The sequence below is a fragment of the Dreissena polymorpha genome, chromosome 15, assembly GCF_020536995.1.
Source record: "Dreissena polymorpha isolate Duluth1 chromosome 15, UMN_Dpol_1.0, whole genome shotgun sequence".
NCBI lineage: Eukaryota > Metazoa > Mollusca > Bivalvia > Myida > Dreissenidae > Dreissena > Dreissena polymorpha.
This window is the reverse complement of record NC_068369.1, coordinates 42,939,085-43,000,032: the sequence shown is the minus strand read 5'-3', so window position 1 is coordinate 43,000,032 and position 60,948 is coordinate 42,939,085. Positions and strand designations below refer to the sequence as shown.

Genomic DNA, 60,948 nt, shown 5'->3' with positions numbered 1-60,948 from the left:
CAACGACCAATCCGTATAAGCTGTATGTGCAAAGACTTAGATAAGACGCGAGCACGATTTACGGGTCGTTTATAGATGTCAACTATGGTGTTTGCCCCCTAATAATGGTCGATAATGATCGATTATTACTGGTGCAAATGGCTTAAGAGCAATTAAAGGTATGCGCGATTTTGTTGATGTTTTATTTTAGTTGCAAACAACTATTTCAGCGGTGTTTCAAGAATAGTCACTGTTGTTTGTTGCGGTTGTGTGTACTATAATAACAGAACAGAAATTGTGTTTTATTATGACTTGCAGTATAATAAAACAAACAAAGCATGATTAAGATGATTCATGTCACGTTAATCATATAATTTTAGTAAAATACGGTATACATTTAAGCGTAATTGAAGTTATATTTACGGTTAATTGAAGTCAACTCTCATTTGTTTGCTCCCTTAAACTTAAAATGTTTTCACACTATTTCAAACGCGACTAAAATTAACAGCACCAACATTCAATGCATTCACATCAAATAGTTTATTCGATATTTTCCGAATACGATATATATCTGCAACAAAGTTATCTTTAGTTTGTGGGCACGCCAGAATGCTACGATCTAAGATACGACCAGTCCCTGTGCCTGGAAAATCTGCAGTTACCCATTTTATTGTCAGTACTACTAATAATCGTCGCTGTCAGAGAGTGCAATAAGTGAAAGTTTCCAGGACGTTTAAATGATCCTCTAACCTCTGACCCACCAAACAAGCGACTCAAACAGCGAGCCAGTGGGTTCGACAGTAGTTGGACGCAATATTGTCCATGGGTAACACATTTTGAAGGAGGTAAGAATATCTTTACTTTTTTATAAGTTTGTAGTGAAAGCAACACTAAATGAAATCGCAAGTGAATAATAATTGAAAACAGACAGATATTGTGTTGCATCAATTATAAGACTCTACAGATGATAACATTTCAATATGAATGTCACTTTATAAACATATAATATACTACTAAATAAAACAGTTGTTGGTATGATGTGCTCTTTGTGTATCCGTCACACGTGCAGATCAGTACGTTCTAGATGAAGCAGTCGGTACTGCTCCGTGGGTACTTGACTAGACTGTCAAGAATATAAAAACACACGAAAAAAAGCTTTTTGCTGAAATATCTCATTGTGTTAAACCGAAGAGATTTAAAATTCTAATTTCAGTGTAATTTGACAAATTGTGTGTTTTTTAAACTGCGAGAGGGCATCAGCACAATGAAAAGGGTAATAACAGAAAATCGTGCTTTCCCGAAGTCTGATGTCCTCAATGTTCTGGTGATGGTAATCATTGAAGGACCTGCCAATGAGGCAGTGGACTTCGGAAGAATGGTGGATGCCTGGCAACAGGAGAAGCCTCGGAGAACAGTTCTTCCAAGTTAACATTTTATATATGTTTTATATATGTATACGTGTGGTAAAATATGTAATTGTCGTTGTGGGTTTTTTTGCAAAAAATGTGTAGTGCGTTCTAATGCATACTGTTATTTTTCTTGTTATTTCATATTATAAAATATGACTTAAATAAAATAAATTGTGGAAAAATAAATAAACAATTAAAGGAATAGTAGTGTTTCAATAGCTCAAAAGTAGTGTGTATTTTATAAAAGAACATGTAGAGAAGTGGTTAAATAGCTCCAAAGCATTGTACATTGTGATTAAGAAAAAAAATGAAAAAAAAAGAAAACATTGAAAGCGAAATGGGCACCCTTCCCTACCAACCCCCATTCCGCGATGTCATGCCGCTGTGACTGACCAAATTCCTGGGGAAATGCCTATATATATATTTATATATTTATATATTTATATATATATATATTCCGTAATATATATTAATAAAAGAAAGAGACGTGTTACGAAAAGCGAAACAGTATAATCCAAGTTTCCTCTGCACTCCCTTGACGCTAATTGGGAATAACTTGCAGTTTTCTCGAAAGAATGCCCCCAGTGTAGGAAAAACGTCGAGCTTATATACCTACTAGTCACATTTTGCTTCAACGTGAGTTGTGCACATCTGGGTTTAGATAGTAAACAGAACTTTTAATCATCTTGTCAAATTGTTTCTATATTGGTTTCAAAAGGGAAACAAAATTTCAATCATCTTGTCTGAGTTGTCTAAATTCGCCTCCCAACCCTGTTTTCAGGCAGTTAGGGAATAATTAATATCGCAATTAAAATGCTTTGACCGATGCTGTGGCCAACTGTGACCAACAAATAACCAGTTGTTCGGTGACTTGAACTTTCATAAATGTGGCAGACGTTCAGTAGCTTAAAGCTATCTAGTAGCTATCTAGTTCACTGCGTGGACAAAAGTGTCACATACGCCCCTACCCAACTAAAAAAAATAATTAAGCTTGTAATTTTTTTTAAATGTAAATGTATTAAATTTGGACGTTTAAACCCCCTTTTTTTAATTGTGCGTCAAGAGAGTGGATACGTCAAGAGTGTGCAATATATAACCATCACCACATACATATCTGTACCAAATAAGTCTGTTCGACAACATTAAAATTAATGTCTGGGAACACAACTATTTCACAATACACTTAAGAGTCACACGTGCTAAACAGTCTTGTATGTCGGTGAAATGCAATTCATCCCCTCTGCGCAGAAATACGTGTTGTAGTGGTGCCAACATCAGTCCCTGTTGTTGATGGCCTACGGTAATTGCATTTCTCACTCCGAAGCGCACGTGTCTCATAAGGTTCCCTCAGGATTATGAAAAGATACATGACATATATTTAATGAACATTACACTCTTGATTCCTCAACATTAGGATATAAAGAAATGTAATTTAACGCTTTCTTATTAGGCTTAGTTGATAGCTCCACCATCTCGGTGAGACTCTCCTCCTCAGGAGCGGAAGCAACAGCTTTCGCCATCAAGCCCCCACCAGGTTCTTCCCCGGTTTCTGACTTTCTTATAAAAGACCTTAAGCGTTTCCTAACACACTCTCTGTTTTTACATCTATACCATAAATAAAATGAAAGTCGCTATTCATAATATAGTCACTACTACTGACAATACAATGACCATAATATTTACATGTGCCTTTGACCTATATTCTTGTGCAAATTGAATCTCATCTATTAGGGACGACATAGTAATATAGTCCAGAGTTGATAACGACCGAGGTATATCTATTGGATCATAAGTAATAAGCTTCTCATTATAATCTTGCCAAAGAGATATTGCGGATATTTTCAACGTCTTTGTCATGATCTTTACACAATCGTCCGTGACAGTGACCTTGTATTCATATTCAAATGTGGCAGGAAGCGTAATAAAATCGTCTGTTGCCATGCACCCGGCAGGAATTGAACAATATCAAATGGTGGTTTGACCTGCTTCCAGCTAGATTCAAGATTTGCTTCTCGTTTACATGTAATGGATAACCTTAATGTTTTTATGTTATGATGACCCATATACCATCGGTAACATATTCTGCCCTAGGTAGCAGAGCATTAACATCCACTACCTCATAACAACTTGATGTACTCTTTTCAAGATCATTCATGAATAAGTGAATAACACAATTGGTTGAGAGACCCACAGGATATAATGGTTTAGTAAAGCGGCAAAATGGAGAAGGTGTTTACTGGCACAAATATAACATTTTGTCGGACAATAGGTTGACAACTTATCAGTCCCAAACTTAATGTCAACTTCCATAGTAAGTTCGTCATTGAGGCGTTGTCTACCATATCTCTGAAAATATAGTTTATTACCTATGTAATAATTGCCATTACTTTAATCTAACAATTTCCTTATTAAACTTAAGACAATGTCGCTAGTATTCTGACGGTCTCGTCGCGATTTTCTTAAGCCTAACATATTAACTTCCATATCGGTATAATCCTGATTATCCGATTTCGTACCGGCTTCAGTTTGCCGTATACGCTCTGCCTTGCGCTCGTATTTTCGCTTTAATTCGGCAAGCGGTATGTCCCCATCGCTATCCGATGAGTCACTACGTTCGTACGTTCGTCGCTTAATCAGCCTAGCTAACGGAACGTTATCATCAGTGTTAGAAATGTCAGACTCGCTCCCATGACTCCCTACACTATTACTTGGATTTATACTTACCTCCGAGTCGTATTCATCACTCGGGGGTACGACATATGTAGACTTACGCTTACCTCTACTTTCCTTGAGACGTTCTTGCGGTACATCCCATGTATCTATGTCTACACATTTCAAATTTCTAGCGTGAACAGTTTGTTCCGCTCCATTTACTACATTTCTAACTCCAAATGTCACAGGCATAATCTGTTTAATTACCCTGAAATAAAATTTGTAATAACTGTCCAGTTTACTGGTACGTCCATGATTCTTGATCATAACCGCCTGTCCAACATCTAGGTTGGGTTCCTTGGCGTTAAAATTTGCCCGTTGATTTCTCTTTTGTTTCGACTTTTTCATATTAGAATACGCTTCTCGCATTGCCCTATGTAGATTTTCAATATGATACCTGAAAGTATCTTCGCCAAGATATTTCCGTCGGGGTTGTTATAATGTATCAATCGGAAGAACAGGGTCACGTCCATACATAAGGTAAAATGGACTAAAACCCGTAGATTCAGAAGGAGCAGTACGAATTGATGCTAAGCAAGCATTTACATGTAGATCCCAATTATTTTGTCCCTCATTGCAGCGTTTAGATATCATATCGTTCAGAGTACGATTAATGCGTTCTACTTGACCATTTGCTTGAAGATTATAAGTTGAAGTGGTGATCTTTCCGATACCGTAATGTTTGCATATATAATCAATAACTTGATTACAAAATTCTGTTCCGTTATCGGAACGTATTTGATACGGGAAACTGAACCTAGGTATGATCTCGTCTAAAAGAAGATGTGCTACTATTTCGGCGTGTTTGGTTTTAACCGGAAATGATTCGACCCACTTTGAATTTTCGTCTACAAAAGTGATTAGATATTTATTTCCTGATAAAGTTTCCTTATACGGTCCTGAAGTGTCAACTGACAATGTAATCCCACTTGAGTGTGAGACTCTAGTTTCTTGAATAGGTACTTTTGTGCTTGATCTGGATCTTTCTTGACAGGTTTGGCAACTGTTTATGTATTTGTATAAATCTTTATACATGTTTGGCCAAAAGTATTTCCGCTTTAAAGAATCATAGCATTTATCTATTCCCATATGCGACAAGTTATCATGATAATGCCTAATAAGATCATTCTGTAACTGAATGGAAATGTATAATCTAAGTATAGGATATTCGTCCCGATCACTAAGATAGTATAAAAGGTCATCTATGATGATGTACCTTAATGATGATCCCTCTTTCTCATTGTTTTCAACCTCGGTAATTCTCTTTACTACATTAGGATCGTCCCGCTGTTCTTTGTACATGTCAATTTTAGTATAAATGTATTCTGGTTCACTAACTGATCCCTTTCTCTCCTGTTCAGGTTGGTATGCGTCAGTTTCTGGGTTAATTAAGTTTAAATTAACAGCACCTACCTCCCTACGTCTAGAACTTGAAATGTCCTGTAAATGACGTACTTCATATGCGTGTTTACCGATATCCATATTTGGAGATAAGTCATCCTCACTTACCTCATTGTTCAGGTTATCGTGTCTACATCTTGACAACATGTCTGCTACTTTATTCTTACACCCGGAAATGTATTGAATATCTACGTAGTAACCCGAAATGGCAAGAGCATAAGACTGTAACTTCTTATTAGTTAAATTCGCTGTTAGCAAAACATTAATGGTCGATGGTCAACAAAGCATGTCACCGGGGCGTCCTGTACATAAATTTGCAATTTGTCTAATGCGTATTTGAGAGCGAATGCTTCCTTTCCAATGACAGAATACTTTTGCATAGACGGACTAAGCTTATGCGATAAGAAATGTATCGGTCTTTCATTTGGTATACCTGGAACAATGCTATCTTTCTCATCACACTCCTGACAGAGAACAGCGCTTATGCAGTCATTCGACGCATCGGTATAGAGTCTGTAACCTTTATCTCGGTCAGGAAAACCTAGTAATGGTATACTCGTCAAACGTTCTTTTAATGTTTCAAACGCTATTTGACATTCAGTCGTCCAGTTAAATCGGGCATACTGTTTAGTTAGGGCAATGAGCGGCGAAGCAATTTCGGAGAAATTTGGGCTAATACGCCGATAAAATCCACACATGCATATGAACGATGGAATTTCCTTAACTGACTGTGGAGCAGGAATTTGTTTAATAGCACTAACCTTTCCAGGATCTGGTTTGTAACCTTGTTTGTTTAAAATGAATCCCAGATATTTGGTTTCTTCCTCTAAAACACTGCATTTGGAAAGTTTTCATTTTAACGTGTATTGTCTCAGTAAGTCTAAAACAAGTCGAATATGTTCTAAGTGTTTTGTAACATCCCCCCGCGAAAAAATAATGACGTCATCTAAATACGGAATTGCAAACGATTCGAACCCCTTTAACACTGTGTCCATTAACCTTTGGAAAATTGAAGGTGATACCTTTGCCCCAAATGGCATGACACGAAAATGATATAATCCATATCCTGCGCATGTAAATGCAAGCTTTTCGTTAGAATTTCGATCGACCGGAATTTGCCAAAATCCCGATTTAAGATCAAGTTTTGAAAAATAACTGCATCCGCCAAGTATTGGCAAAATTTCATAAATTCGCGGTAGTGGCCAGGCATTATCCTTAATTATCTTATTCAATTGTCGAAAATCTACACAAAACCTTAAACTGCCGTCGGATTTTTTCACTAGCACAACCGGAAATGACCAAGGTGAATTTGACGGTTCGATTATCCCCGCTTCGAGCATTTCTTGTATTGTTTTTCCTATAATCTCTCTGTGCTTGATAGGCGTTGGATAAGGTCTAAGTTTTATTGGTTTATGATCCCCTGTGTCAATAGTTGCTTTTATAGCTGTAGTTGGCGTTAAATCTTAATCGCTTTTCGCAAATAGATCTCTGTTGCGTTCTAATACTGGTTTTATGAAGTGAGTGTATTTAGGATTGCACTTAAATTCTAAATCTCTACTACCATCATCGACAGAGGTATCGTCTTTATTTTGATGAAAAGTAGAATTGACTTCAAATGACCTATCAAGTTTACCAACGATTGTATCTTTTCATAATCTCAATGTTTGACCTGTGTTGTTAACCAGACAGAGTGGAAATCGTCTATTATCGGTTACGGTGACTAGACTGTCCATTAAATAAAAACCTGGTTTATCATTGATACAATCTGATATAAGATGTAGAACATATTCACCTTCACTTAAGGTTGAATGCTTAACTTTTCCCATAGTAGTGACTGTTGTGTAAGGTTTAATAGTAATAGTTCGACATGTTCTGACTAATGAAGCTATATGTATATCATTTTCAATAGGAATATATTCTCCATTTATTCGTATTCGTTTGAGGTCAAAATAAATAGGAGCACTGAATCGGTTGAAAAAATCGCGCCCTAGAATACAGTTTCGATTTATGTCCTTAACAATGATAAACTCGTGTGTCAGTTTTTGCTTACCTAGCGTAAAGTTAATATGAGAAGATCCTATAACCTTAAGACTACTTCCGCTTACTGATTGTAAGTTAATGTTTGTTCGTTTAAGTTTTGTTCGTACCGGAATTCGTCTGAATAATTTTTCGCTTAGTAACGTGACCTCGCTACCAGTATCAATTAGTCCACGTACTTTCACGCTTGAGGTAAATTTTAGTAAACAAGATGTTGGGTCGTCAGGTAATCTATATTGAGCAGCCTTGTATAACCTTTCCCTCAAGATTGGCCTATATCGTGAGTTTTTTTCTAGTTTAAACGAGGGCAATTTCTCCTAAAATGTTCTTTTGATCCGCATTCCCAACATGTTTTATCAGGGAACTGTTTCGTTTTTTTATGAACTAAAGCGCGTACCGCTTTACAATCTCGGCTTAAATGATTCTTTCTACCACATTTGAAACATTTCCTTGACGGTCTTGCGTGATCGACTTCCATTGGCTGTGGATCGTCATTAGGATTCGATAGTTCGTAACCGTGACCTCTCCTCATGTTTATTCGTTTTAGTACGTTGTATTCTTTAAGCGCCATATTAACAGACTCTGTCAAATTTGTAGGATTACTTCTTATAACTTTGATCCTAACCGCGTCGTTAGTCAGTCCGTCGATGAAATTTCCTACAATTATTCTTTGCATGGGGTCCCTATCGTCTAGGTCACCCCCGCACGCATCTTTCGCTATCATTAAAATTCGCTCCCCGTAATTCGCTACATTTTCTCCCTGCCGTTGCTTTACGTTTCTAAGAAGTTTAAAGCATATTGTGGATCTGTGATTTCCCCGTAACGCGTCTTAAGTTCTGCTTTTAGATCATTGTATCTAACGTCCGGGTTCGTCGTCAAAAAACGTTTTAGAAATTCGCAGACTGCGCCTGAGGCTGTCTGGAATACTATTTTTACTTTCTTAGTTTCGTCACAATCATGAATCATGAAAAACCTTTCTAATTCGAGAGTCCAATCGTGAAACTCCGCCGATTTTCCTGAAAATCGCGGAAGTTGCGTAAGAGCCGTATTTGCGTATAAAGTTTCAGGCAAGTGAATTAAGCTTTCTGCTAGAACTTGGAAAGGTGTTTGTTGACCGGTAGCCATATTTTTTTGAGAACTAAGTCAGAAACCGAAAGAGAATTAAATCTGACCTGGTGCTGACTCGATCTGGCTTCTTCTTATAGCTGTCTGTCTACCGCTCCTGGTACACTTTCTAGAGGTGTCCCAGCTCAAGTACAACCTATATTAAAATAGAATAATATTTAAAGTTTCAAAATATGCAATTGTACAAACTGTTTGTTATTTAGCTAACAACAAAAATGTAATATAAATGTAAAATATTCTTTGTCGTCCTCGTCTTTGGTTCGTCGGCGTCGTAGTCGTCGTTGAGAATGTTTGCTGAAAAAAAAACGGATAACGGATAGCTGCTCTCGCTGCCTTCTCCCGTCAGGTTCCGGAGTAAGCGCTGAAGAAGTATTTGAACGGCTGAACATGGTGATTATCCCGTTAAGATCCTGTCGTACGGCACCAAAACGTCGTCTGTAACACTACGACTTAATGTCTCTGAGTACTTTGGCCTTTCAAATCTCTTGAAACGAGATAAACAAATAACAGAAGTCTTTCCTTTTAGATCTGGTTTTAGATAGTAAACATAACTTTTAATCATCTTGTCAAATTGTTTCTATATTGGTTTTAAATGTAAACAAAATTTCAATCATCTTGTCTGAGCTGTCTAACTTCGCCTCTCAACCCTGTTTTCAGGCAGTTAGGGAATAATTAATGTCGCAATTAAAATGCTTTGACCGATGCTGTGACCAACTGTGACCAACAAATAACCAGTTGTTCGGTGACTTGAACTTTCATAAATGTGGCAGACGTTCAGTAGCTTAAAGCTATCTAGTAGCTATCTAGTTCACTGCGTGGACAAAAGTGTCACACTGTTGAATAAAAAAAACGCAGACATCTTTCTTTATAATGATTACAAATTTGACTCATTTCTTGGTTCGTGAGCCATCACTGATGTTGCAATTAATCATATATGATTTATATCATTTAAATATATATATATAATAATTTATATGATATGTGACATTTTTAACATCCACCAGTATCCCTAATTTTCGATTCAATCTTGTTGCGGTCGAAAACTTTAGAATACTTGTATGCAAAAACAACCATGAGTTGTCTTAAAGTGTTCACGTTATATCTTTATATTTTTGTGTAAAAAGAAAAATTCCTATTTACTAGAAAAAGCAACAACAAAAATCATTATTTATAATATGTTCAGGTCTATCTCAGAAACACTTGTGCAATATTCACTGTTTCCAAACTATAAACTATAAAAACGTGCGTGTGTTCAGTTGATATGCTACAGTTGTGAAGACCTGTCTGATCTTGAACTCTGTGATACCGTGAAGAACTGTGGTGATGGGGAAGTGAGACGATTTTGTTTATCAACCATATACACAATTTCATACAACGCACATTAAGAATGTAAATTTTATTTATGTGTATCACAATTATGAAATGACTTGTTTCAGGTGTGTGTCGTAGAGCAAACTCTTGCCAAGTACAGATCGGGATGTTCAAATAGTTCGGTAAGAACAATGTTCACATTATAAAATGCCTTTATTAATTAGTTCAGCAATGTGTGATACTAATCTGGGTATTGTAACATTGAGCGTTCTACATTGAGTTATCACCTCTTTACGTAGTAAGCTATTATTTGTTTTTCATATTTTAATTGTCATAAATGAATCAAGTACATATACTACTTATACCGTGTATATGTATTATTATTGTGATCATATGGATTCAGATTTGTTCGACAAACTATTCAAGCTCCAGTCAATGCGCAGACTGTTGCAATAACGACTACTGCAATGGACGTGGATGCGGGGATGAAGGTATGAACTATTTAAACTCATGTTGAAACACACATGTACTTTATGAATATTTTATTACCGTCGTCATCATATAACGGCATGTCAGCACTAATCTACCTCAGTAATTATTGCGTCATACTAAATTAATTTCCAGTGCAGCGCTATTGGGAACGCATTTCTACGTTTTTTGCCACGCTGCAAATCCTGTTGTTACCAAGACTTTTGTAACACCAATTGCACACACCACCAGACTATATCAATAATTGGTAACAATAATATTTTTTAAACCATTATACGCCAGATACGTTACCTTTGTGCATCATATTATTGGCAAAAAATGTTCTACATAATGTTTTTCTATATAAATAGAACACAATTGATTTTTCAAACAACAATAACTACACGAACATTATGCATTTATAAGGCTTATACAATCGCATAGCATAAATACATGTTATATGAATAAACATACACAATATATTTAAGTAATGGTTTACGTTGAGCTTACAATACCATTTAATTACGGTTAAAACTAATTAATTCACTGCTGGAAAATAGAAACTGGTTGAAAACAAATTTGTCTATTCCTTAGATACTTGCTATATATCTTAGTTCATGTTAATGTATATGTATCTATTTTCATTTTTAATTGTAGTTTGATTATAAGTATCAGTAAGGTTTTTCTGTATTGATAAATACTTAAGAACTAATATTATGTTGATCCCTTTTTATTACAGGATGACACGATGACCATCTGGCGAAGAATTGTGGGTCTTTATTAATGATGTTTATTCTATGTACAAACGTGCACGTGAAGAATAAATTTTCAGCATAAATGGTCTTGAACTTGCAAACTTTATTAATATATTCAGTTGAAGTCGACAAATGATCATCATCTTCGAGCATATCATGCACATACAATAAGTTAGTTTGCATAGTATCGATTTTCAGGCGATAGGCATTACCATTTAACACATTGCTGTACTGATAATTACATACTTTTGGCTTTCTTACATTTTGTTTACTCTTCTTAAGAATATATTTAACTTGTTTAATAAGCTTAAATATAATAAATAAATTATTGGATAAAAGTGTTCTTAATAAATAGTTTAAACATGAAATCACACTTGAAGCATAAAATATAGCCACACAATTAGTTTTGCACCACAGTGTACATGTCTTGAATGTGTTGTTTTATGGTTTGCATATCAGGAAACGTGGCGCCTAACACGTTTTGCGTTGTCTTTTCTTATTCTAGAACTTTAAAACTTATTACCATCAAGTGTTGACTGTGTATGTTTATATTTTTCATTGAATTGTTGTGCGTACAGTGTTTTGTGTGCAATTGTTTTGCAAAAGAGAGAATACACTATTTCTAATTAAAACATAAACAGCCGCTGGTGCATCCCTAGTTGTTCGAGATAAATCTAGATGTATTTAATCTAAATAAAATATATATATTATATTTGTTCGATATGATATGTTTCTGTTTGCATAGAATCAACCTACAACCCTGTTATGTAATTAAAAGGGCTTTCGGATGTCATCAATACTGGTCAAAAATTTGACGATTAAAAAAACTGAAATTAATATCTAACTATTAAAGCAATCTTAAAAGCAATTTTAGACCAAATAACACTTACTTCAGAGCAAAGGACATAGGCGAAGGGACACATATCCCATGTAAGTTCAGATCGTGTAAGATCCCATTCGACATGTAAGTGATATACTTTATATACAGTTTGCTGCTTGACGAATAGCAAGAAAGGAATTTTTATTGTGACTCGGTATTTCTCTTTTCTTTTTTTAAGCAAAGTATTTCAATACTGATTGTATTTATTTTGTATACTTAAGCTCGGTTGACTCGCGGGTCGGGTTAACTCGCGGTATTTCATTAACGCCCTTTTGTTTATAAACAAATCTGCATGACCTACTTGTCAAAACTGACAGGAAACAACTCTCGCTGCCAGTATGAATCGACTTTTTGTTATTTAAATGTCTTAAAACTCAGACTCAAACAATATTTGAATGTTAATAGTGTTATTGATTGTTTTAACGAAAACACCAGACAGTGCTTGAAAATAACTGTGATACTTATGTGATTTGACTTCTGAATTTCCATATATTTGTTAATGCGTAATATAATATTATTGTTGTTTAACCTATTAACCACGAATCTACCGGGCGAAAAAATAAACAACACTGGCGGACAGTGGTATTGTTTATCTTTCTACCGCAGTAAATATTGAAGGATCTTCATCATAAATAGGACATTATCCAATAAAATTAAGTTAAATATGTGTTTCATTTAAATTATGAATCTGATATATGGAGATGGTTTCTAGACGCAATATTCCTTAGGTACCACAAAAGTAGAATACCAATGATGCCTGCATACCTAAACTGCGAGCATCAAACATTTCCAAGTTCTAATCTGCAATATTTTATGCTTATTCCTTACGACTTTTTTATTTAAATAAGCAAAAAGACAATATCTTGCAATGCACCAGACCAATAATAGTAATGTCCACGTGTTTCTCGCGCTCATGACAATCTCCAGTGTGACGCTTAGGAATTTAACCGGGGATCTCTGGATCGGTAGAACAGAGCGGTTGTGTTAATTTATCACAAACATGTTTGTTGTCCTCGTTTTTAGCCTTAAATACTAACTCCAAATGATTGCCATAGCAAAAAGTAGAACAGAACATGTCCAGACCGATGTTTTGAACTAGTGCGCACACATAATTGTAAATTGTTTGATAACACAGCTAATATTATCATGTTATAACCTAGCACACACAATCTGCATCAATAAGGAACATTAGTTAGCTGACCACACATTATACGCAAGCATTATACAAAGTCTGCTGGAAGTTCCAATTTTAGTATTTAATTTAATTGAATTAACATGTGGACGCAGTTTAGCATGCATAACATTATACATTATTAAAAATAAACGTGAAAACGGTAAATACATCCATTTAAGATTAATGCTAAAATCTGTCCCGACAACGAAAGCAAAGTAAAGATTCTGAGTTTCTATTTTTCATTTAATGTAAACCACTGCATTTCTATTCTACTGAATGTTGGAGCATACAGACGCTGCTTGGTCCGTCTGTTCGAACGATAATTTTGATTGAATCGAATTCGCCTAGATCTACAACCGATTTTTCAAAAAAATATATGTCCTACTTGAGGTTCATACTTCCGTCCGTCACACTTTTTGTTTCGACGAGTAGTTATTGCCCTTTCATTAATCATAAACATGTTATATTAAACATGTATGTTTTTTTCGCGCGCTCTTCGGACCTAATGATCTGAATTTAATGACAATTTGTATGCACAAATCGAATGCGGTGGATGTTTATTGATTGTCAGGTCGTTCCGCAACAGTGCTTTTCTAAACAGTGAATCGCATTCGAATCGTAATCTCTTTCTATGAAAGTTTCCGTTTACCTAATATCAAACTTTTGAACGTTTTTGTTTCTTAAAAAGGCCATTTTACTGGTTATACATAGCTTGCAGTAAAAATAAAATGTAAGTAAACGATGCATACTCTTAGACCCAAAATAATAAATGTAAACACCATTTTAATCGATGATTTTCTAGCGGCATACATTTGATTGGAATTTTTCTAAGAACAATCTCAACTCAGTTTGCGGAGGTTAATCACTTAATAGTAAAATATTGGGTAACCGACCTATACTCTGTCAGTGCATAGTGTTTGTTTAGCGCAATAATCAATTAGAAACATCGCTTACATTTTTAAGAATATATTTCAAACATGAGGTATGTTTCGCGAAGCATGTTTTCGCAATTCGCGTGCTGTTTTACAAAATGTATTTGGATTGATAGCAATCATCAATAATAAGTGTTTTTACACGTAACACATATATTATTTCCAAGACGATATAAATATATTAAAACAACTACAGACTCTTACATAAGTGAATAAGTCTTTATCGAGAGTTTCATTTGACCCGAGTTAATATTTAATGTTGTAGACACGTTGCAAAGTTGTTGTGGCCCAGCGTAGGACAGTTAACGTGATTAAGCTACGTGACTATGTCTCGTATTGAGCATACATTTTCTAGGTACAAAGTAGTTCAAGAAACTCACACCAGTGTCTTAGTTGAAGTATTCCGTAGAATGACGGGGGAAATGAACGCCAGAAACTGCAACTGCATAACCTCAGGTTGGAAATAATACATCCCGAGCAAGAGATTGATAAAAGGGAATGCAGCTTTAAAGCGGTTTTTTCACGTTTTGGTAAATTGACAAAATTGAAAAAAATGTTTCAGAGTAGCACATTTTCGTTGTTGTTATGATATTTGTGATGAAACAGTATAACTGAACATTTACCATGCTCTAAGATATCCATTATAATGCATCTTTTGACGATTTAAAAACCTGAAAACTATCAATTGTTGCAACGCGAAACGATTGAATAATTTGAAGAGTTTTGTTGTTGTCTCTATATTGTGTGATACTACGAGGATTGCTTATATAGACAATAAAATACGGTGCACATTGTATGAGCACGGATGGCCGAGTAGTCTAAGCGATATACTTTTTATCCAGGGGTCAGTGGTTCGAGCTTAGTTGAGGATTACTTTTTTCTTTAATATTATTATTTTTTTTTTTTACTGGAGCTTTTAACATCCAATGTCAATATAAAGCATTTAATTACACACTTCAATCAAGGCCAAAATCTGTCAAAATGCCCCTTTAAGAGGCTAACTAAGGTATGTTTTTATTTAGAAAAGAAGATTTCACAATTCTATTGATGTGTCGCTGATAACACTTGAAGAATGACCGAAATATAAACTTATAGGACAACACAACTCAGATTGCTCCTTACGTGATCAGATTGTTTAGCATTCACAATGACTGTAATGTAACTTATTGAGAACATGATGACGCCTATGTAGTCAGCTCGTATGAAAACGATATCGACTGTGCTACAGTGTTTAATAATCAAACCAGTTTGTAAAATAATTGACAACATTTTGCTGATTATGTATTTTAGCAATACAAAGTCACTCACACTTTATTTCCCCCAAAACAATACATAATTATCGTAACACCAATAATATTAGTTCGTAAAGGTTTGAGGTTGCTTTCACTTTTAGATAATTATAATAGGCATCACAAATACGAATGGGCTGAAATCATTTTTCATTTTCCTGCAATCACAAATATTAAAAGATAAATAATCATAAATATCATATGTTCGCTTTCATTCTTACAACAATATACAGTTATATATTTATTTAATTTAAATTGTGAACATTGCGAGCTTTTGAATTAATTTCATAAAAATACCCCTTACATAACACTCTTAACATTTAAAAACTAAATTTCATTTGTTAAAATTCGTGAGGTCGAATGTACCGTTTTATATTGTCAATATTGACATTGGATTTAATTATTAATAGAAAGATCGATCAAACCAGTAAGAGTTTACAGTTAATTTATCGGCTGTAAATTGAGCAATCAAATTTTTTTAAACATCAGACGCTTTCAGAGTATTCAGGACAAGTACGATAACTCGATCTTGTCTAAGTTTTCCTTTCCTGGGCATCAATAGAACATTATCAAAACTGAAGGGAATATCCGCCACTGCACGCATGCTGCTTACTTACAATTGCATTTTACTTTGTTGTATTTGTTACCAAATAACTGCCTCTTCCTTTCGTCTAATAGCTTTTTTTCCCATCAATTTCAATATTGCTTTGATAGTTCGGTACAAGGTTTACTCGATATATATTAATCCTATATTATTGAGAGTAAATGACTAATACATTATTTCTGTAAAAGTGTTCATCTTACTGTTGCTTTAGTGGTATTTCTATGCATACACTGCGATTTTTACATTACCAGAGGCCAATAGAAATATGTTATCTATCGCAAGTAATGATACAGGGACAACGTATAATGTTTGAAGAAAGTCTGAAATAGGACCATTTAAGTACAACAAACCCCGAGAGTACTCATTGCGTTGTCAGACATATTTCAGTGTTATAGTTGCTTGTCCTGTTACTAATTTTAAATCGAAGAACACGATGTGATGAACAAGGATGGACGCGATAAGGACGAGGTCATGATGATTTATTAAAATGTATATTTAAAACCGGACATGTTTGCAAAAACCATGTGTACAATGTTGCTTATTGCGAATTGCAGGAAGAACAAATCAAAGAACAGTCTGAACATAAATTTTAAACAAAAGATGTTACTTTTTCTATGAATATTACTAGAAGTATTATATCGTTAATTAAGATTTATATATTTGACAAATTGTCGCTTTTAGATGATTATAATAGTCATTATGAATACAGATGGACTAAAATAATGAAAGGTATTAGTTTATCTTAAATAATTCATGTATATTTGAATGTATATACATTTGAAAAATCGTGAAAGTAGCGTGCATAAACTATCGGACGAAGCCTAGGTCAACAATGACCTTAGTCAGCTACGTTTAATAATCGAAACACTACGTATCGGTGGGAAACATTATTCGGATGTAACTGGTAATTTCAGTTAAATAATGGATATGATTTCGTGTGTTTATGTGTGAATAGAATACCTAGATTGTTTCATTAATGTTATATCACGACTGGTACATTTCATTACTTGAACAAAGTAAATATTTTCAGTATATTCGTTAATAATATTTTGCGATGTGAAATCAAAAGTACATTGCGAAAATAAGTGACATAACGATATACACACTATAAATAACGCAAGTAGATTGCTCATTTTATATATAAAATATATACAATTCACTACGCATGCACAATTTGCATTCCTGTGTTTACCTCGTGACGATGATGATCAATGTACTTGCGTTATTTATAGTTAAATGGTAGTTACCTGGTACACATACCCAGTAAAATTTTATTACCGAATATATGAACATATGAAAACTTAAGAACTTTTTTCAAGTAATGTAATATACCAGCCGTGATATTTTAATCAAAATAAACTAATAATAGTAAAAGAAAAACGGTATTTTAGAACTTTTCTTTTTCGTCATTCGTGATTGACGGTCTCTTAAATCGACAAATATATCAATATTTGACATTATTGGTTAAACTGAATAATGTTTCCAATACGCAAATTACAAGATTGAATCTTTATAAATGAAATATTGGTTCCATACGATTTCGTTAAAAAAATTGTCAATGTTTATCATTTCTTGCGGTTTAATTTTATATAGTTAAACTAGATAGTTATTGCACCAACACGAGTTAAGTCAATGAATACTTGGCTGACCATAATGTGTTACCTTTCTGCTGAGATATGACTGAAAATTAAAAAAAAACAGGGAGAAGCAAACAAACGAACACAAAAAGATGAATTTAATCATGTGCATCATGATTACACAATTTCATATGTTTATGTCGATGACCAACGATCCACTTAATAGACAAGTGCTTAAATTTTGATATGGACGCATACGATTTATAATCTAAAATTATACAGTTTCGTTCGACAAAATGTTCTATAAAAGTCATACAAGTAAAATCCTGATGTTACACCTACTGAAGCAACATGTGGAGGACAAAAAAAATTATTTGACATAACCCGAGAAGCAAAATCGTGCGCCATGTATAATTGTTAGAAAGGAATTTTAAAGTATATTTCTTTCTTTTTTCAACATGTTTCGTTTATGTAAGATAGCAATTAATTATTATTATAGTATACAATAGTCATGTACACAACGTTCGCATTTTAAGTTCAAACAAATTATCATATCATGGGAATAAAATTTTAATTGTTGGTCAACAAAACGAATGCAATTGAACTACTTTATTGAACAAAAGTTTAAATAAAATAACAGAAAATTTAGACAATACGCCTAGAGTTATTTTATTTATTTTCCAGCCTTTGTCTCAGGTTTAGGGTAAAGTGTTTCACAAGGCGGGATAGGGTTTTAAAACATGCAACTTGAGACATGCGTGTTTGTCATGTCACAGATTGACGAGGGTTTCATTGCATTCATACTGAATTTCTATCGAATATTGATGCAAGCAAAACGTCTGAAAAAATATACATACACACTATATATAAACGATTTTGTTTGCTGCATAGATAAATTGCTTGTTGAAACGTTAAAGTTGTATGTATCAACACATAACAAACGGTGGCAAGATCATCATATCGGACATTGACGCAAGTCGTGATGTGATTACGTATTCACGTACAAATACCATGGTTGGATCGCAATAAAAGGTAACGTCCGGGAAGCTGTGTTTTTTCTTTCATGGTACGAATAGTAACACAAAAATTGCCAGTATTCTAGTTCCCTATTGCATAAAACAATATCGAAGTTACATAGCACACATATTAAATTGCAAGTGGTGGTGTGAGTCTAAAAAAACAGAGATCCAAAATGTATACCTTCAGTACCATACTTTAAGGTGAAATGTCAAAATACACGCATATTTTATCGTCCAATATCGCTTGATCGAAGTATTATTTTCACCTGCATAACATTTATGCTAGATTGTGTTTGAAGCGCAAGACTCTGAAAACTTCCTCAATGTTCAAAGGCATAGGTAAATATTATGGGCAAACAATAGATAGTATATATGTGGATGTAAAATATGAATATTTGGATATTTTATTAACCTTCTATTAGTACAAAATGACGTTAAAGGATGGCAGTATATGATTCAGATTATTAATTTTATTAAAAGGTTAAAGATGTGTTATCACGTTCCGTATTAAATCTCCATTGTTCTGTTAAAACACATATGCGTCCAATTGAGTTTAAAAAATGTCAGCGAATATATCATAGCTCTTTGATTGCGCAACTATACAAAGCAAAGCGTATAGTGGGTGTTTTTTAACCTCCAGCTCTTTTTTAATTATTTCACTTTTTCATTTCGCAGTCATTACAGAACAGGCTACCTCACACAAATCTAGTATATTGATACAAGTTTGTTAAGTTTGGTTTGAACTTTGCTGTCTATCTTCATGTACCGTAAATGTTCCGTTAACAAGTTTCGTCTATGTCAAAAGGGTCGGATCTTTTTAACACTGATTAATCCCATTTAAATCAGCACAATAATTATTGTTATTGAGAAATATCTTTACCGCTTCAGACGTGTGATTCTTGATTGTTTATATCAGATCGTGGGGACACTTTGAGACCAATATTCAGATAAGAACAGCATAAAAATTGTTTATCTTTGTCCATCGTCAGACGATTTCTAAACCATTTTCCACAACGCCTCAACTTTTGGAATGCCGTGTATCGCGCGATGACGATCTGACGATCTTCCCCCCCCACCCCCCCCGCTAACTTAAGGACAAAGTCACAACTCAAATATGGGCATAACAGTAAAGCCTTAGATATCTGTCACAATAGTAAAAATAATGCTCCGTTGAGTGCAACATAAACTGAAATAATTGAATTAAAGTAATTGATAAACACTCTTAATATATTTGAGATCTTAATCAATGAAGACAGTCCAAAGCATATGTATAAGTATTTAACTGATTGTGTACGACTTGATGTCTTAGCAGACATGTAAGACATTTATGGCATCCAACATTCAATACAAATCGCCCTTGCAACATGGGCCTTTCTGATAACTTGGACATGATAACGGGCCATCCTCTGTCAAGAGTAACCAGTACTCTCATTTATATTATCCGACGAATCATCTTCATATTTCCCTGAAACAAACTTAATGGACGTTGTCCTTTAACCTGATGACCTCAATCTTAATACGTGCCTTCCTCTATGTCTGATTTTCCTACAATGTAACAACATGTATGTAAACAATTTACTTACAAGCAGGATCATGTGTCAAAGCGTGTTCCAAAACAGTGCCGGAATGTGTTTTCTAATACAATACCACCACGTGTCCTTGATCTTTGACCTTGTGATCTAAACATGAATTGGCTTCTTTTTTTCCATAGATCTGATCGTTATGCCAATTAGCATGGGCTAATGTCAAAGTATGTTCGCGATAACGTTAGGAAAGGAATTAACGATTACACTCAAAAGTGATACTGAACTTTGACTTGTCCTTAAAATCGACGTAAAGTAACAATCGTACGAATGTGCATCGTTGCCGATATAAGTGTACTCTAGACTTAGCGCGGAAACAACGTGTCAACGGACCAAACTTTCAGACCAACGGACGAAAACTCAGCAGTATCACTGCTCTTCTTTTAAGAGAGACATAATAATAAAAAGCAAACAGTAGTCAACATGAATAAATACTGTATATAAGCAAAACAATATGACAAGTTTGAAAGCATAGAATACATTTCAAAAACAGCCATACAATTCGCAAAAGTATGTATGCAATTAGTTAGTTTATGTTCACTATTCAGTTAATAATCGTCAATTGTGTTTTGTCGAACATTTTTCCAAAAGCATAACACAGTACAATAAGTTTTCCTTCGATATACAATTACATTAAAAAAAAAAAAACTTTACTAAATTGCACCATTTGAAATAATGTATATGCTTAGAACGAGCCTGGAACTCCATCTTAGAAAACCAATAACACAATCGTTGATATATACCATGTTAATATTTGTAACGGTATTGAATTTGATAATATCACAACATGACATAAAGATGAGATTCGGACACTTAATCAAGCAAGCAAGATAATTGTCCTGTACATATTTTAGAACAAAGAAGGGAAGATATAAGCTAGAATAATTAAGTACATTAAGAAACGGCATTTGGTTTTTGAATAAGCAGAATCAAGTTGAAACACTTACAATATATGCACTGATAATGAACACAAGTAAGCTAACCATACATTAAACAAAATCGTTTTAATATTTTTAAAGAAAATTCCAAGTCCAAGTGTATAGCCCTCATTATTTAAAGATAAATGTACAAACAAACATTGATAACATTCCATATTATTATGAAAACTCGTCACATTATGTTTGAACTTGTTGCAATCTAACGACCTCATGTACAAAAAGGTTGTTTTAATGTTACGGTTTATTTAACAAAAAAAAACAATGTTTGCGAGCTAAAATAGGTAAAAAATGCCATTCAGAATATGTTTCATTTCAGGTTTAATCTGTTCGGTCCAGTTAATGCGGTTTAATGTTAACTGTCTCTATTTCCAAAAAGAAACTTATAAGTGTTTTGTTTTTATAAAACAGTGACATATTATTTAATTCAGCTTGTTTAACTTCTGATCACCGATACTTTGCTGTTTCTTGATTTAATTACCACAACAGTCAGCCAGAACGACGAATAATATTACTTAATACTACACAACGGACGAGAAACTATACATGTGTATGAAGTGTTATGGTATGTATAAATGTGTAAACATGTATACATGTCAATATTTGCATTACAAAATTGCTGTTAGTGAGAGCAATTACATTTTGTGTTAATAAATATGTAACAAAAAGAACTATATTTAAGTTAAATGTTTGAGATTTCTTAAGTACATCATTCTTATTGTTCACTGATAATATTTTAAGGATGTCGATAAAAAAAAAGTAGAAAAAAACCCCGCTTCATGCTCGCGTTATCAGACATCTTTCAGCGTTTAATTGGTTGTCCTGTAACGAGTTTAAACCGACGAACACAATCTGATAAGCACGATATTGACACGATAAATACCAGGTCATGTTGATGTTTCAAATATGTATGATGAAACCCAAATATCGTTGCAACAATTTTGTGCATATTTCGCTTTGTACAAATTACAGGATGAACAAATCACAGAACAAAACATAGATTTCAAACAAATGATGTTACTTCTTATATGAATATTACTTAAAGTTTCATATCGCTAGTAAAAAGCCATAGGTTTGACACATTGTCGCTTTTATATGATTATAATGAGCATTATTAATACTTATGACTGACAAGATAAAAAAAATACATCTCATACCGTTTACTCGGAAAATTGCCAGTCGATGTTATAATATAATGCAAACAAACAACAGTGCAAAAAGAACAGATAACATTGCTGTGTGTGCATGTACATGTATAAGCTGTGCGCTATTATTTATTTAATCTGATTTAATATGTTTCTTCAGTGTTCTTATTAGTAATTATGCTATTTTGCCATTTATCCATAAACGAAAACGAGTTCACTTGTAAGTATGTCCGATTTATAAAATGTTTTTTGAGTTAATATATATCGACATGTGTTTCAATATAAGACAACATTGGTTCAACTCACAAATAATTCCAATACGCACACGTTAAAATTGAATCAATATAAATGTAATTTGGGTTCCATATAACGACGATTCGTTCAATATATTGTCAATGTTTATTAATATAATTATTTGCGGTTTAATTATAGATATTTAAAATTGATATATGTATATATTGTACCAAAACGAGTAAATTCATTGAATACAAACGGTATAACCAACGACAGCCATTATTGTCCTTGGTATTTTACTTTCTGACGTTTAATGACATGAAAAGCAAACAAAACAACACAAAAGGATGACGTTTGTGATTACTCGCATCTTGATTACACGATTTCATATGTTTGTGTCGCTAACCGACAACCCACTATACTATTAAACGTTCTTTTGTACGCATAACTTTGAGATTTATTATCTTCAAAGTCTTGAAAGTTCGTTCGACTATATGTTCTATAAAAATGAAATCGTGATGTAACTCTTTTTTGGAATGACCTCAGAAGCAAATGCACGATTCATTTATGTGTGTTAGAAACGATCAAATAAGCGCAATTCATGTAAATGTCTGTCAACATATATGCAAGGTCTTTTATTAATGTAAGATAATATAAACTTTCGAATTTTTCAAGTACATATCTTGTACTGGAACGCCATTGAAACACTATTTATAATTTAATTATAATATTTTAAATAAAATGACAGCAAATTGGAACCAGATGTCCAATATTCGTTTTAAAATTTGTGTTCTAGACTCTCTTTCGAGTCTAGGGTAAAGTGTTTTAACAAACAATGTAGGATATCCAAAGATAGAACATTGACGAGGGTTTATCAGCGTTTTACAACATTTCTATCATATATAGATGCAACCATTATTTGATTTCGTGGCGAGTATTCACGGACAAACACCACAAGTGCAGTACAATTTGTACACATACAATGTTTGGAACAAAATTCACCATTAAGATATATTCACGGAATTTGTGTAGGTTTTAACATTTAACGAAAACTATCACAAATATTTACCGAACTCTAACCCCATAATACATTAAACATTTTCGAAGTTTCTGAGCATACATATTAATCTAAAAGTGTTGGTGTGTCCCTCAAGAAACCAAAGCACCCAATGTCTACCTTCAGTGCCATGCCGTACGTTGAAACGTTAAAATACATATGTATATTGTTAAATATTGCTTGATTTCCTACTGCACAAACAATATTTAAATTGAACTTCGCACAGTTATTAAATTAGATTAGATATTGTTTGACGCACAAGACTAAAGCTCATACGTAGATGTCAAAGATCATAACTGAGTATTTCTTGTTATATTTTATTTTTTAACTATTCTTTCTGGTCGAATTTAAACGATATCAGTATTTGCTTCATATTATCATTTTGTTTTGAATGTTAAAGATGTGTGATCACTTTCCGCATTCAATCTTCTTTTACTATTGATGTAGAAATTGTCAGTAAATATATCATATCTCTGCGATTACGAATTTCTTCAAAGCGTAGAGTGGGTTATGTCTCACCTGATCTTTCTATTTATTTCACTATTTAATTTCACATTCACAGCATACATGAACACATGAATTATTTGGAGATTCAAAATAATTCTTAGAGAACTGAGATAATCTATAATTTCTAATAATTCTTTTTTAGAAAGCATAGCACATCATTAAATCATTAACAACGGTCATAATTCTCTAAGAAAGGTAATGGTTAATAATCAGAACATATCTTTGAAAGAAAGGTTTATTAAATGTAGGAGTTGTGTTAGGTGTCTTTAAAAAACGATGTGGACAGAAGTATATCTACGAGAATTACATCCGGTTAACACATTCTCCATAAGTACGTGCCGATAAATATTACTAGTTTTGTTCTCACTCATAATATCATATAAATATCTTTTGCAACACTCAAATGAAAGAAAAATACAAAAACGTTCAGAACGATATTTCATATGAACGAGAGTCATGATCGCTGATCGTATTTATGTAATTCTTAAACATGTTTAAATTACTGTCAATTATATGTTAAAAATTGTTCTATAACAAATTACAGAACACATATACCGGTCAATGGAATTTTTCTGGCAGATAACGAGTGTGATCAGACTAAAATATTCTGTAACGAATTATAATGAACGTTGACCTATGTTGAAATGATTTTAATAGACCCGCCTTTGTCTTATCTTACGATTATAAGGATGTTCGTTTAAATATTTATTTCAAAGTGCTTTAGGCGGTACAAGATGTGGCTTATGTATTGGGCTATATTGGCTTCCCTCTACGGGTGCACCCATGCTCTTAAATGTAAGTTATGCAGTTTCGATGCATTTATGTCGAAAGTTAATTTATATTGTTGTTCGCCTACTGCAATATACAATTTATTACCTATCTATTTCCAGCCACAACTGGAAGGGAATTTTTCACAGGATTTCTGAGCTTTCTGCCAGAAAGCATATTTAAAGAAAGGTTTATTAATTGTTCAAGTTGTTGTTTAATGTCTTTAAAAAGGTGTGTGGCTGGAAATATTACAACGAGTGTAACATTAAATTTACGATTGGTTTACATGTTGTTCATAAATACATGGAATATTTAGTTCTGCCTCATAATATCATATAAATATCGTTTGTAATATTCAACTAAAATAAACATGCAAAGTGTTTACAACGACAGTTACTATGAATGAGCAGTCTTGATCGCTAACTCTTTTAATATAATTATTAGAGATGTTTGTTCCAGAATCTAATGAATAGTTAAAGGGACATCACTGTATTATGCTTACCTATACTGAACTATATCCGTAAGAGTTGTCTTTATATATGAATATGCTATACAGTTTGTTGAACACTTGTAGCTTAGACATTACTAAATAAGCATGAAGCCGCCCGCATACGCCTTGAGCTGTATAATTTACACCGGCTAGACTACAACAATGTATACATTACTGTCAGAAATGTCTTTAAAATTTTCTTTAAAAAATGACCCAAAAAAAAACAGTCAATAGAATTTTGCGAGCAGATAACGAGTGCTATCATACTAAAATATAATGTCACGAATTATAATGGACGCTAACCTGCGTCGAAATTTTTCAAATAGACCCGCCGTAATTCTTATCTTACGTTTATAAGGCTGTTCGTGTAAATATTTATCTCAAAGTGCTGTTGCCGGTACAAAATCTGGCTTATGTATTGGGTTGTATTGATTTTCCTTCTCGAGTGCACCCATGCTCTTAAATGTAAGTAATGTAGTGTGGATGATTTTTTGCCGAAAGTTAATTTACATGATTGGTCGTCTACTGCATTATACATTTAATTACCTATCTATTTTCAGCCACCACAGGAAGGGAATTTGTTACTGGATTTCTGAGCTTTCATCCTGACAGTAACTTAACACTAGATATTGCTGCCAGTACCAATGGCGATGTTCAAATAAACGTCCCATATCTGGGAATAAATGCCACCTACTCTTTCAATAGAACATTCTCAACTACGCTCAACAGTAGTCTTCAGCTTTACGGCACTAAGATTGAACATAACGGCGTTTATATTAAATCATCAGTTGATATTTCGGTTTACATGTCCACACAATATTATAATGGCGATCATTTTACATCCAGTGAAGACACTTACTTGGGTCTCCCTGTTCAATCGCTTGAAAAAGAATATTATATTGCCAGTTATATGTCATTGCATGGATATCCATCACTATTTATGGTGATAGCAGCGTTTGCGAATACTGAGATTAATATATCATATTCAAACGGCAAATCGATATCAAAAACACTGAACTGGTTGGACGTCTATCAGGAAATGTCCTCGGAGAACGATCTCACTGGCACTATCGTTCGGTCAAGTAAACCCGTATCTGTTGTAAGCGGGACGTCTTGTACGCATGTCCTTCGAATCAACACTTATGGGTGTGATATGGTTGGTGAACAAATGATTCCAACGAAAGCCTTTGAAAAGCATTTCATCATCCCGCCAATCCTATCCAACCAATTCATGGTTCGTATTTTCAGTAGTCAAAGTAATAACACGGTATGTGTAAAAGACTCATTGTTTGAAAAGTGCACAACGATAGGGGCACATCAATGGTTGGAATCTGTACCATATAGTTCGACCTTAGTTGTCACTAGTCAAGAACCGATATCCGTCATACAATACAAAGAGAGTGAAGGGTACATGACAATAATTCCGGGTATTCGTCAATTTATGAATTCGTACTCTTTTGTTGCACCAGAGGCCTCTCAAGACCATAATAACTATATTTCCGTTACCATTCTCTCTTCTGCATCGCAAACGCTTCGTCTAGATGGCAAACCACCCAGACAACTTGTTGGAACTTCTAACGTGCAGCCTCCATTTAACAATTATACAGTCGTCACGTTCAACATTACCGCAGGGTACCATGTGATGATATCGACAGAAACTCATATTACTTTCGGATTGATTGTTTTTGGAATTGGGAAGCTTGCCGCATACGGTTATCCTGCTGGGATTAAATTTGGTAAATCTATTTAATCTACTTTTATTCTACGTTATGTAGTGAATAAACAACATACATCAGCTTATGCTAGAACACAAATAGTACTTGTTATATATTTAGTTATATAATTCAGGTAATTCATTCGAGACCTAAAACTATCTATGGCTTCATAATGATTGCCGAGTCATAAACGTCGGCCATCTTTTCCTCATGATTATATCTGTTGTTGATCTTGTGAACTTTTTTATATATGAGGTAAATTGTAAAAAAAATGCAGCTATCCACTCTTTGCCAGTGCATGTACATACAACCCTCAAGTATTTTTTTTAGAAATCGATGAATGTGCATCAAACCCCTGCATGAAAGGTGGCACGTGTTTAAATGTTGTAAACGGTTACACATGTACATGTCAAGCTGGCGTTAGTGGACGAAACTGTGACACCGGTGAGGAAATTTGTTTTCACCTTTCGCAGCATCCGACTTTCGCAGCATCCACAACAATAGAATGTGGATTGTCCCATTCAATATTTACAAATGGAACTTAGTATTGCAATACAGTATAATTGCAATAACTTGAGCTGGCGATTTCTCGAAAACTGGCGATTACTCGAGCATTAAAGGAAGTCCCGAACATTTTCGTTGTATTTCTATATAAAAATACTCTACCCGCAATAGCTCAAACATCCGATTTTCGATAACTCGAGGATGTGTACTGGTCTCTGAAAGGCATTTCACACCTAATTAACTGGCAATTATTCGAAGACACTTTCTGGTCTGGTCGGTGCTAAAACATTCGAGTTGTAAAAACATGTTCTTATCTTAGAGGTTTCTTCAATCAATTAGATAATTACAAATGCTCTGCTCTCTATCGCTAAACATCTTACGCCATCAGTTTCCGGGAAGCTAATTGGTTGCGACAGTCTTCAATCTGAGACTTTGCACAACACAAGTCTGACTGAATGTAAATTATATGCAAACTGTGCAGTTCTTATGTTGATTTTCGTGTTTTTTATTTCATGCGCATGTACGTACCTTGTGTGCTATTTTAAATATGTTACATTTTTATTGAAAATTGTTTGAATATTTTTTATTAAATATGTGTTATGTGTGTATGTTGATAAAATTAAAATGAATGAACAATCATTCTTATTGTTTAGTTTAGTATACTGTAACTTTAAGCGATTATTACAAAGCATTTTCCCCACATTGCTTTGGTTAACGTTCTGAATTCAATAGAAATCAATAGCTTATGTGTGCGATATAACGCCAGTTGCTCTATTGTTTCATCTTCATCATTTTATTTCATGTTCTGAAACTCAACCAAGATGCTGCTATGGCTTCGCTCTAATTTTATTTGCCCCAGCTTTAAGAAAGGGTAGGAGGCATATACATTTCCCTCTTCCGTCCATCCTTCCGCCCGTCAATCGGACTTTATGTTGTGCAAGACTCAAAAGTATTGCTGACAGAGGTCTTAAACTTTGCAAACATATTAAGCGGCAAGTGAATGGTGCGACGCAATATTTTGGTTCGACGGTTTTTGACCGAATCGAATTTGAAGCCCATTAATTTACCAAAAATGTAATTTTCTACTTGCGTCGGTTGTAGCTCGAAAAATATTGCAGCTAAAGGGCAGAATATGTTCAAACATATTTACTAGCATGTGATCTTACGTACGGAAATATTTTGGTTCGAATCTTTAGACATAAAATAATATGTGTACTTACTTTTTAAACGTTCGATTTCAATCACGCCTTCAATAGACAACTTTAATAATTTCATAAATGACCTAACATATATTAAGTATAAGGTACTAATATACAGGCATGATGTTAATATCCGTGCATGCGCATACGTAGATCCCAACTATAACCTTTTTTTTAGAGATTAATGAATGTGCATCCTCACCATGTCTTCACGGTGGTACATGTTCAGATGGTGTTCACGCTTACACGTGTACATGCTCAGCTGGCTTCAGTGGGAGGAATTGTGAAACCAGTCAGTATTGTGGTTTCAAATGTTTTAGCATCTAATTTCATAATTCGGACAGGCCCCTATCAATATTCATAAATGAGTTAACCCTAATAAAAAATGGTCTCGTTTAAAATAAATCCATGTAAATTGTGTTCTCTTTCTTGTTTCTGACGTTAATGGGGAACGGCTCCAGCATTTTTCTTTACTTTGATTTGACTAAATTATTTTTCCTAGAGCAATCGCAGATGTTTTGTTTACACACGTTTTCATGTGTATGTAGTGAACTTGAATGGTTAACAGCCATAGTCAACTCAGTTTGTGCATATGCGTATATTTACAATTTTAGACTCCAACGAACAGTTGATATGCTACAGTTGTGAAGACATGTCTGACCTTGAACTCTGTGATACAGTAAAGAAATGTGGTGACGGAGAAGTGAGACGATTAAATTCATAAATCTTATACTCTTTTTATAATACGGTTTAAACAGCATAATATTTTTTTAAAGTGTAAACAGAACACCTTTGAGTATTGTATTATTATTTATCTGTAGCTAAATTATGAGTTTGTTTTAAGGTGTGTGTGGTAGAGCGAAATCATGCAAAGTACAGGTCGGGATGTGCCAATAGTTCGGTAAGTTCACTGTTAACATATATTTAATGTATTCATCAACTACATAAAAAAACTTTTTATCCAAATCTGGGAGTTTCATAATTGATCGTTTCTACATATATTTCTCCCCAGGCCCTCTTTTTTTATTATTGTTTCGAACATTTCGGGTGTCATAAATGTATAAAGTACATATACTTTAATACCGTTTTTTATACCGCTGCATTGAAATTTGCCTGATTTAACGTTTCATGATATATTGTTTTATATCAGTTCAACAGGAAGTTCTTATATCAATCGATGATAGGAGGTAGGTCATATTACTCGAAATCAACTTTAAAGTAATCAGTTTTAGTCAAATCGAATCAGATTCGACAAAACAAACAATTTGACACCAAGGTGTAATATATTTAAAAAAAAAAATGAAACACAAACAGCAAAAAGAAAACGTATTTAACAAATATTTAGCGCACGTGCTCATGATGGCATTATTAACACGTCAAACGACGAAAGTCATATTCTTTCCCGCTAAAAATGCATTTTTAGCGATTTTTGTTTTCATTATTTCTTTAAAATCGGGGACGTAGATTTATGATACACAGACAAACAGGTTACTGTCTGATCTTTTTGTAATATATCAGGCTCGGCACGAATAAAATGATATTATTCTAAGCCTTGACTGATATATTACAAAAAGATCAGGCAGTTACCTGTTATGTTATATGTGTATGCATTACTATTGTGTTCGTATGGATTCAGATTTGTTCGACGTATTATCCAAGCTCAAGTAAATGTTCAGAATGTTGCAATAACGACTACTGCAATGGACGTGGCTGCGGGGATGAAGGTATGCGCTATTGACACTTATGTTGAAACACACACGTGCTTGATGTATCAGCTTTTATTAGCATCGTTATCATAAATGCGTATGCCAGAACTATTTTTGTTTTATCTTTGATAAGGTTTAGTATCAAGGCATGAACGTGGCCCATTGTGCTATGACTGCAATCACGTTCGAACCATTCAGCAATGTACGTCCATTAGACCGTGTAATAAACACCAGGTGAGTTTGCATATGCACGATTCGGTATTCTACCAATTATAATTCTATACGTTAAATGGTAATTGAGAACATTTATTGAAAACTAGGTTTGTCATTGGATCAATGCACATAATAACTGCCGGTAGCAGAAACTGTTATATCATAGCCAGTGTGTATACTATTTTTCATTTTCATATAAATGTGTTTTAATTTATAGTCATGCAGTATCGAGGAATTTGAATGGCTGGATCACACACACTTTAAGCTTGGATGTGAGGATTCACCGGTATGTCAATATAATTATAGTAAAATAATAATATAATATATCTGTAATTGATAAATAGAGGTGTCTATATTCTATGTAGATCGCGAATTAAACTACGGTTTCATAAACTATCATATTACTTTAAAGTACATATTGGAAAACGTTTTCTTGCAAAAACAATTTATTTCTATATTTACAGCAGACAAATATAGAGATATATTTCAGAAAAAATAAATTGATGCTGAATGTATTTCTAGTGCAGCGCTATCGGATTGCAACGTTCCTTGCCGCGCTGCAAATCATGTTGTGACCAAGACTTTTGTAACACCAACTGCACACATCACCAATCCATAGGCATAATTGGTAAACAATAATAGTTTTGAAAGAAACATTTATTATACACCAGATATGTTATCTCTATGCATAATATCATTGTAAGGAAAATGGTCTACTTGAATGTTTCGTTGCATTATTAGAACAAATTTGAACTAAGAGAATAATATTCAGCAATAAAGTGTATACAATCTCATAGCATAAATACATGTTATATGAATACATATACAATATATGTTCAAGACATGGTAGACGTGGAGCTTACAATACGATTTAAGACAGGTTAACAAGTAGTACATTTACTGTTTGAAGAAAATGTACGGTGCGTAACAATATTTCAGCAACAAGTTCATGCAGAAAAAATTAATTGTGGCCTAGATTTAAATTCCTTCGTTGTTTTTATATTAATGTGTCTTGGAACGGAGCGAGATCGTAATCATTAAAATAGAAATGAGTTGATTTCAAATGTGTTTATTTATATTATACTTGCTATGCATCAATGTTCATGTTAATTTTAGCAATTTATGTGTATCTATTTTCATGTGAATGGTAGTATGAGTATAAGTATTTCTCGACTGTTTAATTATAGCGCAAAAATATATATGTTGATTCTTAATAACAGGGTGACACGGCGACCATCTGACCGAGCATTGAGAGTCTTTATTGACCATGCCTATGAATTGTACAGACGTGCATATTAAAAGATTAAAAGTTCACTATAAAATTGTGTTGCACATTTTTTTTTACATTTATTCACTTGACAAACGCCCATTACCTGCGAGCGTATCACAGTGCATGCACTATTACTACCAATTTTTTACAAGAAAACTTCTACTAGTGTTTATTAGGCGATAGGTACCAGCATATATAGAAGTTTTAGTGATAATTAAATACGTTGGCTTTCAGGTATTTCTTTAATTATTTCAATAATATATTTAGCTTGTTTGCTATGCTGATAAATACTTTTTGATAAAAGTGACCTTAATAAATCGTGTAAACATGAAATTACACTTCAAGCATACACTATAGCCAATAAATAAGTATGCGATTCTGTTCAGTGTACGTGTATTTAATGTGTTGTTTAATGAGATTTGCATATTAGAAAACGTGCCGTCTGACACGTTTGGCGTTGACAGTCGTTATACTAGCGCAATTTTGCACAACTTCGATATTTATTATCATCAGTCGTTGACTGTGTCTGTTTAAATTCTTGAATTGAATCGTTGTGTGTAAAAATACATGTGTTCACAATTTAATGCTTAATATAGAAAAAAAACAATATCATTATCTATCGAAACACTAAATAAATAGTCGCGTGTGCATCCATGGTTGATCGAAATAACTCCAGATTAATTTACTGTGTTTAATTCGTTTCGGTTTGCAGCATAAGACTTTGAGATGTTATTTCAAGTGCTATCTTGTGTCATCAAGCCTTGCTTTAATACATGCCGATTTCTAAAAATCTCACTGTCACGATTTTACTCTTATAGCAAGCTATACTATTTATAGAGCGAATAACCCTTACTTTAGAGCAAAGGACAACGACCAAGGGTCTACTTTCCCATTTAAGTACACATCGTGTACGAAGTATTTCGACAAGTCAGTGACCATATTGTATGAACAAAATGATTTGCTGCGCGATGTTTCAAACTAATTTCAAATAAAAAGAAGGGAACTGTTCGGCATGAATTAGTATTTCTAGTTTCTGTATTTTTAACAATGTACTTCAATAATAATATTATTAATTGTGTACATCACGCATGTTTCTATTATCAATGTGCATCATGTATGATTTTTGGCAACTATAATTTAATACAAAACATAGTGGAATATTGCAAAACTGGCATTGAATATTAAGTTTAATAAAATGACAATGGTGCCTGCATACTGGGACTGCGAGCATCGAACATTCCGAAAGCTCGCCCGCAAACGTATATGCATATTTTTGCCGAATCTTTTTTTGTTATTTTAATAAGCAAATAAATAATATGTTGTACTAGAACACTACAAGCAATGTCCACGTGTTTCAGCGCTTAAAACAGATATCGACCAAGCTTTTTCAAATGACTGCCCTGGTCGAAACAAATCATTGTTTCATTATTTGAGTCTATAGATTCACGTGTCTTACGATAAAGTGTAAACTGTTACAGAGATATTTGCAATCGTTATCCCGAAAGAACATTTATATATTAAAATGGGCCTTTAGAAACCACGTTTAGTCTATCTGAGTGGGCAGCGCTACTTGTATTTAAAAAAAAATCTAGTGTGACGCACAGGAATTTCACCGGGGAGATCTGCTCGGTAGCACGGAGCGGTTTTTGTTTATTTTTATCACAAACACGTAGGTTATCCTCGTTTGCAGTCTTAAATACTAACTACAAAGGATTGCCATAGCGAAAAGTAGAACAAAACATGTAAAGACTGATGTGATGAACTAGTACGAGCACATAATTGCAAATTGTTTGATAACGCAGCAAATTTTATAAGCTAGCACACACTGTTTGCAACAATAAGGTTACAATAACGTTAGTTAGCTGACCACACATTATACGCAAATATTTTTAAAACATCTACCGGAAGTTCCAATTTTAGTACTAATTGAATTATCTATGTTTAAATGTGGACGCAGTCTAGTATGCATAACATTCTACATTATTCAAAAATGCTAAAAATGGTTAAAGCGGTTTATCCTCAATTTGAGATAAATGGTAAAATCTGTCCTGACAAAGAAAGCAAAGTTATAATTCTGACCATTCTTTTTTATTTAACGTAGCATTTCTATGCTACCTGAATGGTTGAGCATATAGTCGCCGCTTAGTCCGTCCGTACGAACGATAATTTTAATTCAATCGAGTTCGCCTAGGTCTACAACCAATTTACTAAAAAAATATGTTCAGTCCTGCTTGAGGTGCATACTACCGTCCGTCACTTGTTTCGTTTCGATGAGGAGTTATTGCCCTTTTATTATTCATAAACAAGTTATATTAAACATTTGTTGTTTGTTTCGCGAGCTCTCCGGACCTAATGATCGGAATTTAATGACTTTTTTATGCACAACATGAATGTGGTGGGTGTTCGTATATTGGCAGGTCGTTCCGCAACAGTGCTTTTCTAAACAGTGAATTGCATTCGAATAGTAATCTCTTTCTATGTAAGATTTCGTTTACCTAATATAAAACTTGTGAACGTATTTGTTTCTAAAAAAGGGATTTTTACTGGTTATATATAGCTTGAAGTGAAAATAAAATGTGAGTACACGATGCATACTCTTAGACGCAAAATAATACATGTAAACACCATTTTAATCAAAGATTTTCAAGCGGCATGAATTTTAGTCGATGTTTTCTATGAACAAGTCTAAAATCTCTTTGCGGAGGTTAATTACTTTATAGTAAAGTATTGGATCACAGATCTATACTGTGTCAGTGTATCTTGTTTGTTCAGCACAATATTCAATTAGAATCATCGGTTAAATTTTTAGAATATATTTCACACGTGATGTATGTTTCGCGAGGTACGTTTTCGCAATGTGCGTGCTGATTTACAAAAAGTATTTGGATTGATAACAAGCATCAATGCAATACGTTTTTACACGTAAACATTATAGTATGTCCATGACTATAGTTGAATAAATAGAATAAAAAAACTACAGTCTCTTACTTAAGTGAACGAGACTTTATCGAGAGTTTCATTTGACCCGCGTTAATATTAAACGTGTTGTAGACACCCTGCTCGTTGTAAAGTTGTTGGGGCCCAGCATGGGACAGTTAATGTGATAAACCTACGTGACCCATTTTCATACTAAGCATAAACATAAGGGTATGAAACTAAGCAAAAAATAGTTCAAGGAACTCACACCTGTGTCTCGGTGGAAGAGTTACCTAGAATAGCGGGAAAATGAACGCCTTAAACTGGAACTACATAACCTCAGGTTGGAAATAATGCATCCCAAGCAATAGATTGATTGAAGGGTATGCAGGTTGAAAATGTTAACTAATGTATATTTCCATTTAAGATTTCACACTTTAATTCTACTTATGTGTCACTGATAACCGAATGAAGAATGACTGAAACAGAAACTAATAGAAGAACACAGCTCAGATTGCTCCTTGCGTGATCAGACTGTTTAGTATTCTCAATGACTGTAATGTAACGTATTTCAAACAGCAAGTCGCCTATGTAGTCTGCTCGTATTCATAAAAACGATATCGACTGTGCAACAGTGTTTAATAATCAAACCAGTTTGTAACATAATTCACATAATTTTGCTGATTGTGTATTTTAGCAATACAAAATCACTCACACATTATTTGCCCGCTAACAATACATAATTATCGTTACACCAATACTATAAGTTTCATATCGTTTCTAAAGGTTTGAGGTAACTTTCACCTTAAGATAATTATAATAGGTATTGCAAATACGGATGGGCTGAAATAGTCATCATTTTTCTGCAATCAAAAATATTAAAAGATAAAAAATCATAACTATCATATAGTCGCATTGATTCTTATTACAATATACACTTACATATTTTTTAATTTTAATTGTGAACACTGCGAGCTTTTGAAATCATTTCATAAAAATACCCCTAACATAACACTCCAAACATTTAAACAATAAATTTCATTTGTTAAAATTCGTGAGGTCGAATGTACCGTTTAATATTGTCATTATTGACATGGATTTAATTATAAATAGAAAGATCGATCATACCAGTAAGAGTTTAGAGTTAATTTATCGGCTGTAAAATGAGCACAAAAACTTTTTTTTTAAATATCAGGCGCTTTCAGAGTATTCAGGACAATACGATAACTCGATCTTGTCTAAGTTTTCCTTTACTAGTCATAAAAAGAAGATTATCATAATTGAAGGGAATATCCGCCACTACACGCATGCATCTAAATTACAATAGCCTTTTATTTTGTTTGTATTTGTTATAAAATAACTTCATCTTTTTAGCTTTTTTCCATAAATTGCTTCAATATTGCTTTCATAGTTCGTAACAACGTTTACTCGATGTATGTTAATCCTATATTCTTGCGAGAAAATTACAAATACATAATTTCTATTAACGTATTCATCTTCTTGTTGTTTTAGTGATCTTTCTATGCATAAACTGCATTTTTACATTACAAGGGACCAAAAAGAATTAGTAATCAGCCGCAAGTTATGATACAGGGGGACAACTGTGGCAAATATACAATATTTCCCGGACTATAGCCTACTTTTGACGTAACAGTAAAATTGTCTTCCAAGCAAGTTGTGCAAATATTACTTGCAAAACAAACGACCACGTGAGTGCATGTGTTCGTGCGCGTGTATGAATGCGTTTATATGTATGTGCGTGTTATGTGCGTTAATTATGAACATTTATTGCATACCAGACAGCAGTTGATGGGAAAAGCCGAGATCAGAAAGCGGACGGACTTGTTTGTATTGTCTAGTTTATAAGTACTTCAGCCCCTCAAGTTGTGATTATGTATAGAACTTGTATGAAAAGCGTGTCACATTCGATAGATTAATGTACATAGCATGATTCCTTGTCACAACCGCTTGATGTTCAAACGGGCGCATGAATTGCGGTGATTGAATGTTTTTATAACTGCTGCAGTAAATACGTCATTTTATTTTTTTTTTATTTTAAGAAATCATTGGACTGCGCAAAGTCAACAAAATATGCATTGACGATTCCAATGTACCAAGCTGTGTTAATAGTAAACGTGGAACTGAAAAACAAAGACGGACGTACTAAATTACTTACAGATAAACGTATTTTACGTGCAACGATTTTCGTGCGCTCACAAAACTAGCATGCTTCTGTCGTTCTACTGATTAGCAGAGACAGATAACCACTGGTTTAATTGTCAACACTAAACTGTGAGTCTCATAATTCCGCTTTGTCTGGTTATCCGCATAATATGAATTGCACATTACAAATGGTAATGTCTCATTTGATTAACTTCATATGGCGTCATGCTTTTCGACATACTTCATGCTTTTTTATTGCGTCTTGTTGACATAATTTAGAGAAGACAGAAGAAAGCTATAAACTAGTATGAGTAGGTTAAAGAAACGGCATTTTACAAAAGCGTTAAAACATATCTGAAGAAAATACCAAATAAAGCACCCACTACTAATATTTAAATGCACAATGTAACATTCAAGGTATTCCATATTACTTTACAAACTCGTAACATCGATTTCTTTCACTGCAGGCTTATACATGTTTACCTCAAGTCGCAAGTTAAATCTTTTCAGATGTTGCATGATTCTTAGAATATAACTGTTTTCATTCACTAAAACTCAATGCGATTATTTACTAAGTTTGGCTTTGTCTTTGTAAACATGGCTTGCAGTAAAAACTAAAACGGACAAGGATAGTATATAATGTAAACCAACCAATCATAATCACAAAACACCATGTGCGATTGTGCCCTCTGTACAACGTTCAAAGTTATCAATATTATTTTCTTTATTTTTATTTCAAATGACAAAATAGTCTGCCAGATTAAAAACTAATTTATGTTCTACTCAACAATCAGAATAAACACGGGTGTGAATTTAAATTATATGTATAACGTGTACACTAGTATATATTTTCACATTTAAATCAAAAAGTTGTTGTTAGTGCGAGAAAATTAATGAGCACATTATATTTATGTTTCACTTATTTTGTTTGGAGAAAGTCCTAAATATATGGAAACGTATATGGTACACCCTGATACTGTGATGATGTCAACATTCTATGACGGCATGATATGAAAAAGGTGTCATGTCGTCAAAAATAACTCATCATGTCGACTAAAACAACGATGGCAAGTCATTTTCAAAAGAGCATGACGCCTAAAATTATGTTGATTTGTCGACATAAGATATGTTGTCAAGACGTGAACAATCCGCATGTTGGAATAAGAGCCTAAATCTCTTACAATATTTTACCCTTTAGCCGTTTTGTAAATTTAACTATTTCTGTGTTGTTTACTGTATGACGGCATATATCTTGATGACTTGCAAGTAACAAAATGTTGACATGGCGATATAACTGAATGAGTCGATATAATTTATGTGGACAAATGGTGTTGTTTAAAAATTATGGAATCGTATATGGTACCCAAATAATATGGTCATTCCGGATTAGTTTATATCGACATACTGTGAAATAACATGGTATGTCGTCATTGTTTTGGGTTTCAAAATCTGTGTTAGGGTTTTAAAAAATGCTCATAACTTCTATGTCACTTCAGATATAACCTTCATATTTGGTAAGCATGTGTATATGGACAAGACCTTACCATACGCACACAATGTTTGACCCCTTTTACCTTGACCTTGAACTTAGGGTCCGCGTTTAGGTTTCAAAATCAGCGTTCAGGTTTCGAAAATTTATGTATGTATGTATGTGTGTGTGTGTGTGTGTGTGTGTGTGTGTGTGTGTGTGTGTGTGTTTGTGTGTGCGTGTGTTTGTGTGTTTGTGTGTGCGTGTGTGTGTGTGTGTGTGTGTGTGTGTGTGTGCGTGCGTGCGTGCGTGCGTGCGTGTGCGTGCGTGCGTCAGAATATTGGTTTTATTGATTTCATGGACGAGTTCAAAAATTATACCCCTGTATAATGAATGAAATTTATGTTCATATTATACATTCTATTTATTTCATCTAAAGGAATAAAGGTTCTATTTTTAAATATATCCCCTGTACAATGAATTCCAGCATCAAACCATGACTTAAAGAAAATACTTTTATTTCCTACTAATATGTTTGGATTGTAGAAAAGTGGATAATATAGAAACTCTTCTGTGTTTAAATCCAATTTATTACAATAAAGTGAGAAGCTTTTTAAAACATCTACCCAAAAAGGATTTCAAATTCTATTAGCTGTATTAGCTTTATCTAAAGCGAAATGATAACTGCAATTTGAGAGTTTATACTTATCAAAATACAGTTTTGTGATGTCTATCCAATTTCCACTAAAGGTTTGAAGTTTTTGTAGCCAGGTAAGTTTCAATGCTGGAATAAATGCATCCAAATTGATCATTTTTAAACCTCCTTCATTATGTTCTTTTACTATTGATGTGAACTTTATTTTACTATGCCCATCCCAAATAAAACTGAGAATAGAAGATTTTATTGAATTTAATATGGTAATGGTGGGTTGGGCAATGATATGAACAGGTGATTGAATAATGACACAATAAGTGTTTTTATAATCACAATTTTGCTAATGTGATAAAATTCTTCTTTTCCAATTTTTCAGAATGTTTTCCATTTTAACATTTTTTTCATCGTAATTTAATTGTTAACATTTTTGACAGGTCTACATGGAAATGTATTCCAAGCATTTTAAAGCTTTGGTGCATCCAATTTAGTTTCCATTTGGTTTTTATTGTATATGAACTATATTTGTTCTTGCCAATCCATACAACATTTGTTTTATCAACATTAACATTTAGGCCTGAAATATATGCAAAATTATGTATAACAGTAAGTGTCTCATTTAGGGATTGTTCGGTACCGTCTTTTAAAATAGTAGTATTATCAGCAAATTGGGACAATTTACGTTCAGTTCCCTGAATGGTTATACCTTTTATATTATTGTTATTTCTCAATACAAGTGACAGAACTTCAACACAGAGGATAAAAATGTAACATGAGAGGGGATCTCTTTGCCTGCAGCCCCTTTCAATAGGGAAAAAGTTAGATAAGTACCCACACTGAGAAACGGCTGATTTAGAATCTTTATATAAAACCTCAAACCAACGTTTTATGTCAGGACCAAAAATAAAGAAAGAAAGAGTACCTTGTACAAAGGACCAGGCCAATGAATCGTTCGCCTTTTCAAAATCAATTAGAGAAGTAAGACTGGGATCTCGTTTTCTTCAGTATAGTGCATAATGTCATTAATTAACCTAGTATTTTACCCTATGTATCTCCCTTTAATAAAACCCGTCTGGTCGTTATGTATTTACGTGTCAATAAATAATTTAAATCTGTTAGCTATTACTCCAGAGGCAATTTTATAAACAGTATTTAATAGAGTAATTCGACGCATTTTTTTTTATATAAAGCCTAGAGTTTTCACCCTTTGGAATACAGGTTATGATACCTTGAGTTTGTGTTATAGATAAATGACCACACTTATAAGCTTCATTTAAATATCTGACAATAAAAGTACCATTTTTTTTTTCAAAACAATTTATAAAATTCTGCACTGAAGCCAGAACTTCCTGGGCTTTTATTATTTGACATCTTTTTTAAAACAGTTGAAGCTTCCTCTAAAGTTATAATACCTTCGATAAAAATGGACTCACTCTGGTTTAATTTTGGGAAATTTATGTCTTTTACATAGTTATTAAAGTCTTCACTACTGGAATCATTATTGTGTTTATAAAGAGACTGATTAAACGATGCTATTTAATTAAGGAGACCGGTTTGGTCAGTTATTTCACTATCATCTTCATTTTTAGTTTATTTATTGATGTTGTTATTGCATTATTTTTTTTAAGGCTACAAACATATCTAGATGGCTTTTCACCTTGTTAAGTCCACTGAAATTTGGATCTTAGCATGTATCCTTTTAAATGTGTGCTCTGAATATTAATTATTTCAGTTTTCAAATGTTCAAGTTCTTCAGAGTTTTCATCTAGGAAGTTTTCTTTCAACTCTTTAATTCTTGTTAATAATTTGCTTTCTATAAGTTTTGTTTCTCTTTTTTATAAGACCCATATGAAATAGATTTGCCCCTTAATTCCATAAGCAGGGTTTCTAGTAAAAGTTGATCACTTATCGTAAACTGTAATTCACTGTCGGGAATATCGTTTTTATTTTGATAATTATAAATGGGTAGTGCATATTGAAGTTTAATATCACCATTTTTTTTTTGATTTCCTGTACATACATAATGTCTGACAGTAAAGAATTATTATGTTTCCAAAGACCTGGTTTATGAGGAAAGTTACTAAAGGTTAAGTTTAAAGTAATTATCGAGTGGTCCGATTGTAAACATGTTTCAATTCCAGTGGTTTTGAAGTGTTGCAAGAAATCTAGAGTGATTACAAATAGATCAAGCCTAGCCTGTTGTATCGGATTTTATATTTACCAGGTAACAATATTTGTATAAATAAAGTTTAAAAAAATATATTATACATTTAGATAAGATAATAATATGAACTTTTTTTTTAAATTGTCAGTAGCAAAGAGTTTCTTCTACATGGTAAAAAACGAAAAATTGAGAACGCTTCCCGCGAAATCAAAATGAAGCATTATCAAAAATGTACAACAGAGAAATAATACTTTCATATAATTGAACAAGCATTTAAAAAAAGTAAATATGTTATAAAGGTAGATCATACCCTTTAATTCCTACTTATGTACTCTTCTTCAATGAAGAAGAATATCTTGGGGAGAAAAAGTGTTATTTTAATCTTTGTACATTGGTTTCAGTTTTATTAAACTTGAAAGTGGATACAACAAGGTACATGTAAGGAAAGACTCACTAAGAATAATATATTGTAATTATTCATAAGTAATTATCAGGTGTAAGATGTTCTCAATATTATTGAAAAACAGAAACTAAACTAAAGAAGCTAGCTACAAGGCGATTCAGTCCAAACAAAGACCCGGAAAAACTGAAAAACTGCAATAGAGTAAACATATATGCTCTAAATGTTGAAAAAGTAATATATTCTACTTCTTGCATGTGTGTATGTGTGTGTGTGTGTGTGTGTGTGTGTGTGTGTGTGTGTGCGTGCGTGCGTGCGTGCGTGCGTGCGTGCGTGCGTGTGTGTGTGTGTGTGTGTGTGTGTGTGTGTGTGCGTGCGTGCGTGCGTGCGTGCGTGCGTGCGTGCTTGTTTGTGTGTGTGTGTGCGTGTGTGTGTGCGCGCGCGTGCGTGTGTGTGTGTGTGTGCGCACGCGTGCGTGCATGTGTGCACGTTCGTTGGTGTGTGAGTGCGCGTGCGTATGTGTAAAGTGTGTGTTTGTAAAATGTAAACAGCTTATGTGTTTCGAGTCGTTAGTTCTCGATTTACACTGTAACCAAAAAAAAGGGGCTGTGTCATATAACAATAACAAAAACAAGAAAAACAACACCATGGCACCTGTCGACTTAACGAAGCTACAATACTACTCGGTCCATACTAATATGCATACATAAACAAACGACTAATGTTTTACAAATATAATATTGTACAATGGCATATTACGGGTAATTGTTTTATCACGCTATATTCCCCATTAGTATATCAAGGCCTCTAAATGAGCAAATATAAAAGTATATATTACTACTACTTGCATGTGTGCGTGTGTGTGGGTGTGTAAGTGTGTGTGTGCGCGCGCGCGCAAGCGTGTGTGTGTGTGTTTGTACATGCGTGCGTGCGTTGCGTGTGTGAACTTACACCGTATGAGATTGTGTCTTATAACAATAGACATAGATTAAGATGGATTATATAAGTATGATATGCTTAAAAAAGTACGTATCTTTATCGAATTAGAGAGAGAAAAAAGTACTTAAGAGAAAAACAGGACAAAAAAACACACAACACAGATATTAGGGTGGTTTAGTTACAATGTCATGATTAAACTGGTTTGCACACGTATTACAAATACGTGAATATAGACTGTAAATGATATGATATAACATAAAAAACACCGTCAGTTCTAACACGGAGAGCCCTATGTTACCGGCGTCGATTTGTGCTAGCTGAAACCCTGCTGGCGTACGATAGTGAAGCTACCGCCTTCGGCCATGGTTTGTTGAGCCACGTCTGAAAATGTTCGTAATCGATTATCTCAGAGCGCTCTTTACCTCTCTGAAGCGTGCATAAAGCTTCCATCGAACGACCACGCTCGCTCCACAGTCTCGGGGTCCTTCAGCCTAACGATCGCTAGAACTTCAGCGTATAATTTTGTTAGGTCTTCATTCAAGAAAACACCGGAACCTTTGAGTAGCTTTGCATTTCGCATTACATCCGATTTTGTTTGGCGCCGTATGAACCTGACGATGACCGGTAGGATCTTCTCTCGGTGATATTTTCCTATCCTATGCGCTATGTCTATATCTTCTTTTACAACGCGCAGACCAAGCTTGGAACTTAAAAGGGACGACACCTGTTCAGTCAACGCTATTGAGGACTGAAATTCTTCGTCTCCTTGTAGACCCGTAATTCGCAAATTGTTTCTACGGCTATACTGCTCGTGCTCATTTAAAATTTCTGCAGTATGCTTTTCTGAGTCATTCAGCTTTATTTTCAGGTCTTGTAGCTCTTTGTCTTTGCTTTTTATTTGACAATGTAACGATTCAATGTCCTTTGTCTGGTCGAATATGTTGCATTCATTGATTTCCAACCTTTTAACGACTGAGCTCAAAAATTTATCTTTGACTTCATCGAACGTTTCCTTAATCATGGTACGAATAATGGAGGTGTAATCTTTCGTAAGGACTGTAGACAATTTGGAACTAATCTCTTCGAGCCGCGATATTATTGAGCGAATTGATAATATATTGATATGCATAGATTGTTGCTTGGGACTTTCATGTTCAATTTTTTCTTTTTCGAGTCTTTCTTGGACGTCTGCCCCTTTAAACTTTCGAATACAGACGAGTCTAATGAGCTATTGTCTGTTAACTCGCTCGCAGAAGATGAATGCTGGCGTTTGTTCATGATTTCACTCACAAATGTTATTTGTGTGCCTCACACGCGTTTTTTAGAATTACATTTTAAATTGATGCTCACTCAGCCGGAAGCGGATTGTCTTCATTATGAAATTGGTATTATTGATTTTTTCAGACAAGTTCGAAATTGGTACTGATAGGTGGAGCAAAAATGGCCGCCATGGGGTGGAGCAGTTTTCCCTTTTTGTTTATAATGTAAACATGTAAAATCTCTAGAAGTTGCATTTTTATCCCAATCTTCATGAACTTTGGTCAAAGCGTTTGTTTCCTTGATACTTTTGTATTGTAAAATGGTTCTTGTCAATCAGTATTAAAAACCAGGTCGGGTAATTTTCTATATATGCTTATATTAAATACTTTGGAAGATCTTAACCTCGACTTGAAGTCAGCCTTTGTCATATAAATGCTCTGATATATTTGCACACGAGTTTAACTCGTCTTTAATTTTATCTCATTCCCTCGGGTGAGCGACCCAGTGCCTCTTAGCCCTCTTATTTGTGTTTCTTGTTTTTGTTGTTTAAGGACATATCACTTTCTGAAATAGTCAGAAGTGGTTAGAGTAATGTCAAAAAGTAATTCCTCATATTAGCATTCTATATTAAGTTTGGAACAATATGCAGAACTAAAATGTCATATAATTCAGAGATACATGAACCAGTTCTAATGAAATCTTTCAAACATAGTAAATCATCACATGATTTCACCTAATAAACCACTTTCTTCTTGTGCATTGTAAGTCCTTATTAATTTATTTATTTTTTGTTCATAAATCCATTGATACAAGCTGGAACCTACACTACTGTAGAAGATAATGTTAGAGTATGATTAAATAAAACACATTAAAAACACTGAAAAACAAGATAATTTTTTGTAAGAAAAAAATGTAAACAACTTGAGTCTAAAATAGTTGGGAAAAGTATGGTTGACCAGTTTGACAAATATAAATTTGATTAAAACTTTCTGAAACAGTGTAAAATATCACTTTAACAAACACATTGATGTATCATTTTTAAATTATCTTTTCTGGCCCACCTTACTTTTTAATTTCCCCCACCACTATAGTGGTGGGGACATATTGTTTTTGCGCTGTCTCTTGGTTTGTTTGTTTGCGTCAAACTTTAACATTTGCCATGACTTTTGCAATATTGAAGATAGCAACTTGATATTTGGCATGCATGTGTATCTCATGGAGCTGCACATTTTGAGCTGTGAAAGGTCAAGGTCATCCTTCAAGGTCAAAGGTCAAACATATAGCTTCAAAGCGGCGCAGAAGGGGACATAGTGTTTCTGACAAACACATTTTTGCTCAAGTTTACTATTTTTTTACTCTAGTTGTTTACATTTTTTCTTGCACAAAAGTATCCCTTTTTCAGTGTTTCTAGTGTGTAATATTTAATAATACTCTAACATTATCTACTACAGTAGTGTAGGTTCCAGCTGGTGTAAACGGATTTATGAACAAAACAAGAAAATAAGGACTTCCAAAGCCCAAGAAGAAAGTGGTTTATAAGGTGAAAACATGTTATTATATACTCTTATTGAAAGATTTCATTAGAACTGGTTCATGTATCACTGAAGCATATGTTATTTTAATTGTGCACATTGTTCCAAACTTCATAATACAATGTTAATATAAGGAATTATTGTTTTACATCACCCCACTCACTTCTGACCATTTCAGAAAGTGATATGTCCTTAACTTTGTTTTCATTTGTCTTAGTTTTTCTGAATAAATACTGATGAACAGTTTGAAACTCATTAGCTGTTATGTGTTTTATAAATCATCTTTGTAAATTTGATATTTAGAATTAGAGATTTATAATTTAAATTATCAGCTTCTAGTTTTTATTGAATCGTATATTAATGCTCACCATTATGTATCTGCTTGATACTTCACTGCAGCTATTAAAGTGTTACCTTGAACGCGCTTTCCGGGCTTTTAAATGTAAGATGTTTACATATCTCTAGTTGAAAATGTGCATGTTTTGTGTGAGAAACTAATTTGCATAAAGCCGAATTAAATACCAAAACTAACGTACTTACATCGATGAAGCGAAGAAAAGAGCGTTTCAATTCTTATACATGCAATTACGATTATCATTCTGCATATGTTTTCAATGGTTTGGCTCAAATACAATATAATTTGGGATTTATTCGTGCATGAATTTAGTAGGCGCCCCTTTTACAATACGCAGTTTTGACTGTGTGCATGTCGCACATGGCATAATTAAACCAAGTTGCCCGACGCTCGATTTCCTCGTGCGCTTCGTGGGCAACTCGCTTCATTGAATATTAAAGCCCAGTCAAATGATAGCTAATACTATAGCCAATCAGAATAATGTACACTAGTGAAACATAGGGCAATTGTAATTATGTAATAAACTGCAAGAAAAATAAAATGTTATTAAAGTCAATCGTTACTTAAATATTCGCCGTGCATTTTTGTCGTTTTACAATGATGACTGCACATAAAATTGGCGATTAAATGCATAATTCGCTTTCAATAATCCAGTTGAGTATATATATATATATATATATATATATATATATATATATATATATATATATATATATATATATATATATATATATAGGGTCAGACCATAGACCGATCTAGTCAAAGGGTACGTGTATAACAACTCATGTAAAACTATACCGGCTCGTAAACAAATATTTCAAATTTTTGAAAATATTTTGATAAGTAATGTGCGATTTGGACATAATATGGAAATAGAAGCAAACTACAACCTTACTAGCTTTGAAGACTGTTCATGTTTTGGTATTATTGACACAGCTGTGTAGGTGATTTCGCTTTAGTGCAAATTTTGACGGACAATGAAGAAAGACCGATCACATTAACTAGCCCTAAAATTAATCTATAAATAACCCAATTTTGTGTCACATTTGAATAATTTTCCATTTCCTCAAAAACGAATTCTTTGACCATTCAAAAAAAAAAAAAATCTAATTGCAGTATGAACATTTATGTCAAACATGTACTATATACACTGGAGTTTCAGGAACAGAAAATCAAGTAAGAAAATACAAAATAAACATATCATATATTTGCGACAGTGTTACTATTAAATATAAGATTTACAATAGTCGTTTTGTTTAATATACTGAAGTTTGAAATAAAATGTTAATAAATCTTTTAAAAGAACCATATTTTAAAAGGAACATTCCACAATTTACGAGGATTTCATAACAAAATGACCGCCATGTTATCAAACAATTAATAACGTTTCATTCATTCTTTTGCAATCTAACAATGAAATGAAGAACATTGTGAATCTGTTTTTGCCAAGTTTGCAATGTCTGTAAATGTGTACAACAATATGAGCTAATTTATTTTAGCAAACAAAATAACAACGTTTAACTACTTCAAGATCAATTCCAATAACAAGAATATCAATTTGTGTTGCTTATCGAAACATTGTAAATAAAACTCGAAACGAAACTAACTTGAACTAAACTAACTTAACAATTAAATTTGCAAAATATAACCAATTTTTAAGCATATATTTTTGCATATGTAATTAGTAACCATCCAATATTTCAGTGAAGGCCAATAACAAAGAAGTCGCACTTTCAATCGATTCAGGAACTGGTAGTTGCTCCCGCTGCATTTCACACACATGTTCTAGGACGGGTATGAAGTCATCTTTACACCCAAACTGCGGCTTCTTTACAAAGTATCTCTCTTGAATACAATCAATGGTTTCCAATTCGCAAGGAAGCCGAAATGAAAAACCTCAGTGCCACTAAGACACACATCTGCAATATAAAACAAAGTTTTGAGTCGTTAAACACACGTTTTGCATGTATTAGCTAAAGAGAAATATCTAAACGAATCAATCGAGATTTAAGCTCTCTATATGCCCATAAAATCCAACTAACACATAAATATTTATTGTTTGCAAATGTTATTTTTAAATTTATACCAAGCATTCCTGATGTAAAAATTGACTGTCTGAGGCCTTGCGTGTTTCAAAAGAATATACCAGAAACTAAACATCTGTTCGACGCGGGAAGTCATGAACCAATCTTGCAATAATGTGATGATGTTAAAATTATATGACGACATGATATGAAAAAGGTGTCATGGCTTAAAAAATTAACTCATCGTGTCGACTAAAACTATGATGGCAAGTCATTTTCACAAGAGCATGACGTCAAAAATTATGTAGATTTGTCGACTTAGATCACGTCGACCAAATATATTTTCGGGAAAAACCGGAAACATTTACGTCGAGACTTCAACTTAATGTCGTTATGACGAGTAAAATTAAGGTGGGAAAAGCTACAAAACTATGTCAACATACCATGTTATTTCACAGTAAGTCGGTATAAATTATTCCGGCATGACCACATTATTGGGGTGTACCATATACGTTTCCGTATAAATAGGACCATTTAAGTACAATAAACCCAGATAGTGCTTCTTGCGTTGTCAGACATATTTAAGTGTTTAAGTGGCTTGTCCTGAAACTAATTTAAAAGCGAAGAACACGATGTGATGAACAAGGATGGACGCGATAACGACGAGGTCATGATGATTTATTGAAAATGTATAATTAAAACCGGACATGTTTGCAACAACTATGTGCACAATTTCGCTTATTGCAAATTTGAAGGAAGAACAAATCAAAGAACAGTATGAACATAAATTTTAAACAAAAGATGTTATTGTTTCTTTAAATATTACTAGAAGTATTATATCGTTAGTAAAGATTCATATATGTGACAAATTGTCGCTTTTACACTAATGTTTTAGATGAATAAAATAGACATTATGAATACGGATGGACTGAAATAATGAAAAAAATATCTTATGCTAGCTATATATATTTCTTTATCAACACCAGATCGTTTATTCGGAAAATTGCCTATTGATGTTTTCAACATAATCATGCAAACAAACCAACATATCAAAAGAAGAAAAAAAACGAAATCATATGGATGTTTTTGCTTATACATGTATTATCTATGAGTTATTATTTATTAAATTTTATATGCTTCTTCATTAGTAATTATGCTCTTCTTCCTAACAGTAAGTTTCCTTATTAAGAAAGTTTGGCAAACAAATATTTTATTTTGCACCAGCTATTAGTTTATCTACAATAATTCAAGTATGTTTGCATTCCTGTACATTTGAAAAATCGCGAGACTAGCGTGCATAAATTATCGCACGAAGCCTAGGTCAACAGTGATCTAAGTGGGCTCCCTAAAAATAATCAAAACAATGCTTACCGGTGGGAACTTTGATTGAAATTTCGTTTGTTACTTAACGTATGAATATAATATTTAGATAGTTTCATTTATTTAAATGGTGTTTCAACCCCTCCATGAACAATATAGTTTTCACAAATTAGTATATCCGATTTATAAAATGTTTGTTGGTTTAAAACATCGACGTATGCATCCATATATGTCATTATTGGTTCAACTTAATAGTGTTTCCAATACGCATATGGTAAAGTAAAACCTACATAAATGCAATCTAGGTTCTATACAGACACGCTTTCGTTCAAAAAGTTTTAAATATTTATCAATATCATTATTTGCGGTTTAATTATATATAGTTTAAATAGATATTTATTGTACCAAAACGAGTAAATTGAATAAATGCAATCAGCATAACCTGCGACAATAGTTGCTGTCCATAAAGTATTACCTTTCTGCTGTGTCATACAAGTCATACAAGTAAAATCGCGATGTTACACCAAGTGAAGTAACATGAGGAGGACGAAAATAATTATTTGACATGACCCGAGAAGCAATCTCGCGAGCCATGTTCACTTGTTAGAAAGGAACGTTTACGTGCAATTCATTTCCATTTTGTTCAACAAAAGTATAACATATTTTGTTTATGTAAGATAATATATATTAGTATATCAAACAATAGTCATGTACACAGCATGCGCGTTTTAATTACAACACAATTATCATATTTATGCAAGTTAAACTGATGGTCAACTAAATGAATGCAATTTAACTACATTATTGTCAACAGTCTAAATAAAATAACAGCAAATTTAGACAATACGCCCAAAAGTTATTTTTATTTATTTTCTTGTTTAGGGTAATGAGTTTAACCAAGCGGGGTAGGGTATGAAAAGGTTCACGCTCGTGCTTGTCATGTCAAAGATTGACGAGGGTTTAATTGCATTCATAAGGAATATATATCGAATATTGAGGCGAACAAAACGTCTGACAAAATATACGTACACATAAAATGTGAAAAGTTTGTTGCTGCAATCGCTACAATTCTCATTGTTACGTTACTGTTGTATGTATCAACACTTATCAAACAGTGGCAAGATAATCATATTGGACATTGAGGCTTCTCGTGATTTGATTTAATTGCAAGTATTCACGTACAAATACCACAATGTGTACAATTTGTATCTGTATATGTTAAGATCGCAATTAAAGGTAGCTTCCGGGTAGCTGTTTTTTTATTTTCATGTTACGAATAATAACACGAAAATTGCTTAACTTCCTATTACATAAAACACTATCGAAGTTACATAGCACACATATTAAACTGCAAGCGGTGGTGTGAGCCTAAAAAACAGAGATCCAAAATGTATACCGTCAGTCAATCTCTTGCACGACGGTTACATTACATTCATGTATGTGAGAGCAAGGAACGACAACTCTGCGTGGAGATTGACTGTCAGTACCATGCTGTCAGTTGAGATGTCAAAATACACGCACGATTTTTTTACCTGCATAACCATCAGGCTAGATTGTGTTTGACGCGCAAGACTCTGAAGACTTCGTCAACGTCATAGCCATATGTAAATAGGATGCGCAAAAAATAGACAGTACATATGAAGATGTAAAAGATGTATATCTTGATATATTTTATTTCCGTACTATTATTACAAAATGAAGATAAAGGATGTCAGTATATGATTCAGATTATTAATTGTATTTAAATGTTAAAGATGTGTGATCACGTTCAGTAATAAATCTTCATTGTTCGTTTAAAACACATATGCGTCCAATTGAGATTAAAAACCTCAGGGGATATACCATAGCTCTTCAATTGCGCAACTATACAAAGCAAAGCGTAGAGTGGGTGTATTTAAACCTTCAGCTCTTTTTTACTTATTTCACTTTGTTCATTTCACAGTCATTACAGCAGAGGCTACCTCACACAAATATTGTACATAAATACATCTTTTTTTATTTTGGTTTGAGTTTGGCTGTTTAAAGGTTACTATCTTCATGTACCGTAAATGTTCTTTTAACACGTTTGGTTTATGTGAAAAGGGTTCGATTTTTATAACACCGATTATTCCCATTTAAATCAGAAAGCACAATAATTATTGTTATTGATAAATATCCTAACCTCTTCAGACGTGTGATTCATGATTGGTTATTAAAGATCATGGTTACACTTTTAGACCAATGTTCAGATAAGGGCAGCATTAAAATTGTTTGTCTTTGTCATTCATCGGACGATTTATAAACCACTTGCCACAACGGCTCACTGTTAGGCATGCCGTGTTTCGTGCGATGCCTATCTTTCCCCCCATAGCTTTAGTACATAGTCATTACTCAAATAATTATGGGCATGATAATTAAGCCTTATATATCTGTCACAATACTATCTATAATTCTCCGTTGCATGCAACATAAACTGCAATAATTCAATTAAAGTAATTGATAAACATGCTATTGTGCGTGCTCAATAGTACTAATGATCTTAAATAAGTTAATGGAAATACATAACAGCTTAAACAACTTTTTAGTTAAATGCACTCCCGCTTACGTATGTATGATAATACCGTGATGGGTGTTTGTAAGACATTTATGGCATCCAGCATTCAATACAAATCGCCCTTAGTACATGGACCTTTCTGATAACTTGAACATGATTAGAGGCCATCCTCTGTCAAGGGTAAGCAGTACTCTCATTTATACTATTCTACGAATCATCTTCATATTTCCCAGAAATCAACTTAATGGACGTTGTCCTTTAACCTGATGACCTCAATCTCAATACGTGTCTTTCTTTCCAACAAGTAAACGCTTCACCAAGCATGATTGAATGACAAAGCGTTTTCAAAACATTGTGGGGACACGTATTTCATGCTATATTTCCTTGCGCTCTTACCTCTGACCTGTTGACCTGCAAATCAATAGGTGTCTTTCTTCTTTCCAAAACACTCACCATACGCATTCAGATCATTGAAGGAAAAATAATTCTCTGCATATAATGCAGAAATATTCTTTTTATAAAAGCGCAGTGACCTTGAGTTTTGGTCCTCTTGACATTTAACTCAAAATATGTCTGATTTTCCTACAGTTTAACTACATGTATGTAAACAATTTACTTACTAGCATAATCGTTTGTCAAAGCGTGTTCAAAAACAGTGCCGAAACGAGTTCCCTATTACAATATCACGTTACTTTGATCTTGACTTGTGATCTAAACATGCATTTGCTTTTTATGCCCCTCTTCATAGAAGAAGAGGTATATTGTTTTGCTGGATGTCGGTCTGTCGGTCTGTCTGTCGGTAGGTGTGTCTGTCGGTAGGTCTGTCTGTCGGTAGACCAGTTCATTTCCTATCAATTACTCGCCAACGGATTGATCGATTGGCTTGAAACTTCACATGTGCATTGGACTTGGATAGTAGATGGCCCCTATTGAATTTGGGGTCACTAGGTCAAAGGTCAAGGTCACTATCACACTTAGTGTGAAAATCGTTTCCAATCAATTACACTTCAACGAATAGACTCATTAGCTTGATACTTCACATGTGCATTGGCCTTGGGCAGTATATTAACCCTATTGAAATTGGGGTCACTAGGTCAAAGGTCAAGGTCATTATCACACTTAAAGTGAAAAACGTTTCCGATCAATAACTCGTCAACAATTTGACCGTTTTGCTTGATACTTCACATGTGCAATTGTCTTAGACAGTACATGATCCCTTATGAGAATTGGGGTCACTAGGTCAAAGGTCAAGGTCACTATCACACTAAGTTTGAACATTGTTTCCGATCAGAAACTCGTCCACGAATTGACCAACTGAAATGATACTTCACAAGTGAATTGACCTTGGACAATAGATGACCCCTATTGAAATTGGGGTCACTAGTTCAAATGTCAAGGTTACTATCACACTTAGTGTGAAAATCGTTTCCGATCAATAACTCATCAACCAACTGACATATTAGCTTAATACTTCACATGTTGCATTGGACTTGGACAGTAGTTGATTCCTATCAAAATTGGGGTCAAAGGTCAAGGACACTGTCACAATAAGTGTGAAAACTGTTTCCGATCAATAACTCATCAACGAATTGACCGATTGGCTTGATACTCTACATGCGCATTGGCCTTGGACAGTAGATGATCCCTTTAGAAATTGGGGTCACTAGTTCAAAGCCCTGTTTGGTGGGACATATGTCTCCGACCGCGGAACACTTGTTCTTCTATAGATCTGTTCGTTATACCAATTAGCATGGGCTAAGGTCAAAGTATGTACGAGATATCGTTAGGAAATAAATTGACGATTACACTCAAAAGTGACACTGACCTTTGACTTGTCCTTAAAATCAACGTAAAGTAACCATCGTACGAGTGTGCATCGTTGTCGATATAAGTGTACTCTGGACGAAGCGCGGAAACAACATGTCGACGGACCAAAAAAAAAACGAACTTTCAACTTTCAGACCAACGGACGAAAACTGAGTAGTATCTCTGCTCTTCTTTGAAGGGAGACATAATAATAACAACAACCATTCAGTAGTCAACATGATTATATACTGTTACTTAGCAAAAAAAAAAAAAAAAAAAAAGCATAAACACAGTACAGTTAGTTTTCCTGCGATATACAATTACATTTTGTAAAACAAAACCTTTACTCAATTGCACCAGGTAGATTATGTATATCTTAGAACGAGCCTGGAACTTAATAGTAGAAAACCAATAACACAATCGTTGGTATAAGCCATGCTAATGTTTTAACGGGTTTGAATATGATAATATCACAAAATGACATACAGATGAGACTCGAACACTTAATCAAGCAAGGTAGATAATTGTCCTGTACATAATTTAACAAAAGAAGGGAATATATTAGCTAACATAAGTACGTTAAGATACGGCATATTGTTTTGAATAAGCAGAATCAAGTGCAAACACTCACAATATATGCACTGATAATGAACAAGTAAGCTTACCATACATTAAACAACATCGTTTTAATATTTTTAAAGAAAATACCAAGTACATGGTTTAAAGCCCTCATTATTAAACGATTAATGCACAATCCAACATTGATAACATGCTATATTATTATGAAAACACGTCACAGTATGTTTGAACGACCTCATGAACAAAAAAGGTTGTTTTTTGACGATTTATTTATATTAAAAACAACAATGTTTGCTAGCTAAAAAAGGTAACAAATGCCATTCAAAACATGTTTTATGTTAGGTTTATACTGCTCGGTTCATTTAGTGCGATTTAATAATAACTGTCTCTGTTTCCAATAAGAAATTTATGAGTGTTTGTTTTTTATAAAACAGTGACATATTATTTAATTCAGCTCAATATTTGTTTCCTTCTGATCACCGATACCAAGCTTTTTCTTGATTTAATAACCACAAAAGTCCGCCAGAACGACGAATAATATTACTTTATACTACACAACGGACGAGAGACTAAACATTTGTCTGAAGTGTTATGGTATGTATAAATGTGTAAACATGTATACTGAGTACATGTCCACATGTGAATCACAAAGTTGTTGTTAGTGAGAGCAATTACATTTTGTGTTAATAAATATGTAAAAAGAAGAATTATATTTATGTTAAATGAATGAGATTTCTTAAGTATATCATACTTATTTTTCACTGATAATATTTTGAGGATGTCCATAAAGAGAACAAAAAGCACGTGTAAGGGTACTTGATGAATAAACCATAAAATATTGTTTTTTTCACAGGTCTTTGATGTGCCTGGTGTTAAACGTGTAAAAAACTGCATCTCCAAATTTATCAAAAGGAACATGGGTCAGAAAAACAGTCGTAAAAATGGTTTAGCCTTACTACGAAATACTTCGGTCACGTGACATTCATTGTTAAATGTAAACAGTAAAAGTTACAAGGTTTAAAAATGGATTTTTTTGTTTTTTTCAATAACAGTCATTTTGGGAATAATAAAAATAAGCATTTTATTGATTAAATTCTTTATTACTTGTAAAATATCTGTTAAAAATTCATTTTGTCGAGTTTTCTACCGTGGGAATATAAAGTATGCGTTCTATGTTCACTGTGACACAGGATCTGCATCAGCAGACGATTTCATGAATTAATAATAGGTAGGGTACACACTCAGTTTCTTAAGGGATTAAATAATATATGAATGATTATCGTCAGATGTGATTTACGGACCATTTATAGGTATTTTTTAATATTTAATTTATCTTTGCGCTATTTAGTTATCTGAACGCGACATGTTACATACAGTCAGTCAACCAGTTTAGAATCAACCGCCAAAAAACGCTAATTCTTTTGACCACCATAATTTCTTTCAGGATTTAGTGTCAATGTGAGAAGTTGTACAAATAAAGGATAAAATTTATTTTGTATGATAACAGGTTAGGCCAGACGGCATATGCAGTTTTTTGTCAAAAATAGCCAATTAAAGTTCACCTTTTGGAAAAAATTTAAAAATCATTCAACTTACAGAATAAGTATTCCAAAACACTGGCATGGCATGTGTTTTCAATCAGCAAAAAGTTTATTTGAAAATAATAAAGCCTTCTATATCCATATGCACATTTCAAAACATAACTCATTCAATCAGTTCCTGTTAACTTTTGGCTGCATTTATCCCCCCCCCCCTGTAAACATAATACAAAAGCTTTCTTGCTAAAACTTTGTTTATTTATTCCTTTACCTAATATTTACCTTAGACACTTATCATTTTGTTTTATTTGGGCAATATGGAAAATTAAATACAAATTAATCGGAACTGCTAATAATCCGGAACTGGTTGACAAACTGTATTTTCATGATATGTACAACAAATGCATACTTGGTTAGATTTTAAGTGCGTTTACCATTTTGCGAATACAACCTTTACATGGTTTGGGAAATTTGTGTTAATTTACTTTTAATCTAGAAAATGCACTCTTATTTTATTGATAATTATTGATAAAACTTGCAGAAAACAACACAATAATTAATCTTGAACATGTATTAATAAGTAAATTGGATATCACATGTCCATCAGTCTTTATTTCTATACTAAACATATTTATTTTCAAACCTCTGAAAGTAATACAATTGGCAACTTAAGAACTTGAATGTGGGTAGATACTCTTTTCCATTGGCATATTATCAAATGGCAGCTATGAAATCAGTCAAATAAAAAGTCCCTAATTTAATCCAATTGCAACTGGGTTCCATTATGAAACAACCAACTTTGAAGGCATTGATCATGCCTTTCCATGATTTCAGATTGTGCAAGTGTAGCACCAATTTTAATTAACAATGATTTTTCTTACTAAAATTGGAATAAAAAGATAAAGATCTTGTTAATTGGAAGAAAATACCAGGTAAATGCAGGCATTTTTGTGACCCCGGGGCAGGGTCAAATTTGACCCCAGGGGCATAATTTGAGCAAATTTAGTAGAGGACTATTAGATGTCACAACACACCAAATTTGGTAGACCTATGCCAAACGGTTATGGACAGAAAGATTTTTAAAGTTTGCACAAAATAGGCCTTATTTAAGCGCATGTTCATTTTTGTGACCCCCGGAACAGGGTAAAATTTGACCCCAGGGACATAATTTGAACAAACTAAGTAGAGAACTATTAGATGTCACTACATACCGAATTTGGTAGCCCTAGGCCCTACGGTTATGGACATAAAGATTTTTAAAGTTTGCACAAAATAGGCTGTATATAAGCATATGTTCATTTTTGTGACCCCCGGGACAGGGTCAAATTTGACCCCATGGGCATAGTTTGAACACATTTGGTAGAGGACCATTGGATGTCACCACATACCAAATTTGGTAGCCCTATGCTATACGGTTATGGACAAGAAGGTTTTTTACAGTTTGCACAAAAGAGGCCTTATTTAAGCGTATGTTCATTTTTGTGACCCCCGGGGCAGGTTCAAATTTGACCCCAGGGGCATAATTTGAGCAAACTAAGTAGATAACTATTAGATGTCACTACATACCGAATTTGGTAGCCCTAGGCCCTACGTTTATGGAAAAGAAGATTTTTAAAGTTTGCACAAAATAGGCTTTATATAAGCATATGTTCATTTTTGTGACCCCCGGGACAGGGTCAAATTTAATCCCAGGGGCATAATTTGAGCAAATTTGTTAGAGGAATATAAGATGTCACTACATACCAAATTTGGTAGCCCTATGCCATACGGTTATGGACAAGAAGGTTTTTAAAGTTTACACAAAATAGGCCTTATTTAAGCGTATGTTCATTTTTGTGACCCCCGGGGCAGGGTCAAATTTGACCCCAGGGACATAATTTGAACAAACTAAGTAGAAAACTATTAGATGTCACTACATACCGAATTTGGTAGCCCTAGGCCCTACGTTTATGGAAAAGAAGATTTTTAAAGTTTGCACAAAATAGGCTTTATATAAGCATATGTTCATTTTTGTGACCCCCGGGACAGGGTCAAATTTGATCCCAGGGGCATAATTTGAACAAATTTGGTAGAGAACTATAAGATGTCACTACACACCAAATTTGGTAGCCCTATGCCATACGGTTATGGACATGAAGATTTTTAAAGTTTACACAAAATAGGCCTTACTTAAGCGTATGTTCATTTTTGTGATCCCCGGGGCAGGGTCAAATTTGATCCCAGGGACATAATTTGAACAAAGTAAGTAGAGAACTATAAGAAGTCACTACATACCGAATTTGGTAGCCCTAGGCCCTACGTTTATTGACAGGAAGATTTTAAAAGTTTGCACAAAATAGGCTTTATCTAAGCATATGTTCATTTTTGAGACCCCCGGGGCAGAGTCAAATTTGACCCCAGTGGCATAATTTGAACAAATTTGGTAGAGGACTATCAGATGTCAATACATACCAAATTTGGTAGCCCTACGCCCTACGGCTATGGACAAGATGATTTTTAAAGTTTGCACAAAATAGGCCTTATTTAAGCGTATGTTCATTTTTGTGATCCCCGGGGCAAGGTCAAATTTGATCCCAGGGGCAAAATTTGAACAAACTAAGTAGAGAACTATGAGATGTCACTACATACCGAATTTGGTAGCCCTAGGCCCTACGGTAATGGAAAAGATGATTTTTTAATTTTGCACAAAATAGGCTTTATATAAGCATATGTTTATTTTGTGACCCCCGGGACAGGGTCAAATTTGATCCCAGGGACATAATTTGAACAAATTTGGTAGAGGACTATAAGATGTCTCTACATACCAAATTTAGTAGCCCTATGCCATACAGTTATGGACAAGAAGATTTCTAAAGTTTGCACAAAATAGGCCTTATTTAAGCATGTGTTCATTTTTGTGACGCCCGAGGCAGGGTCAAATTTGACCGCAGGGGCATAATTTAAACAAATTAAGTAGAGAACTATAAGATGTCACTACATACCGAATTTGGTAGCCCTAGGCCCTACGGTTATGGACAAGATGATTTTTAAAGTTTGCACAAAATAGGCTTCATCTTAATATATGTTTATTTTTGTGACCCCCGGGGCAGGGTCAAATTTGACCCCAGGGGCATAATTTGAGCAAATTTGGTAGAGGACTATAAGATGTCACTACATACCAAATTTAGTAGCCCTATGCCATACGGTTATGGACATGAAGATTTTTAAAGTTTGCACAAAATAGGCCTTATTTAAGCGTATGTTCATTTTTGTGACCCCCGGGGCAGGGTCAAATTTAACCCCAGGGACATAATTTCAAATAACTAAGTAGAGAACTATTAGATGTCACTACATACCGAATTTAGGCCCTACGGTTATAGACAAGAAGATTTTTAAAGTTTGCACAAAATAGGCTTTATATAAGCATATGTTCAATTAATTGACCCCCGGGGCGGGGACAAATTTGACCCAAGGGGCATAATTTGAACAAGTGTGAAAGAGGTTCATCCCAGGAATATTTTTGAGAAGTTTTATCAGAATTGGACTTGTAGTTTAGGAGAAAAAGATGTTTAAAGAAAAAGTTAACGCACGGACGCACGCACGCACGCACACACGCACGACGGACACAGGACCATGACATAAGCCCCGCTGACCTCTTGCCAGTGGAGCTAAAAACAATCACATATTCTCACCATATTCACATTGTGCTCAGTTAGGCAAAAATACAGTTACAAGTCCCAAATACTTATAAACACTCAAAATTGAATTTGAAAACATTAAAAATCATTAGATGACTTTATTACCACTTAGCCTATTTTGTGTGACTCTTGATGTTGTACAATTAAATGCAGACAAACCGACTGTTCAACTCAGTGAATCCAATAAGCCTACTCCCTCTGTTGATGGAATAATTATTAAATATACATTGTAATCATTAGTTTAAAAACTTTACATTATCAGGCCTTTCTCTATGGCACTTAATGTTGTCTACTCCTACATCTCGTTTATTCAGTAAATCCGCCATTCGTATTACGTTAATTGGAAGATTATTTTTTAACTAGATTTGCCAACGACGTGACGTATACCCAGGGCTCGACATTAACGGTAGTCCGACTGTCCGGGACAACCAAATTGTTAGTCCGGACAAGTAAATAAAGAAATTGCTAGTCCAACGGGAAAAATGGTCGTTATAATTTAATTAATTAGAAAACATGCCTTCAAATCTGTTATTTCTGTGGAGTTACCACAAAACTTTTTCGATTATATTTTGTTTACGTTTAAACGCAAAGAGCGAGATATTCCGATAGTTCCATGTGATACCACAGGTGATTAGCGTGTGACTATGATATTAATTAGTGAAAACATCATTTTGAATGATAAATAATTATATTATAACGATGAAGTAATGGCTGTTCAAAGCGATGCACCATGCTTTCGGGTGATTTCGACTTGAATACCTTGTTATATATATATATTTGATAGTGAATTTTTTTTTTTTCAGAAAAGTTGATATTTGTTATAATACGATTATGTATCATTCAAAATGATGTATTAATATCATAGCCACACGCTAACCACCTGTGTGTGATACTACACCGTACTGTTTACAAGGGAAGCAACCCTTAAAGGGGCCTTTTCACAGATTTTGGCATTTTTTAACTTATTCATTAAATGCTTTATATCGATAAATGTAAGCATTGGATCGTAACAGCTCCAGTAAAAAATCAAGAATAAAATTTAAAAAAGGAAAAGAACATTGCCCGGTCCAGGTTTCGAACCAGTGACCCCTGGAGTCCTGCCAGAGTCCTGAAGTAAAAACGCCTTAGCCTACTGAGCTATTCCGCCGTGTACACGTACTTGACGTATTTTATACCTTATATAAGCAATCTTCGTAGTTTCACAAAATTTAACGACAAAAACAGAACTCTCCAAATTATTCAATCGTTTCGCGTTGCAACGCTTTATAATTTTTAGGTTTTAAAATCGTCAAAAGATGCATATAATGGCTATATTAGACCATGGTAGATGTTCAGTATTACTGTTTCCTCACAAATATCATAACTAAAACGAAAATGTGCGAATCTGAAACAACTTTTTTCAATTTTGTCAATTTACCAAAGCGTGAAAAGATCCCTTTAACATTTTTCTTTGCCAAGATAACAAGAATATTCTCTCTTGTAAAGAATATGCATTTTACGACACCGGTACACACCGATCTTACAGACAATTAACGTCATCTCTATGTATATAATGGTTTTACGACATCATTCCCATTTGTGGCTTGTTTTCGTTAGTACAATGTTGTCTGCTTATAAATGTCTA

At 33.9% G+C, this 60,948-nt stretch overlaps 1 protein-coding gene across 1 annotated transcript; it reads left to right on the top strand.

Annotated features, from left to right (window-relative positions):
* The first annotated feature begins 24,782 nt into the window (after positions 1–24,782).
* On the top strand, positions 24,783–32,050 carry LOC127859962 (IgGFc-binding protein-like). Its single transcript, XM_052397621.1, has 11 exons — positions 24,783–24,928; positions 25,952–27,127; positions 27,437–27,550; positions 28,988–29,101; positions 29,424–29,512; positions 29,654–29,710; positions 30,446–30,533; positions 30,649–30,749; positions 30,946–31,014; positions 31,251–31,356; positions 31,949–32,050. Exons 1-11 carry the CDS (start codon positions 24,868–24,870, stop codon positions 31,951–31,953), a joined length of 1,980 nt encoding a protein of 659 aa, XP_052253581.1. The 5' UTR covers positions 24,783–24,867; the 3' UTR covers positions 31,954–32,050.
* The last annotated feature ends 28,898 nt before the right edge of the window (positions 32,051–60,948 follow it).

What these genes read in the sequence shown, in the direction of transcription:
- LOC127859962 (XM_052397621.1), top strand. Translation starts at nt 24,868, where the DNA reads ATGTGGCTTATGTATTGGGCTATATTGGCTTCCCTCTACGGGTGCACC. An exon ending in TGGGAGGAATTGTGAAACCA is followed by an intron (nt 29,102 to 29,423) that starts GTCAGTATTGTG and finishes TTACAATTTTAG; the next exon opens with ACTCCAACGAACAGTTGATA. An exon ending in TTGGATGTGAGGATTCACCG is followed by an intron (nt 31,015 to 31,250) that starts GTATGTCAATAT and finishes ATGTATTTCTAG; the next exon opens with TGCAGCGCTATCGGATTGCA.